The sequence below is a fragment of the Glandiceps talaboti genome, chromosome 2, assembly GCF_964340395.1.
Source record: "Glandiceps talaboti chromosome 2, keGlaTala1.1, whole genome shotgun sequence".
In the NCBI taxonomy this organism is placed as follows: domain Eukaryota; kingdom Metazoa; phylum Hemichordata; class Enteropneusta; family Spengelidae; genus Glandiceps; species Glandiceps talaboti.
This window is the reverse complement of record NC_135550.1, coordinates 20751056-20813409: the sequence shown is the minus strand read 5'-3', so window position 1 is coordinate 20813409 and position 62354 is coordinate 20751056. Positions and strand designations below refer to the sequence as shown.

Below are 62354 nucleotides of genomic sequence, written 5' to 3'. Positions count from 1 at the left end.
AAATGGTGGGATAGTTTTCGAATTATATATAGATATATAAAACCCTAAGATTAACAGAAATCAGTTGGTAAAGAAATTATCACACGCTTTTGAACGGTGAAAACCAAACCGAAATGAAATTATTGATTTTGACATGCCAATCGCTAGTCGATCGTATTTTCTAGCTGTAGCGAAATTGAGAGTTACTCTTACGTTCATATTTGTTAGTTTATATGTTGTTATCCTGACTGTAAACATATTTTGTTTCAAAGCACGTGCTCGAAGAATGACCTGTATTGTAATCTGGTCTTCACCATGGTTACACCACGCTTTGTGTCTCCGACCATTGCCTTTGACCTCCGGGTTGTAAAGGCCTCACTACATTCATCCGGGAACTTTGTTGTGTCACGTGACCAGAAGGCTTCACGAACCGATGATCGCCATTTTCTGTTCCCAGATTTACACGGTTTCTAACTTGTTTTTAACCGGTGGGAAAGCTTTAACGTTACAGTTTTTTCGCTGATCATGTAAGCCCAATGATTTATCAACTATCCGGAGTCACGTAGATCTAACGAGTGCATCGAATGTGTCCGCCGTTGGCGAAGTAGGTACCGAATTTGATGGCGAGTACGGTTGCCAAGTTTGCAGTGTACAACATCAATAATGAAGATTTCTTGAGCTCTAGAAAGATTTCTAAAAGTATGGAAGAAGATGTTGTGCTGGATCAACTTTGCGATGACAGTTTTGCCCGAAGATCAGAAATTCTCGATGAACTCCGAACAGAAGTTCGTAAACATGGCGGTAGGTTACCATTTCAAAACATGTTGGCGTTATTCAGGGGTCTGTCAAGAGCGCTCACAGATACGAACTGGACTGTCAGACATCTTTGTGTCCAGCTCATATCCGAGATGATAGCTGGTCTCGAAGATGATCTCGACAATAGTATGTCGGTAGTCTTACCCAGGCTGGTGGCAAACATCGGGGACAGTAAAGTTGCTCTTCGTAAGGCTGTGATTCAAACATTACATCTTTACATGAAACATTCCAACGACGTGCAACACGTATTTCACGCTATTGTAGAACATGGCTTAGAAAGCCCAGATCCCAAAGTAAGAACAGAAACAACCGTCAACTTTCCTTTGCTGCTTACAGCAGAATTTGCAAAGCAAGACTTATTTACAGTTACTCAGGCATTGGCCAAAAGACTTGATAATATGGACAATGAGGAAAGTAAGATTGCCGTGATATCATTAGAAAGAATTCGTGGATTAGTAGGAGATGCAGTATTTGACAGCTACATACACAGACTGTCTAAACCTGTTCGACAGAATTACTTCCAACTAACTAACAGAAATGAAAATGGTTATGATAGCCATATTGATGTCAATTCAAACAGCAGTAAAGGTTTGCTTGGAAGTCGTGCTTGGAACCACAGTCATGAGCATGAAGGTGAACGGGAAAGTCTGGAGTTTGGTATTATACCGAAATATGTTATGGATCAGTTACTTGATCAAAGTGATTTACGTGTAAGAGCTAAAGGAGTTGAAGAATTGCGAAAAATTGTTAGGAGTCAGTCGGACACCACACCACTCCTTCCACATGTATTAGCATTTATCAGTTTTCTATGTAATTTGCTAGATGATGTTAACTTTAAAGTTAGCACCATGACTTTGGATATATTTGCCACACTGGTAAACAAATTAGGACAGGGAGTGAAGCCTTACTTGAAGTCCCTTATGTCTGCTCTTACAAAGCGACTTGGTGATAACCAAATAGTCATTCGTCAAGCCAACATGAAAGTTCTGATGGATTTGATGCAAATACTTACACCAAAACCAGTCTTGAACTTATTAAGTGATTGTCTGCAACATCGAAATTCAAGAGTTCGTGAAGAAGCTTTGAATGTGGTGATAGCATCACTACTAACTTTTCCTAGTTATGACTTTGATCTTGGACAGCTTTGTCAAACAATTGCACATACTCTAGTTGATCCAAAGAGGAGAGTCAGACAAGCCTCCCTGGAAGCATTTGCTGTCTTGGCACAAGCAATGGGACCTGGTCGACTACAGCCACTTGTGTCTGCAGTTGATAGTGTTGAACTCAGTATGGAAGGAGATGGAGTAATGGGAGCTGTGCAGGCACGGCTCGCTAGGAGACAACTTCCCCGACTAAACGAAGATGGTATGGTGGAGTATTCTAACCCTTTGCCGGCATCAGCAACAACTAGAGGGTCACCCCCAAGTGCTGACATAGAATGGATCTTGGCTGCTGCAGGAGGAGGTAGTAGCAGTGCCAGAGACCGCCATAGTGATCATAGTAGAGAACTTCCTCAACCAATGTCTGCTAGATCAACGTCAGGGAGTAGTGAAAATACTGGGCCTACACCAGCTCCAAGACGATACCATAGTGCAGGAAGAAATAGGAAGAACAAGTTGCCATGGGAAGAGCTACCAAGCGAGGAGAATAATACTGAAACAGACCATGCTGCGCCCAACTATAAATCTCATCCTAACAGTGCACCATCACAGGTGAGTCCATACTTTGGGTTTTATTTTTTGTGTGAAAGCTTTTAAAATATGATGGCAACAAGCTAAAATAAGTGTGTCATTTTGCTGAAAGGGTGTCTGTACATCAGAAACTGTAACAAACAGTAAAAAAGGAAAATATTAAATGAAATGATGATTTCACCTTGGCAAACTCACAGAGAAATATAAAGTTATAACTTATATAGTAAACGGCTTTAAAATAGCATAATACTACAATAGCTACCAAGGTAGAACAAGAAATCGTGGAAAAGGGATATGAGAAGTCATATTGTTGTATGAAGGAAGGCCATTTGTTATAAAAATCCATGGATATGATAGTTTTATGTTCTTATTGTAAACTGAAGGACGTCATTGCCATCCGTCATGTCGCAGTAATGATTTTGAAAGCAGGATGCAGTTAATCAATATTCGTTGTGGTAGTTTGATATACATATATCAAGTACATATACTGCTAAAATTTCATGTAACTATAAAGCGTTAGGTGAGCTGGCAAAACTTTATGAAACCTTCTTATTAAGTTCCTCATTAGTGTTGGACCCGACTGAATAATTAATAAGAAACTTGCTGCCCAATTCTTTAGCCCAGTCATGCAGATCAATAAGACGTTTGTAGTAGTGTACTGCTTACCTATAAATATTTAATATCATATGACCATCAAGGAAGTCTACTGCCTTGAAATAAAGGAAATACTGAAAAGCAGTATATCCTTTCAAGTCAGGAAGACACAAAGTGTTTCAAGTTACATTTGATTTGATGTATTAATGAAATAATGGATAGATAAAAGTTAGTTGTGCGTAATGCCTGTGATGGAAGTGGTTTTGAATTAAGGGAAAGAGGTTTCTGTTGATTACAGCAGTAGGTAAAGTGCTCAAGTTGAGTATGTGCGTAGGAAAACTTGTGGATTGTTTGTTGTATTTTACTATTTGAAAAGTTTAGTACGTTGCATTTTACTCACTCCGATAGGTGTGACCACAAATAGTAAGAAATGGATGGTGCAAATACAATCAAAATTAGGAAAATCAATTTTTATTTCAGACTTCAGTGAGTGTCATTATTCTGTTTTTTTTCTCACGATAATTCAATAGCAGTCTGAGAATACTGTAAAATATTGCCTAACAATTTATGAATTGATGTAAATGAGATCGTGTGGTTGTGTGATGCAGTCAATGATTTAAAATGTAAACATGTCACGCAGTCATGTTGCTGTTCATGGATTCAAGAAGCAAATTGCTTACGATGGGTAACTAATTTGCAAAAATGTCTTGGAGAGCCCATCGTTTTCTTTGATTGTTACCGACTTGTAAATAACACGGACTGTTAACTTTTCAATGCTGTAGCGGTCATAAAATTTTATAGTTAAGTGAGATTAATGAGGAAAATGTTTTTATGAAATACAAAAGGAATACCTGTACAACAATCAGCCGTTCTGTATTTGATAGTAAATACATTGATCATTCAACAGTCTCAACATTCACTCTGTGAATACAGTATTGTTATTACACTATTATCATTATGTTTTACCAAAAGAAGCACAAAATAAAATGATTGCTTGAGGTCTGCAACAGTAATTTAATCTTGTCTTGGCATCTAATTTTAAATGTAGACCTGTTATTGAAAGTACTCAAGTTGTGAGGAGTATTTATTCTTTCATTTTTTTATATACTGTATTCTGCATTCATATACGAAATTTAATTGTAGATTTTATTAATTCATATGCAGATGTCACAAATTTTTAATGAAGTGAACGATTTTTACAGTTGTTTTATCGTCTCTGGCCATATGAACTTTTTGTAGATCTTGTATGACAGGAAATTTGTTTTGTCTAAACATAAAGGTGTGGGCATTTATTGATAATTTACTTGGTGGACAGTCCACACCCAATGGTACTGTTGAAGTTCATATCAGTCAAGTTTAGCTGATAGGAATATTTGTGAATTGAGGAGTGAGCTTTGCCGTGGACCGTTCACTACAATCACAACCTGTTGTACATAACTCTTTTTGGGTACCCTTAGCAGCCATTGTGTACTGCACCTAACAACAATAGGCAAGTGGGAAAATAGATTAGTCTGTGACAACAAGAACGCTCCTTGTAAATGGGGTCATTTCATACACCTTGCCCGTACACAAGGACAGCATTATATGGTCCCGCTCCATGTACAGAACAATTCTCAAACAACGGCCGTCGTCCATTCTGTGCAATACCTTTGTGAGTGTTTGTTTGCGTAATTTGGAAAATGTTGGTGGTAGGCTTGACTGAAATGACATCATACATGTAGATGGAAGGCAGCTGCAATTAGGTCAAACACTCTACAGGTGGTGACATGTCTGTAGGCCTGCGCTGTTTGTTTACGATTGTGTCTCTCACGTTGCAAGTGCGTCACACTCAAGTTTGCAACAAGATTTTCTTTTCAAATCAATTGCCTTACAAATTAGTGTGCAATTGCCATGGAAACCACCTTGAAATTTGAATATCCTCTCCAGTTATATTTGTTGTTGTGATATATTTTTCTTCCTTTTAATTAATGACTTATACGTCAATGAACATTGTTCGTAAGGTTTAAGACATGGAACAAAGAGGTGAAAGGTTACCCGTTATAAAAACTCACAGCTGCCTTATATATTGTCCCAATATTGCACAAAACACTTTTGTGTTCATCCATTGAATCCCAATTTTTACCTTGAAGACACAGTAATAAAAACACATTTATTACCAGGAAATAAAATACAAGGAACGTATGTCACAATTGATATCATATATGAATGATTTTCATTTTTCAACTGTAAAATTAATAGTTGATTCGTGATTCCCTCAAGGCAAATAATTTGTCAATGAGGCAGAAGGGATTTCATCTACGATAAGGTGTAGAACAGTGCAGTAAGTGGAACCAATTAGTGTACATCAATATGGAACATCATTAGAATGGATTAACACATCAATCATTGTAAACAATTGGACAATTGTAGACTAATATTAAAATATGCAATGATGTACATGTAAAATGAAAAAAAGGAAAACTTGTCTAAAGTTTGTGGAGTGTTATAAATAATGCATGTTGTGATTTTAGGACAGTGTATATAATTTACTTTACTATATTGAAAAAATGTGTTAGGGTAATTAGATTTCATCATACTTTTTTTTTTCATAATTGTATTGTGTTCATATATATACCTGTGAAATATTGTATTAAAAAATTTGATTAGTGTACATTTCAATTACTAAATGTAAATCCTACGTTTGTATGCATCTAGGCCTGTTCTAACTATGTTTATGTACATTTTACTGCATGTTATTGAATGTGAAAAAAACAACATGTTTCTGCATGAGTAAGTAAAATTAGTATACTGACTGTACTAATTAAAGTCTTAATTGAATAATGTAATCAATGGGTATGTTTGTGTTTGTGTTATGAGTCAGTATTCATACTTTTTGTGTTTTATATCAGCTACATCCTATACAGGAGATAAAGTGTGTGTGTGGGGGGGTGTGTGTGGGGGGGGGGGGGAGAGGGGGTCTGGCTGTGGATTGGGATATATATTTCTGCCTATATATGTAGTACCCCCATAGTTGATTGAAGTATAGTGGACATTGTAAAGCACAGGTCCTTCAAGATGTTGAAAACTATACTTCATTCATTTTTCGTAATATTTTAAAAACATGTGCACAATTATTTTCACATATATACATGTATAACACACAAAAGGTTATAGGAAACAAAATTGACACTTTGACAAGACCAGCCTTATTTTGAGATTCATAACGTGCAATTCATTAATTTGCAAAATTAAATTGTTCGCCATCCTTTTATCTTTTCAATACCAATTTACGCTAATGAAAATGGAACTTAACACATACCTGTTAATTAGGTTGTCTGATTAGTTTTTGCTTGCAAATTGGATAATTTAAGGTATGATTACTTTGTTCTATAGATTGATACTTATAAAGTATTATATTACTTGGTTTGTTCATTCACAGTAATTAAAATGTCTCAGATTGTTCTATAGGTGGTGAAAGTGAAATTTCTGAAATTTCTTTAATTACAAGGGCATAGGAACTTCATAACACCTTTACTTGTTGAGTGAACTTTAAAAATGTTTTATGAGTTTGAGGATACTGAATACTATCAAAATACTATCCTTTTGTTTGTTTTTCCATAAGAAATAGAAACAAAATTAAAAGTAGACATGACAGAAAATAAGTGGAAGATATAGAGCAAAAAATGTATAGTTATAACTTCATAATAAAACAAATTTTAAAAATGAAAAAAAAAATACAACAGTATATCCCAACTAGAAAATCAACAACAAAGATTCATAGATTTTAGTCTGAAAATGTATTTGCATTCATGGATTATCTTTCATTTGTTTTTGTGTATTGTGGTCAAAAACATGTATTGTGGTCATACATGTACATATGCTAGAAGTCAGTGGAAATTGGTCTTAAATTATGTTATTGATCTTGAAGATTTAGTCTTGTTATTTTTCATTTGCTCATTACTTATCTCTAACATGTGTCTCTTCCTTCCATCAAGCATGATCACAATTCTTCTGGTTTCCATGTGTTTGTACATGTCATTATTTTACAAAAGGGGAATATACAGATTCCTGTATTTGCTATATTATTATTCGCTTGCTATGATAATTATATTGTGAGGCAGAAAGCACACACCCCTCCCGCACCCCCTGCTCAGATGCAATTGTAATACCAACATAGCATAGGCTTTTCGTGGGTCAATTTATCATTGGTTTTAGATTGAAATAACAATAAATATATTTGAATAGCATCACATTTTGACTGTAACCTTATAAATATATGTACTTTTATTAGTTAATTTTATAAATACCATAAAGTCAGTACTTCAAACCATCTAGAATAGGCCAAATGCTACGTAGTCAACATGAATATAATTTTTAGTTGCGTATGCTACGGTACATATTTTTATGTCAGCATGGGGTTGTATGGAAGGCATTATATTTCCTGTTTAAGTGTAATATAATAGTTTGAAAGATTACAAATATACAAATATGTACAGCCATGAACCTACTGATATGTAAAGGCAATTTATTGTTGGATATGATATAATTTATACTGTTATCAGTAAATCTTTTGCAGTTTAGTATAAAAACAGCTGTAAACATCCATAGATAAAAAGGTATTGAAAGTATCATGTCTATAGCTGTTTTTGTACAAATCTATTGCAGAAAATGGTAAAACAGTTAAAAGTCTCCGCTGATTTAGAGTATTTGCTCATGTTTTGCATATTAATTATGTAATTTACATAATTGTGTGGGCTATTTGACATTTAGATGAGAGGAAAGAAGTTGGTGGTTCAATATCTATTTTATGGGTTAGGTTTTAGAAAAATGGACTATCTGAATTGCTCTGTGCTGTTACAAGTTACCAGTCTCCAGTGATTGGAGATCAAGAGCAACCATTCTTTGGTGAATACTTCATCAGGTTTTTGTAATTCACTTGTGTACCAATGGATGATTGATTTCTTTTATAGTTGAGATTGATAAGAAATTGAAATAGCTAGGCTATTGTTGGAGTTGTATCGTGTGGTTGTGTACACTGACTTTTAGGAATTTCTATTTGTGTGTGAATGATTAGGCATATTGCCGTAGTTATACAGGTTTTCAAATTTGATGGAAAAATATAGTTCTGCCATTGATACATAGGGTTTGAATATATTGTGACACAGAAAAGTTCAGACAGAAGCACATTTACAAAAAATATTCTGTATATCCATTTACTTTAGCTGATGATGGTTTGCATTTATTCATTTCTTTAATATTGAAAATAAATGTATACTTTTTTGCCAAATTTTATAAATTTAACTTACATGTTATATGCTTTCTTAATCTGTTGCGGAATAGTGTGACATTATAGAAATCAGATAAATTGGATAGGATTCATGTTTTACTCCATGGAACTAAAAAAAAAATAGTTAAAAGATATCTAGTTGTCATTTCCCATGCCAATAGTGATACAGGCATGTATAATTCCCCAGTTGGTGAAAATAAGAATGATGTACGGGCCCTTGTTATCCATGAGTTGACTTTTGATAAAACCCCATGTCTGAAGAATTTTGCTGCTGAACAAAGAATAATATTGTAGAATAATATAATTATACCAGCATAGATTTAATTTCAGAAAAAAGAAGGGCATTTCAGATAATTTTGACATTTTTTTAGAGGATACAGTACAGAACCAATGATTTAGATGCATGATGTTATGACATAGAATGATCAGGGTATGAATACCATATTTTTAGCTCCGCTGTCAGCGAAAGCTGAAAGCGTAGCTTTAGGTATAGGTGGGTATTGAGGTATAGAGAGTAGAGTGAATCATAGGTGTCCGTCAAACTTTTATATCTTCACTATCTACTCCGAAAGTGACAGTCGGAATTCTTCGATATTTGGTGTGCATGTTCCCTGGGGGGAGGCTATTCAGATTTGTTCATGCCAAGTTGATCTGTGCCATTTTCAATTTTTTATGATTTTTTTTCCCAAAATGACATTTTCATCAACTCCTCATAAACTTTAAGTCAGATTGCTTTGATATGTGGTGTGTTGATGCACAGTGGGTACCTTACTTAGATTTGTTAATTTCAAGTCAGCACGTCTTCTCTTCTATTTTTTATGATTTTTTTTTTGAAATTTGAAAAAAAAATGAATATGTTAATGAGTATAATGACCGACGCCATATTGGAAATCACTCCGCGAGACTTTAGGTAAAGTGCAACTTTTCAAAAGACACTATTGACGTCAAACAAGCAATGTAATATGTGCTATACTCTTAATTCTACGCATTGTGCGCCCAAATGACAAATATTTGTTCGAAAAAGGTTTGTAAACTTCAAATCCAATTCTCCATCCACCCCTCGTACAGAATGGTTCATTCCAGTATATGCACCTCCCTCATGATCAAGTTTGAATGCCTGTGAACTGAAGTGTATGGGACGATTTTTGACAGAGTCAGTCGTCAATAAAAACGATAATACTCTTTCTAAAATTACCACATTTTGAAAGGGAAAGTACTTTGTGGTTCATTTATGGAGTTTTGTTTTTGTACGATCAATATTGGTGGCAAAATTACAGCGTCAAAATTGCGACAATCTCAAGTACCCGGATGTACGAGGGACTAACCCGGAAGCAAGTCGTTGCCAGCCGTATGTTACAGTGTTAACATCGTCCGAGAAATCGCTGCGTTCAGAATGTCATTATTCACAGAATTGTTTCTTTCGAGTGAAAACCCGTCTTGAATTGTATAACTCTAACAAATGAAGACATGTCAAGTTATATTTTGAAAGTTGTATCGCTAGTTTGAGACGATTTGCTCACGTACTATCGAGGCTTGGACCTTGCTCCAGTTCAGCGGGAAGTTTAGCCATGGCCAGTCCGATAATTCTTTCTGGTTTAGTTTACAACACTTTTGATCACACAGATTTTGTTTTTGTGATGAAAAGAAATTTAAAAAAAGATCACTTCAACCACCGGCTATATGATGAATTCACGGTCATAGTAAAATTCATTTGATTTTTAATTTGCTATTTTGACCAACTCCGGTTGTCTATTCGCGATAAAATTACGATTAGTTTGGAAACGGGGTAGATTTTCTATGATTCCGTGTCATAAAAGCATGTGTTGTGTAGTTTTCGAAAAGCACACCCGGTGGGAAAGTCGCCCAACAGGCGATCTCGCGCCATTGCTGTACTACGTGGCACTTTATTCTGGCGGGGTGTCTCTTGAAAACGGGAATAGCGAAGGATGAGCCAATCAAGTGAGACCTTTCAAATGTAGCTAATATTATAGCCAATAAAATTAGTTGTACGATGATTTGTGTATAATAAGGGTAAGGCTGGCCTCTACACTGTACTGGCCACGTTCAACGGAAGTAAGTGAAGCTCAATCATAACAATGGTGGCTGTCAAAATCGAAGACGCGATTTGACCGTGTTGTTATTTCAGTGAGTTTATTCAGCAAGAAAACAACGTGTTCTATGTTTTTGTACTTCCTACATGATGTGATGATCGTTTTTTTACCGGTACAACTTACAGCCTACAATGAAACTGCTAACTTAGTTAGTAACACTGACACGGTACGAATCGCGATTCCGTGTTCCGTGTTCCGTGTTCATGTTTTGGGGCACATTTCTAAATACGCGAAACCAGTTATTGAATGTGTAGTGGATATTGATATTCAGTTTGAAAAATTTAAATCCTGAACTTTATTTTGCGAACGGTTTTGTCATTTCTTAGTAATTATAGGGCCGACTGTACTATCACGTTTAACGTTTATGTCAACCCGGAAGTACATAGACACGAAAATAGACGAAGTGACTTGTACATGTAATTAGTAACAAAATTTTGCTGTAACTGCTGGTAACCTTCAAATTTATTTATTTTTATGTTGTAAATACATTCTAATATGCACTAAGGACAACACTATAAAGACTTGCTCCATGGGAAGGTAATTTTTTGTCTTTTAAAAATGCAATAGTTAGATCAATGTGTACCAGAAATGTTATGAGCTAGAAATAAGACCACATAACATCTTATTACTCCCCCCCCCCCCCCAATTAAGACAAACTACTCACAGAAAGCAACAAAAAAGAGAAGAAGCTCCAAAACATAAAAAAGAGAATAAAATTACAGTAATGAGTTGATGATGCACAAACAACTACAAAGAAATAGACAGTTCAATTACAACACACGGTTTGAAATAAATATGGGGTTTGGAAAAGTGAATTAGAAGTTGAGCAAAAACTAAGAGAAATGAAGAGCCTAAGTGAACAAGCGAAAGCACTTAAAGATAGGACCACCAGATTTTTTGCAGGACTACTACGTTATCAATTTTACTAGTCCTGTGGGATAGTGACTTTTTTACTCCAGTGTCGAACCCTGTCAATGGCTGAGAATGACTCTCTTTCGGGTACTTGGGGATTGTCGCCGTACGGAAACTAAGATGGCGATTAATACATTTCTTCCCTATATATATATCTACTACAACTAGTACAAGTTGAATGTTGTTGACTTGGTAAATTTGTTAGAAAATTGAAATTCAAATTGCCTCAAACTTATTTTAGATCCCTAGTTTATTTCATTCATCATTAAAATTTTCCAGGGTTAAAGCTGTAAGACACTGGAATTATTTATAGCCAACCTCAAAATCCTCTTTTTTTTGTGTGTGTGTGCATTTCCCAGTCATTTTTTTCTGAGATTTTGTGCAATTTTTCATAACTGTAGATTTTTGTTATAAAATGGTGACTATGGTATAAAAGTACAATACATTACCAACTTCTGTGTAAAATGTGTTTTATAGTGAGACATCATATGAAACCACTAACCATTTTATTGCATCGCTAAAACAAAACTGCATAGTAAAGAGCTGAAGAACTGAACCACTTCTACATGTCACCAAAATAAAAAATAAAAATAAAAATAAAATAAAAACAGCGGAGCTATTCTGACCGATAGGTCGCTTGTTGTTCAAACACAAACAACTTTGCTTGTGTATACATATCTCTATACCTATGTAACATTCAGGATGAGTTGTTTGCTTAGAACTAAGACCACTGACAGAAAAGTACCTGTAATAGCATTTGTCACTCTCCTTTTGCTTATCAAGGAGGCTTCACACTCCATGCTTTCATTTCTCTAATGGACCAGGAACATAATGAAATTTACATTGAAAATTTCCAATGAAGAAGTTTGTAGCAGAATGCAGAAAATCAAATAATTAAATTGGTGCAAAAATTTAGATATTGATTATCTGTATTTCTGAAGCCCTGGGTATTGAAGACAGTGCTCTGTAAAATATTCTAGCAAATTTCAAACATGTAAATAGAATCTGTGAAAAGATTACCTTAACAAGGGAAATGCATGCAATTCTAGTATGGCGGCCATACCTACTCTTTCCCTTGAGGCGTTACTCAGTAAAGCAAACAAAAGATATATCAAACATGGTGAACCTAAGAAAGTGGAAAAAGAGAAGGCGATTTAAACAAAAAATTTGGACAAAAGAAAATTTCCACAAAATAAAATTGTGTCCTGAAATGGAAAGAACATGAATACCTAGTTCTTGCCACCAAGCGAGTAGTATTTCTATCGGTATAGAAGTTGTATATATTGAAACATTGAGGTATATAACTCATTGTGTTGAGACTGCTTTGTAAACTATGCATACATCTACAACTCCAGTGAATCAGTTATATACAAATCATATGCACAGCCAACCCAGATATGTCGGACCTGCCATTTCTATTATGTGCACTGCTGTCTAGGTCACACAATGCTTTTGTGCTGTTGGAAAAAGTTGTCAACCATTGCATGCGAACACTGGTCAGTCTTGGCATAACTAATCCCTTGCTCAGGAAACACAAACAATGTTCCTTTCATCCAGGTAAATTTTGGCAACTGAACGTTGTAAAATAAGAAAAGATACTCTAGTTTTTCTTCAAACTTTAACCAACTGATATCATTTGATTTGTCTTCATTACATTTGGACTAAAATTATTGTACAGTTATTCATAAACCTAAGATAAAGCAGAATGATCTCATTTGAAGTATTGTGCATTTTCCATGACCAGATTTAGACCATTTAACATAGTAACTCATTTGAAGGGATTTGTTCAGTTGTGGTGCTAAAACTTCCATGAAATGGGGGAATAGCTGTATAAACATGATAAAGGAAAAAATAAATGTGGAGAGTAAAGTGACTGTTTTAGTATAAGATTATGATAAATGTATGACGTTTACTCATAAATAATAAGTTTATAAATACAATGTAATATGAATTGTAAATATCATTACTTATAAAATTTGCTATGATATTTGTACTGGAGAAAATAACTAGCCTTGATAGATGTATATAGCCATCCGGGCATTCATCCAACCAATAATTGTTACCATGGAAACTATGAAGTCACATTGATGTAAGAAGTTGATAACACAAGATGCACTTCTAAATCAGTATTTGTCAAGATGTGTTGATAAATGAACATATTTATAGTAGAAATGTGGTATGAAGGAATATAAGTTCAATAATTGTCTAGCAATCTAATTCTAAACAAAGTAATAATGCGATATTTTTGTGATGTCATATTTCCACCAATTATCTTACAGCAAAGAAAGAGATATTTTAAAAATATTTCAGGAAATGTAAGTGTACTACTACCTGAGAATGGTTAAGAAAACTACAAACAGTCAAGGATTTGTAATTTTCAATTATTTAGTAACATTCTACTCTTTGTAACAATAAGGGACAAATTATAAAAAAACAACTACTTATTAGTTACCATGTACGAAGGGAAAGGGGAACAATAAAATTTGGTGCGTCACAAGAAGTTGTTGTGCGTCAGTGGCATGTTAAATTGGTTTTGAGGACACCTTTATTGTACTTGGTTTGCTATGGCTTCATCAAATTTACATGGAGGCTGGCGATATGTCTATCTGTATATAGTAGGTTCTCTGTTTGAATTATGAATGAGCTACTGAGATGGAGGGATGGTGACTATTGGCATCATTGATGTAATGGTTCATCCTAATGAAGTAGGGATGGTAACTATTGGTGTGCATCATTGATGTAATGTTTCATCCTAACAGAGATGGTAACTATTAGCATCATTGATGTAATGTTTCATCCTAATAGAGATGGTAACTATTAGCATCATTGATGTAATGTTTCATCCTAATAGAGATGGTAACTATTAGCATCATTGATGTAATGCTTCATCCTAATGATGTAGAGATGGTAACTATTATGGGATTGTCACGGCTGGGATAGTTTCAATTGATGATGGTAGTCATAGATGGAACAGGTCATTTCAGCAATAGTCTTGTTGACAAGGATATCAGACTAAGCAGGAAGAGGAAGGGTAGCGAACTGTTCTGAGCAGTAATGGAAAATATGCAGTTTTTGTGACTGTTTGAACTGTCTTCCGTATCTTGATGTGTGTTGAACAACTGATTACTTCTTTATCTGTGGAAGGGTTTTTACGAATATCATTGAATGGACTTCAGACCAATACAGTGTGTACCACTACCAGTGGTTGGTTTGAGAGATATGCATCTATCAAAGTCTGGAGTGGAGGTTAGACAGACAAAAATATTCAGAATATCAGGGTCCTTCTACTTTACATGAAATGTTTCACATCTCTAGGCTAAGGCCTGTTAACACGTAGTAGGTATTGTATATGTTCCGAAAGGTACTCCATCCTACTGTTTGAGCACGATGGTTTTGCATTTACAATTTTACTTAGTCATCATGTTCACATACTAAACTGCACCAGTTCAGGATGAATTCAGGAGGGTTTCAGGAAGAACAGTCCATATAGTGTTATCACATCCAATGTATTTTGAGAATTTACATGTTAAAAAAAAAGTAAAAGATGGCAATTCCTTGAGGTTTACAAATTCATTTATGACACCCCTTACATCAAAGTATAATGACATAAAACACAGTTCTTGCTGTAACAACCAAACATACAAACAAACAAACAAACAAACAAAACAAAGTATAGAGAGGTGAAAAGATAGCTATCTATCAAGGTATTCACATGGTCTGTACTTTGATTATGGGTGTGGTTGTACTATATTGACATACCTTGAGGTGGTATGGAAGAATATCAAACACTCACTGTCATTATAAAACAAATGAAAAAAGTATCATGGAGTTATGGAACAGAACTTTGATTCAGCGTACTTCAGTTTGATTTGAATTTTGATGTATGGAAATGTCAGCAAAATGTATTAATCAATTTAATATCTGAATTATTGGTCATGTTAAAGGCCAAAGTCAAGTTAGGATTAAAATTTGGGGTGGGAGAACCAATTGTCTGGTAGATCTATAGAAAATAAGGTATGAGAAGTATGATTTTATGTAATTTGTATGGCTCCATTGATAGCACTAATGTGAGAACCAGGGATTGAATCACAGGCCTTTAAGTGTGAATACTTGATTGTGGTCTAGTCTGGTTAGGTTATTGGATTATTTCAGTAACTGATTATATGTAAACCCTGCATGATATAGTCAACTTTAACTCATTTTTACTGAAATAAGAACAGGATTCAGAGATTTGCATGATCCAAGATATCATATATAGCCCTTTGGCAGATCAGTATATTGATGGCTTAAATTGTCACAGTGGCTCAAGTAACACCCTAAATATGTCGTAAAAATTGAACACCGTAATAGCCTATCACTGTCAGTAAAGTGTCCTTATAGTCTTGGCAATGAATAGATGCCCTTGTACTAACTAAGTGACTAATTCAACAAGTTGGTACTTTGAGGTGTTCGCCATAATTCAAAGTGACTAGAGGGGGTTACTTGAAGTAATTCACTGTTTGATACACGACAAAAGAGTGTGACCTAGAAGAGTTGTAGCAATGACTTGTCAGAACACATCTATCAGTCATTCAGAGGTCATTGTTACTCAGTCTCAATGTCACGACAGGGTATGAATGCTTTCACTTATGCTGTGCCTAAATCTTATATACTGTATATGTAACCTCAGTTTGCAGGACAGTTTTAGGTCCTAATATACCTTGTGTCAGATCATGGCAACTATTTTCTCCAAAAATCATTGGCCAAAGTTCAACTACCGCTTCATAGTCATACTATTAATCCAAGTTGATTGTAAAATTCTAACAATTGTGTTGTCGGGTATTTTGTTCTTGACATTTTATTTGATAGTAGACATAGCTAGGTGTGGAGATCTTTCAAAGTCAATGAGACTCTGTACAGTTTATAAACATTGACTTGATAAACCAATAGACAAGTAACATGTCTTTTCCTTTGAAGGTTTTGACACAGTATGTATTTTCTGCGGTCCAAATAAGGGTGTGGTTGTTGTAGGTTGGCCTTCCTTTCACTGTGACAAGGGAAAGGTCAACATTTGAGAAACCTGCTCAAGGTATTCTGTACTCAATGCAGGGCCATGTTATCAGGGTCAAACTATAGGATTTATTACATTTTAGCTGTCCTTAGTTTGTTGTTGTGTTTTTATGTTAGAATGTGGTAGTTCCATCAACAGGTCTGCAAGATACGTAGGCACACACACTTAGACAGCCTCTGAAAACATGTACAACAGTACATGTAATCGCAAAACTGTTCTGTTTGCCATCTGTCTCGCATAACTAATTATGTATTGATTTTTGTAGTGTTTACATTTAAACCAAATTTCTAATTTGCTAAGTAGTTGCTTGTTTTTTTCATAACAATAATACAAATTAGTGAAGGTAAATATTGAAATCTAGTTTGTTGGTTTCTCATTTTTCGATTCAAGAGCCTACTGGAACATTACCAATATGAGAAAAATGTAAATGACCTGTTTCCAAGGCAACAGCATGTTGACCTCAATACCTCCTTGGCGTTTTTTCATGCTTATATTAGTCTAGATACAATAAAATACATATGAAGAAGATGAGAGGGAATGATAAACGGGAATATGAAGTGGACTTTTTACATTTAAAATTTAAATTTCGTAACATATAGCTACTGACATTTACATAAATTTATATGCATGGTCACATAGCTTATTTAGAGTTTTGAGTGGCAAACTGAACGAGGACAATAATACTTCACATATTTTTATATACATAGTAAATCGAATTTTTTTATGTTCTACTTCCTTCATCACTAAAAAGACTGAAACTTGAATGACTGAATATCTTGTACATATACTTTGAGATATTAGATAAATAATGTATTCATATGAGCTACAAAAAACATGTGTTTACATGATGACTCAGAAAACTCAACCAAATAAACAAACAAACAAACAAATCATATGTGAAAGGTTTGGAAAATATTGTTGGCGTCATCAATAACGTTCTGTGGCAAGACGTTATGAGTGACATCCAAAATGATGCTTTCACTATTAGCACATGAATAATAGATTATTAATTTCAATTGAAGCTCAGGACAGGAAACAGTTAACCTGTTCATACTTAGTCGAAGCTCAAATTAAATCGCTGGGCCATAATGTAGCCAGACATATAAATAATAGAGGCTGGCTGGCCGGCTGGCCATTTACTCCACGATGAATAGAAGGTATGATTTTAAGTGCTGGCTGCCCCATATTCTATCAGTCATTGCCATTCATATGGTTTCTATTGTATGTTTAGACTACTTGAGGACTAATTATGAAGGAAGCATTTTATTGTAATTTATATAGTTCACCTTGATAAAGTTGAAGGCCACTGAAGCACAATCTAATAATGTAGGACGTTCATGACCTTGTAATGTGACTGTGTGGTGTCTTGCATTATAATATCAGTATGTATTTGGTAACTAATAATATAACCATTATTAGTTGTGAGAAAAAAATAGTGAATTAATCTCCATCACAATTAATGGTATGTTTATGAAAATATTGGAATTTTATTTCAATAAATCCTCGTGAGTGTACAATTACTGTATATACAACTGTCAACGCGTATAATTACATATAAACAGTAAAACTTAATGATGAAATAACGTTAGATTGTATTCAATAGTGTAAAGCTGTCAATGCATTGAGTATGATACCTGTCATGATATGTAGCCTCTAACCGTACTTATGTTATATCTCTACAGAAACGACTGGTAGAAGACAAACCTCCATTAAAAGCTAGGAATACATGGAGTGACTTGGATGACAACAGTGATCATAGTAAGTCATATCGACTCATCAAAGCATCAGGTGGATCTAGGGATCAGTCACCAGATACAGGTTAGTTGTTGTATATCATGTTGCTGTAAATGTGTAATTATTATTATGTCAGCATGTCACTTTATGTGCTCATCAAAAAACATGCAGCGTGCTCTGTATCTGTGCCAAGGATTGGCAAGGTGAGATTGCTGGATCTGTCAGTTCTACTTTGTACAAGGATTGTCATGAACCCAACAATGAAATTGGAATCAAGCAGATTTATAATTCTGCATGGCTAATATAAAACATTATGGGGATAGCAGTAGTGCTGGTGTTTTAAGTGAAAAATTCATCATATTTGAATGAATTCACCACATCAAGAAAAACGAAATTTGTAAAATAATGGTTTTTTAGTGTCAAACCTGTGATTTGTAAGCCGTTATGATAAATGCAAAGTTCAGGGTGTGATGTCATGAATGGAGTTCTTGTAAAAAAATATTTACAGGTATTTATCATAAGTTCAGTGACTCGACCATATTTCCTCACAAATAACTAATAACTGTATCCTGTTGTCCAATTTTCGTGTTTAAACATGTTGAATTCATTTGCTTCCTGGAAATATTTCCACAGTGAATAATTTCTTACCTTTATTTTGTGGGTTGACAGGAAGTGGATCATATCGACAGATACACCTGAATAAATTGAAGAGAGAGCGTGACAGGGCATCGCTAGGTTCACATCCAACAGCCTTCGGAGGTCAGAGTGAGGATCAGACAGGTAGCCATAGTGCTCCAGTTGCTGACAGAGGTAGGAGACAGTTTACTGTTCTCCAGCAGTGTGATAGTTATGTCGAGGAGGGTCTATGAAATTCACTATACAGACAAATATGCAGCAAAACCTTTCTTAAAAGAAATCAAGTGAAAATAATAGTTGTGCACCTGATTTCAAGTTACTTTCTATTTTCATGGGTTGACTGAGATATGGATTCTAAAGTTCTGTTACAGCTCAGCTGTCCAAAAAAAGGAGAATTATTGAAATGTACAACCATGGGACATTGGGCATGAATGTGGTTTTGAAAAGTGGTTCACAAAAGTAAACAGCCTCAGAATCAATCCATTTGGTGTAAAAAATATTAAAAATCAGCCATGCAAGGAAGTCTCAAAGTGGTTGAGGAAAATCCATTTTGGATGTGGACACTATAACCATTTTTGGGCTGAGTCAGTTATATGTGTGGAAATAGTGCAGAAATTCCTATCTCAGTCATAAGTCCATTCAGATCTTTCCTATAGCTAGCTAAGCACACCATCTCGCTACCTGTGAAAGTGTTACTGTTTTGCAAAGATGAACTTCTCTTACCTGACACATTTCATAAAACAATAAAGGCTATTCACATCATAAACATCTTCTCAACATTGAGCTTGATAAAAATCAAAACTTGATTTTAAAAAAAATATATCAAAAAGGCTAACATAAAGTAATTGATTCTTTTAGACCACAAACTATCTGCACCTGTAGACATTCTTTTCTGTTGATCCATTTATTTTCTTTTCCCCCCTTTTTTGAGAAGACTGGAAACCATGGAAACATACCAATGGGACCTCAATCAGTGATGTTTTTGGTAAAGAGTTTTTCGCAGTTTTGTAATGCCATGTGTGGCTATCTGAGATTGATTGCACCTTCTAACTAACCCCCACTGTGTTTGCTTCCAATTGTACTGTACTGAAATAATGATTGCAATGAAGAACTGTTGTCAAATCGTCTACTCACAGACTGTTTGATATCCTAAAAATAAGTGGACAACTTAACATTTGAAAATGCTGAAGTTGTCATTAAGTCTGTCACAAATTGGTTAGTTTGAAAAGGTGGTCCAACTTGCAACATTGATTGATGGATAGGTCGTGACCTTTTGAAGTATGCGTAGATATTGTTAAGTGACACAGTCGTGTTTCATTACAGTCGTCGGTTGTGTTATTGAATTAATAGATTACAAAATGTTCTTGATTTGAAGTGGTCGCAAAAGTGTTAAAAAGTGAAGATGTTTTGAAATCAGTTGATGCTTTGTTGCACAATCTGTTTATGAGAATCAGGTCAGCATGTCTGTGAATAGTGTGATGTTAGAAGAAGAAAAAAAAACAAGGTATACTTGACTTACTCATTGCTCAGTTTCCATCAAGAAGGGTTGCTATGCACAGCTATGTTGTATTGTTCTAAGGAAACTGACATGTGTCCCTTTCCTGCTTGATGTTGGCAAAGCTAATGAAAGAGTCGTTACTTCAGATTTTCATGTTAGTCGCTGTAAGGATGGGATGTATTTTGTCACGTAGTATCTGAGAAGTAATGGATTCCGTACAGCTGTGCTTATTTCAGTGGAAAAAGTTCGTGCATTACTTATTTGCATGCATATACATGGACTTCCAGTTGGCTTCTTCACTGTCCTGTGTACAGTAGGAAAGAAATGAAACATTCAGAAACATGGGTTTCCAAACTAAAAGAAGTCATATTTCAATACAGTACAATTTTTATTGAATATCACTAAAATGTAGATTGAAGAGATTTGCTCCTCTAGGCACATATAAAGTGTGAGTTTTGTAAAAGAAAGTCCCAAATGTAATCACCATTTCACTATGACCAACTTATCTGTCATTTTAGTAGACAAACATAATCATCATCCCTGACTTCATATGTAACCTTTGTAAACCTGAACATGGATGGAAATAAATGCTAAATTAGATCATATAGCATCTAACATAGCCATGACAACAAGTCAAGATTCATAGCACAAATACAATGTGACACACCTACATTGTGTAGAGATTGTTGTTGTTAATGAATTAGTGTGTGGGCACGATCAAGTGTTTTGGCAGGTGTGCATCAACTAACAGTTACCAGTGAAACCAGGTTGCTATGATCAGTTTTGTGATATGTTTTTTGTTTCTCTTCCCTGCATGCTTCTCCCCTCATGTAGCCGAGGCCTCATGGAAAGACAGAGCTGTTTACATTTTACAAACAAGTAAAGTCATGTTTTTTTCTGCAGTGCTTTCAGATTTGGTTGTCAGATTAATACAGTGTAGAAGCCAGGTTTTGCTTTTGAATGAGTGTTTCATTTCATTTGTACTTGTCTTTTGACTGTAGCTTACCCAAACGTTGCTGTGTGTGTATGTGTGTGACAGTTTGTGTTTATAGCTGTCCATGTGGTGTGAAACCAATCGTGCAAACAAGTGGAAATCAATGAAGTATTGAACTTTGTCATGGTTTAAGTGCTTCATATTTAACATTCAAAGACCTAACAAATAATGTATTCTCAATGTTGTATTTTTTATTTTCAGTCATTCATTACTTACCATTTCATATTAACACTACTGATGCAGCTGCTACAAATAGTTTGAAATCTTTATTCTCACTTTATATTGTCAATTTTATTTTTTTTTCTGTGCAGGTGAAACTGATATTTTAACTGGTAGTACCAAGAAACGTAATGGTAGACAAGATAGTAAAGATAGAGATGATAAATACTTTCCATCATTTGGTACAGCCAAAGATGAAGAGTTCCTGGCACAGAGAAAAAGTTTGGCAAGTTCATGGCCAGATCCAGCCAAAGATACCTCTCCTAAACCAAGGAAGAGAATAGACCCACTATCAGGTATTGTTTCAAGATTTGTGTGGGCATGGTTGTGTGGATGGGCATGTGTGTGTGCATTGGGGAAGGTGAGGGGTGGGGGAAGAAGGAAGATGCATGCATACATTTGTGGGTGTGTAGGTGTATTAGTGTTGGTCTGTTTGGGTGGATATGTCTTCAGATTAATGTGTCGTTGCAATGTATATCTGTGTTCACACGTGTTCATGTGTTTTCACATGCGAGTATGCACATGTGGACTTGTGTATGTGTGTTTTCATGTCAGCTGCGATCACATAAATAGTGTACATGGAATGGAAAGAATAGCTTTAAAAGAGAAATGAAAACCATTTTGTTCCTGTCAATACATATCAAGATTCACTCATACAAATTTCTGTGTCCTTTCAGAGCCTACTACCCCCTCTACATCATATCCTCCTGAGTGGCCTGGCTCAGAGGAATCACCAAAGAAAAATAAGGTCAACCAGTCTCCAATACCACTGAAGCCTACATTAGCCAGATCAGCCACAAGAAAGACAAAACATGTACCTCCATTGATGTTGAGTGACAAGGGCCCTAAACCATTATCAGATCTTGACAATGAACTTGACAGTGCCTATGTTGTAAGCGCCAAGAGGGAAGATGACTTTGATGACTTTGATGATGATGATGATGATTTTGATGTAAGTTTTTTTCTTATCACTTTTTGGTTGTGTCATTGCAAGTGAAATATTTCTTTTGATGATGATGACAATAGGGACTCCAGTTTACAGCTGCAGACAGGCTATGTATGATGTTAATGCCATATGGCTGTAACTTTGAACAAATTTTATCAGTATTTTTGTATTTGTATGTCGAGCCACGTATGTAGTAAATCAGCTCAAAACTTGTAGCCAACAATGAGATCATCAGTTTTGATTTTTGAGAAAATGAATATTTTCAGGTTTGTACCTGTAAGGGATGATCGCACAATGTCACACAAGCTCAATAAGCAAACTTTGTTCATTTAGGGGGAATGGGGTCTGGCGTCAATGCGATTGTTGAACTTCATTTTCGAACTTTTAACCAAATCTCAATGAAAGACTTTCACTCCTTCAATGATAACAGCTTTTGTATTTACTACTTAGATGTTGATAAGTTGATAAAAATTCACTTCTAATGTGAGATATGGTGCTGGGTTTCTGGTAGTATTTTAATGTGTTTACAGTCAATGTGGTGTAACCACTAGCTACAATTTTCGTCATAGTTTACATCATGTATAAACACTTGATGTCACACTTGTGAACAGTCGTTTAGGGGGAGTGGGGAGGGGTTTTGACCTAAACGAACGATGTTCATTTGTTGAGCTTGTGCGACATTGTACGATTGTCCCTAAGCATATTGTATAAATAACACTAATGGCTCTGAAGAGGAACTACTAGTACTACAGCTTGTGGGCAAAATGTTTAATGTTCATTAATTTTGTAGTATTAATGGCATATTAGATGTTTTAGATTTCTTTTAAGTATAATATAACTCTACAAGTTATTTTTAACAGGGAAAAAATGAATACTACCGGGTATGACATTTTTGTGTCCCTTGTGATATCTTTACGGTTGTGTTAAAATTTTACAATTTTCTCTCTGTACAAGACATCAGGAGCACTGAGTCCTTCAATGATTTCTAAGTACCTCCCTCCAGTAATTTATGAGTGTCTCATTTTAAAAGGAAAGTTATATATTTTTCAAAACATCAAATCTACATTTTCAAAGGATGACTATCTAAAAAGTCATAAATCTTCAAAGCCGTTATTTCAGTATTTGAATGTTTAAATTTCCATCATCAGGCCCGGAGACATTGCTTTCTTCAACCAACATGTAACGAAGGGATTCGTATTTAGGGTGTAATTTCATATCGGAAACATTATGTTATGTATTTGTAGGCAATGCAGAACTCGCTACAGAGTTTGAGGAACAGTGCTGCCAGGAAACGTGCTGCACGGAAAAGTGACTTATCTACTACATCCAGGTCACCGTCGCCACCATTTGATGAAAGTGGTATTTACAGTGTTCTCTATGACAGTCTAGAAAGTTCACCAAAGAGTACACCAAAGAAAAAAGGGTGAGAATAATATTTGTACTCAATAAAATATTTTGTACTCAGTGATAAAATATTGAATTCCACTCTATAATTGTACGTTTATGATATGGTATGAAAAGAGTAGGCTGTGTTCTTTGAAAAATAGTGGTATTAGCGTTGATGATATCATGGAGTGTGGATTTTGAAACAGGAGGGCAGATTTTTTGACTGGAAAGTATAAAATTGATCTGCAGCAAATACCATGCCAAGGATGACTGTAAACAGAGCATCATCATTAAGACATTGTATATTTATGCACATCACATTCTGTCTGGTCTTGTAGAAACTAGTGATAAACTCAAGTACAAACAGAAATTATTTCCCCAATATTTTTCTCTGTTTGGCCAAAGAAAATATGATTGACCTAAGAGGCCTTGTCACTACGAGTCACTAGACGAGTCATGAGTATATTCCAGCTGAATGGATGGAGAAAAATATTGGGGAACAATGTAATTATTCCATCGCCAGTATTAAAAAAAAATTGGGGGAAAGCAACGGCAATTTTGGGTGTTTTGACTCATTTTTCAAACACATCAGAACCAATGACATAGGCATGTGTTGTCGTGACATAGAAAGACCACAGTATATGTTCCATATTTTTTGTTGAACCTGGCTCATGCATTCTATAATACATATTATTCACTCCAAAACTCTGTAACCCAGGATTCTGATTGTTTTACATTGAATCTATGCTGGTTATGTCAAAGATTAAATTCATAATTTGAAAGTTTTAGTAGATTTGTTGCCAAAATATAGTGAAGTCTAGACTAATTAAAATAACTCATATTTATGAATAATTAATTTTTGTTTCAAAATGATAACACATACAAAAAATTTCAAAGAATTTAGGTCTCTTAACTTAATCTTAAATATAGGATATGAAAGGGGTCAATTGTTTTTACATTTTGATAATAAAATCACTTTTCAGTCTAATTCTGAAGGGTTTAAAAAAAAAAAATTTATAGTGAAAAATGAATGTGATTTGCCATAATTTATGATGAGATCATATGATTGATAGAAACATACTGCGCCATGTATGAATTATTAAATTCTCATTGAATTTTTTTATATTCATAATGATATTTAATCGGCAAAACATATTATAAATTGTCAACTTGAGTAGGAATGAATAATGCATCAAATGATTAGTAGTTTTCCTATCGCAAGTAGTGTCTACATCTCAGTATAGGTATGCTATATCAATTTATAACTATCAATTCTCCCAAAAATTCTGCAGTTTTGCAATGTAAATAGTTATTTTGTGGTCACTTTGTTGCCATATGATTGTCATATAAGTTGTATTACTTGAAATGTTTTAGCCAGGTGTTGTGTATAAACATACATAGTAGTCATGACAATTTTACTTTATGTCTGGCTAGTACAGGAAATAGTAAATTTACCATTGGTCAAAGATTCTAAGCCAGCACTCATTGTCTGAATTCTGCTTTTCAGGAAAAAGGCAAGTGACTCGCCTTTCAGTAATAAACCAAGGGTAGCTAGGACATCGGGTAGTGAGAAGGAAAGTCCTGATACTTCTAAGGAACTAGAACCCAATCCGTTTGAGTTTAGTCCAACTGGTGGTGTGACATTCCGGGATAAAATCAAGTCTGATGTCAGCGTTGTAGGTCAGGGGTATGGTAAACAAGACAGCAATCACGCCAGTCACACATCGTCATCATCCTCACTGCATCAACAACGTACAGATTCACCACCAATACCTACACATGCTAGGTCCAATGCAAGGGAACGTAGAAGGCAAACAAAAGGTAGTTATATTTCTGGGCACATTTTTATTGGCACAGCAACACAAGAAAATATGGGTTGAAAAACAGTGGAATATACAAAATCATACACAACATCGATAACATTTTATTTAAATCTGTTGCATATTATCTTGATATTTATTTGAGTGGAGTTAAAGTTATCACAAAATAAACTGTATAATCAATTTCACTTTAATATTTTTTTTGTTATTGTCATTTCCATCAATATACTAGTTTCTATTGATTTATCAAACAAATTGAATTACTAAGAAAAGTATAATAGACGTTTTACAAAAGATCCAAGAAAAATTATCGTACAATATTGCCAGGCATGCTGTGCTACAGTTCGTTCAAGGACACTTGACCATTTGCAAAATTTTTCTATACATGTTCCTCACTACGTCATGCAGACTGAGAGCAGAGTTGTAACGATTTCAAAATGAGTGTAGCTGTTAAAAAGAAAGTAAAATTATCTCATTAAAGAAATAATTTATTTCGAATCCTCTGTGTCCAATTAATTTGATAACTTCTACTTCGTCGTATCTGTGCAATGAATATTGATAAGTTTCTTCTCAAAAGCCAGTGTTTCCTGTCTGTGTTCTATATGTAATATCCTATGAAAGTGAAATTAAAAACCAGCCAGCTTGATTGATGTAATGTAATAGTATAAGTAATCATCTATTTGTCCTGTTATGTTGAGGCATGAAATTTTTGCTGCAATTTGTCCCTTTCTGTGCTGAGTGCATTGTGTTCAATATTTGTTATAGGCAATGTGGTATCGCCACTCACCATGGCGTCACTAAGCCACCCTGGAGCTGTAGATAACGACGATTTCAGTGAAGAAGTGGGTGTGGTTGGCAAAGGTAAATATAAAACTAGATGCAGCATTTCCATCTGACAAAATTACCTAACTTACATCAGAGAATATTTATTTGGGAGTGAGACCCATTTTGTTAGTAATTACAGTGAAACAGAAATGATTGTTGATATTTAATAGGTAGGGCTAGGGGATTAACTCAGTGCTTTCAAAGTGTCTAATCCTAGCCAGAAGTGGATCTGATGTTTTGCTATTGCACATGTGATATGGGATAAAAGATATGAAAAAGATAGCCTAAGTGTATATTGACCTGTTTATAAGATTGCAATATTCCTCAAGTCCTATTAGGGATTACCAAGTAAGGGCATGATTTGGCACCGTGAACTAGACACGTCGACATGACAACTCACAACGAGTTCAACATTAAGATAAAGAAAGCCAGACTTGTAAAATTCATGGATATATTTATTTTAAGTCAAGGGGATTTATCACACATTTGTTCATCATATACTTCTCTAGGTATGTTCGGCACCAGCTACGCTCCTCCAACTCATGAATACAGCAGTGACAAAAACAAGAAATCTAAAGATCGCAGAGACGCTGATGGTGGACAGTATAAATCGCCAAAAGGTGTTTATGGTGTTTATGGTCGTGGCGTGAAACAAAACAGTCAGGAAGAGAATGACAGCTCAGATGAGGTAAGATGTCTGTTGGTGACCCTTGCAGTAAAACTTGAACAAAAGGCGATACTGCTCACTTTCTAAACTGAAATTGTTGCCTTTCAGATACATTTATCAGTCTTCCGCATCAAAACAATTTGCCCTGAACCAACTGAAAATTTGATCTCTTCATAACATTGTAGAAAAAAAATGTATTGTATTTTATATGTTTCATGAAAATTTGTAATATATTTTCTGTACAGGAGCTCTCCAACATATCTATTTCCAAATCAACAAAGGACAAAATGGCCAAGAAACAGATGGAAATGGAACAGAAGAAAGCCGAAAAACAAGCTGAGAAAGAAAAGCGGGCAAAAGAACAGGAAATCTGGTACAAACAACAAGAAAAAGAACGAGAGAAAGCCAGAGAACTCCGGCTTGAAAAACTCAAACAAATAGAGCCAATTACAGATGATATACGTTTTGACAGTGAGTGTCAATTTAGTGTATTCCATGTACAATCGTTCAATTTGAAGTGTTTGTATATATCCATTGAGATGACACTAGTTTATATAGTCACTTCTACTTTGTAAAATTGGCATTCAGAAAACGTACAAACTTAATAACTTTTGCCCACCCACCTCCAAAGAGTGACCAGTTGGAAAATAAATCAAACAACCATCCAATGATGTTAAATTAAAAGACTCAAATAGTGTGTTGCTAGTAAAATGGAGTTGTGTGTACACCAAGAGTAAATATTTAGTGTCTACTGTTATGTTGGAGAGTTCAGAATGATAGCAACACTTGACCGGTATTGTTAAATGCTGTATTTTCCTTTCATTTCCAGCACTAACAGTATCAGGATCGGGTTCCTCTAATACCCCAACAAAGTCTAAAGCAGTGATTGGTAAACCGCCTGTAGCTACAACACCAAAGAAAAAAATCACCAAATCGTAAGTTGATCCGTACATGTTGATTTCAGAAACATTATAGTGTGTCACTGACTGAATATAGAGTAGTAGTGCAATGTTTAAGTGACTGCGTTGTGTTCATATTGTTGATACGTAGTGGCATGAAATGTAACAGTGATGAATTGGAATCTGTGGATTGCACAAACAAAGCGATTCATTTAGGTCAATCCAAAATTGAGGTCACCTGTTTTTTATTTGTCACCTGTTGTTAAGCATTAATTTATGTAGTTGGTTACTGCCAGTAGGACCATGAACACTCGTCAACAATGGGGTTCTCGACATCATCTTTGTCTTCTAAAACGTCTACTTCTCCTGTTACATCCAGGCCTAGTTCTGTCAGTGATAGTTCACCAACCAAGGCCAACACGTCATTGAATCGAAGCCAATCTTTGCAAGAGGCTGATGGCGACAGCGAAGAGTTGAAACCATTTGGTAATCCAGACGCAGCTCTACGGGATGCACTACGATTTTTACAGAACGAGGACTGGTAAGTTGTACCCTTCAAATCATACTCTGTTTACGTGTACATTTTTCATATTATACTACAGGGGGTGACGTCACTATTTAATTGACTCCATAGCAGACAAAGTTCAGACACCAAAATAACAGTTGTTTCACCTGAGGGTTCAAAGTTTGGTTGTGTAGTTTTGAGTTAAGTGTGTGTACTTTGTTGTTTAGTAACATGTATACTGATATGTTGATTTACTACTTGACATGTCTGTGTAGTCATGCACTGAAATAAACACATCACATACATCACTGTACCAATGTGTCAATTTTTTTTTTGATTTTTGATTTTTGATCTTTTTCAGGGAAGTGAAAATCGATGGCTTGAATTACATTAAAAGATTAACAGTATTCCATCCAGATACATTGTGTTTACAATTACACACTGTCGTCGTTGCAGTATTAGCCGAAATGAAAAATCTGCGTTCATCGGTCTCTAGATTAGCAATATGCGTAGTGGCTGAAATGTTCAACCAACTCAAGTTTAGCATGGACAAGGTAAGATTATGTAGCAGCACTCTTACTGTATATTGATATCTCACTGTTGTCGTGCTTGGCTGACATTGTAATGTGTCGGAAGTGTGGTGAATTAACTGTGTTGTTGACATTGAACTACCCAGATGATTTATGTGTGTATAACCTACCAAGGTGCCACTGGTAAAGACCTTGAATCTCACCTTAGATCTTTTGTTGGGGTTCTGTTGATACATGTCAGTACTGATGGGAATGTGCAGTACTCCAAGCTAGTGACCACAACTCAAAGGATGCCAACCACCAGTTACTTCAATGTATTTTTTGACCTTTTGTTTTCATCATTGTCACCTATAGGCTGATATTTTCAGCCTAAACATGCTGGCTGAGTGACTTAAAAGATAATGAACGCTAAAAATATCTTTGAGAAAAGAACAATATTGAGTTGAGAGATATGATTTTCTTACTGGTGCTAATATTGCATTGGCCATGTTTACTACTGGTTTGTTAGGTCATGTACTTCGATTGTATCATTAATTTAGTTCATGAATATTAAATATGCAAATTAGTACGAATATTGATGAGTGCCCAGGGCAACTGTCAATCTTGGCTGAACCCTGCTTTTTTTATGAGTGAGTGAATGTTAAGAGCTACTCAGTAAAAAGTGTTTCTGTATGGTAGGCTTGCATGTTAAATTTCATGTGTATCCATGTATCATGACCATCTGTGTGGACAGGAACTGTGATGGAATTAATTATTTTTGTGGAAACAGCAGATGGTATTTTATTAGATTTCATTCAAATAATTTATGACCATTCATTTTTATTTACTTTCATTTTTCTGTATCCACAAATATTACTGCGTGACTGAATCTTTAAGGTCACTGAACTTGTGTGAAGTATGAATAATTTATATTTGTTGATCACAAAGCATAACAAATAGATGATGGTAGAAATTTAACATTGCATATAAGTTTAGCTTGGTAAATTTATTTTGTAAGGATTTCCAAAAATCTTCATTCTCGCCGATAACATTATCTTGTCTTGTTTAACTTTTCAATGTATGGAGATTTGAAATTAAATTCGAAACTTTTTTTTTATAACGTGGATGTTAAACTTCATTCTACAAATTCAAAGCCTGCCATGTCTTCATTATCACAAAAGAGGTCCGTTCTTTTGGTAGATTTCCAAATGTTAACTTAAAATGGCATGAATGGCATCTCCATATTGTAGAATCAATGACTTACAAAGAAAGTGCAATGTACCGTACATTCACCAGCGCTATTGATAGCACTCTTACAGGCCATACAAATTGTATTCTGTGTGGACAGTTAGTGGAAGTTATTGATAAGTGGAAGTAAACAACTAATGGTAAAGATATGCAATAGAAATAGAACCACCTGCGGTCTGGTCTAATATTAGTTCACTCTTGTCATGAAATTTGTTCAGTTGTACCCACTCACACACACAAGGTGGTCCCCCCCCCCTCCCACAAGGAAGTAATACAGATATTCTAAGTAAATCTAACTTTTGTGTACAGGACTTGGACCAACTATGCAAAGGATTATTACAAAAAGCAGGAGAAAGTAATGGCTTTATCAGGGAAGACGTAGACAAGTCATTAGTTGCCATGGTATCGTGTGTTACACCACAGAGAGCATTAGTGGCACTTATTGCAGGAGGAGGAGGGTGAGTATCTAGATATTTAGTTGTCAGTTAGTAAACAACCAAGATCTCTGGAGATGTTTCACTCTATTGTTAATGCCCCACCCTTCCACTTTTGTAATGTCTGACCTTTTTCTTCCTGACCTCTGTTAGCTTAGAAATACTTGAATGGGGAAACACTCAGAATGTGAATGTAAGTTGTAGAGAAATAGTGAGTGTATCTGTTATACCACACTCAGTATTTTGATTTTGATTTTACATGTATGCCTATGATGTAACATATTCTTCTTATAATCTTCAAGTTCAAATTCATGATTGATTTTCAGATGCAAACTAACAACTCCTGTGCAAGTAGATTGAATCAATTGAGAATTTGAATTAGTTATGTGTTTGACCCATGCACGTTGCAGTACTGCTCAAAATGATCATCGCTTGCTTCCTTTGTACCAAAAAAAATATTCGTACACCCCCCCCCCCCCCCCCCCCCCCCATATTTGTGGCATGAAGTTTGCAATGGGTTTAGTAGCATAATTGGTATAAAAACAACTAATTCTGACCTGCCTGCCCCATTGGTGACATGAAACCTATAGTTCTTCTTGTACTGGTAAAAATAAATTGCATTTTGGCATGCCCCTTTTGTGACTAAAGATCTAATTGAACCTTTAAAAGAGTTGTGTCCACTCAGGCAGACAGTTAAACAATACAAGTGCACATAAGTGACACTGTTACCATACCAGTAAACAAAATATGAAGTTAACAGTACAGGTAACCTTTGACCTGGCATTGTCTGCTTCTCTATAGTACGTACTGTAGGCTGGTGGTCAGCTCTGTTCTGGTCACAGTACTTAGTTCCAGTGCAGCTGTAATATCATAATGGTTTTTGATTGATGTACAATTTACTATTTTGTGGTAATTGGACTGTAATGTAGAATGGGGTAAAGGGGTAGTTGAACGTTTGTGAGATTCAGATATAGTGCTACTGTACTGGGAACTCCATTCAATCGATTCTATTTACTTACATAGTGACAATTACTTTTATTTCATAAACAAGGCAGTAAGCTATTTGTATGAATAAAACTGTCAAAAAGTACCTCCTGATTTCGATACCTGAATAATTTTTGCATCTCTCTCTCTCTCATGTTTGGAATTTTTATTTCTTTTTCTCATGTTTGATGTTAGTGTAGATGAGTGTGTGGGTGTCACATATGTAGATGTGTGAGTGTATGTAAATAGACTGACTTTGTTTGTCAACAAATTGTTTATTTGGAGGGTGCTGATAGGATATGTTCTCTAGGCAACCTGGTTTGCTGCAGCAAATAAAAACAATAGTCAGAAATAAGAACAAAAATTCTGAGAGCGAAAACAGTTGCAGTAATAACTACTTAACCTGAGTACTTTATCTTGAACGAACAATTCATTAATGACACATTCAAAGTGGTTACAAGAGTGGAAATATAATATTTGTGGAAAAGAGCTGATATAATACAGATGTATTGAGGGTAACATTTACACTGAGAGCTCAGTCAAATTGTCAGTAGTGATGTTTAAATTTAATATAAGTTTAAAAAATTGCGCATGTTGAAGATGAAATTTTCCATTGAATGTTCTTGCAGTCATCGCAATGTAGCAGTACGGAAAACATGTGCTCAGTTCTTGGTTGACATTGTATCCAAAATGGGACCAGGACGACTACTCAGTGGCATCAAAGATATCACAGATAAAATTGTACCTACTGCGGTTGCTTTTTGTCTTGATCCAAATCCAGAAACAAGGTAGGTGTCCGTTTAATATTGAAATTACGTAATTGATGAGAATTTAGTAATGGAAGTACATATCTCCAGTAATTTGTGGTTACTATGATTTACATAATTGATGAGAATTTAGTAATGGAAGTACAGATCTCCAGTAATTTGTGATTGCTATGATTTCCATATTATGTGAAGTGTAAGACTAGTTCAGTGTACACGTGTATTGAAATGTATTTGTAACAATTTTTTTTCTTCATATTTTTGTGAATTGTTCATTTTCTGTTCATTTTCATGGTTTTTGTTGGAATTGAAAAAAAAATATAAACTACCATTTAAATCCGTAGATGTTTAATAACAATTTATTGTAAACAAGTTAATGTGTTAAAAGCGTTTACGTAGATTCTATATTTGAGGAGAATATGTTTGTTCATTTTAGATGAGAGTAATGTTTACTTATAAAAATGTATTATCTTGTCTTGTTTTAGATTCTATATTTGACTGGAACATTTTTGTTTATATTCTGAGTTAACTTTTATTGATAAAATGTACTATTATCTATCCAGGTATTATGGCAGGAAGATCATGTATCAACTCATGAACCATGAAGACTTTGAAAAATTACTAACCAAATACGTATCACAAAAGGATCTGAGGCCACTCAAAGATATCATTGAGAGACTGAGACAAGATGTAAGTGATTTAAACATTGTCTGCATTAATGTGTCCAATATTGTAGTATTTATACTTTATAGGCACACATTTTATGTTCTTATAGCTAATACTGTAGTACTTGGGTTATTCAATGAGATGATCAATATATGTATTAGTAGGCATTGTAACATTATAGTTAATCTGATCATGCTAGGGAGTCTTGGCATAATCTGATCATGCTAGGGAGTCTTAGTATAAATGTGTTCCCCCTGAATCAAACTTACAATGAGCACACCTGTATGTTATGAAAGTTCCTGTTTTGATCTTGCTAGGGAGTCTGAACACATTCTGAACCAAGTTGAAAATGCTCTTACCTGTATTGTAAGGAAGTTCCTGTTCAAAGTAGATATTAAAGTGTGTGCTTCGTGATTATCCAGTTATTGATCAAAAATAACTTTGTGCATGTTACTTCCTTGTTCTCTCTGTGTTTAGGGTCTTGGTGAAATGCCATCAGATACACCCTCAGCTAGGGCTAGGCGAAGCAATGCAAGTAGTGGCTCAGGTTCAAGGTCAAATTCAGGGTCAAGAGAAAAAACGAAATCAGCCAGCAGGTGAGTGAGTTTACCATGTTACTCACAAACATGGAATACCAATCATTGATCAAATATTGTAACCTGAGTCTATTTCTATACAATGTCTATACTTTGCTATTATACCAAAACTGACTTATAATCATATTTGTATGTGTGGTTATCTGAAACATGAACACAGCTTATTATGTAGCCCCAAATGTAGTCAATTCTTGACTTTTCAGTTCTTTCAAAATCAAATGTACATGTCCAAACCTGTCATAATTCAGTTCAGTATACATATTGATACAACTACAACCATCTCCAGATTTTATTCAAATGACTCATAGCAGTGGGTTTATACAGCAAAAGTGGCATTCTGAGATAATTGATTTGATTTTGTTTTTCCCCAGAAGTGTTATGTACATTTTAAACTACGAGACAGAAATACTACATTTTGTATACTGGCTTTTCTATGAAAATATTTTGTATCAGGGAAATAGAAATACAGTGAACCTCTAGATTCTGTTTTCAGCAAAAAAAAAAGGGGGGGGGGGGAATGATAATCCTGGCACTAAAATATTCCACAGTTCATTAATAACTGGCAAAGTTGATAGTATAGACTTAACTGTAATATATTTCATAATGTTATGTTACAGTGGTTATGTTAAAATATGAATCACACTCAATGAAGAATACCACAGAGGTACAAAACTGGTTGGAAATTGTTTTGTATACACGTGCTGTAGATTTCACAACATAGAATTTACAGATTTACTATGGTAGTAGATTTAGTAAAATTAACCATACTTGTCTGTTTTGATAGTGATGTCAATGGACTGACCCCACCTGGGTCAACTAGGAAAGTTCGGAGGTCACCTCGGATGGACGAGGCAAGTATGGAACAAGTGAAAGAATTACGTGCAGCATTATCAGCCAGTGATTGGAGAGATAGACTTAGAGCTACACAAGATTTACAGGATTTATCAGATACAAATGTAGAACTTATAGCATCAAATATCGTCAAGGTAAGTTGTGTGCTTTTTGTCAAAGACCGTAAAGAAGTACTGTGGCTGTTTGTTGCACTCTTAGATCATGTATATATACAATATCCTTGCCTCTTGTATTTAATTTTCACCAAGTATACTGTTCAACTGGCTATGGCAACATTTCTAGAGTCTCTCCATGGTGATAGACAATGCATACATTATGGGAAATATTATAGCATTGTTTTAAGTTTGTATGTGTACAAATCTGTGTTATACTTGTCTTATCTAGCACTGATCATAGAGAAGATCGCAAGAGGGTAATGTAAATGTGTTCTTGTTTATTCTGCACAGATCTTTGACGACTTCACACCTCGCTTATCTGATTCCAATAGTAAAGTGAATTTAACAGCATTGAATACAATGCTACACCTTGTGCCAAGATTACGTGAATATTTGGGTGCCGTAATCAATACTGTGGTACCAGTCCTTGGAACCAATCTAGCGTCCAAAAACGCACAGATTCACCAAACTACGTCAGAGGTACTTGACTCACTTATGGAACACATGGGTAAGTAGTCCCAGTTAGCTTAAGTTGAAAAATTGTAGCAAGTCTGAAGTCATAGTGGAGTCATATCACAGACTTGGGCTGTCTACATCATGTAATATAGTGAATCAAGTGTAGAATTATGGCTAGAGACTCTCACTTCAATCTTGTGTCACGTCACACATCCTGTGTATTTATACTGATATTGTTGTTTTTCTTACAGAGAATTCCCTTTTACTCCAACCGTTCGCCAATCTGGCTCAGTTTGGTAATGCAAGGGTCAAGCCAGATATGATAGAAAAATTAGCTTGTAAGTATTTCATTTCATTGCTTCTGTAGATATGTTTCATTTTTTGAAGTCATTCAGCTTCAACAGAGGTAGATACATTACATTCCAGCTTCAACAGATATGCTTCTTTCCTGAAATCATTCAACTCCAGCAGATATGTTTCTTCTCTGAAATCAGTCGGCTATGGTGTGTCTATTGAGATTGTTTGAATAATTTATAGGAGTACAAAGAATGGAAATGGTGAAATTGGAATTGTCAAGTACATCTCACAACTCATTAATTCAAAAGTATAGTGAAAGAATAATTAATCACTGTAGCATATTTGATCAAGATGTAGATATTTTGTGTCAGTAAATATTAATTTTTTTATTAAGCTTTCAACACTGATGCTAAATAAAAAGCAATATTATTGTGTCTGTAAGGCCCCCCAAAAAAAGAATTGCTTCTTGTCAGGACATTTTGTCTAAAGTGGTGCGATGACACAAATTTTTTTTTTTAATTCTCAACAAACCTGTCACTCAATCTACTATTTTTTTATAGCAACTTACTACTTTTTTTTATTTAGTACTTTAGAGCAAGTGTGTATGTAGGGCAGATGTCATTTGCTTGTTCATGATTTGCTCTGCAGTTGTCTTCACCGAAGTAGGGAGGGTTGTTCTTGTGCCTCTCCCCCCCCCCCCCCCCCCCCCCAATCTGCAGACTGCATGGGCTGGACAAACACCCCCAAAAAAGACTGACACAAGAGCATTTAAGTGATGCGTGTGCTAACCAGAAACAATTCTTTTTTTTTTTTGTGGCCTAATGAATTAAATTATTTAGTATGCAAGGAAACCGAGGATGAAACAGAGGAACACGGTTTTCTTATATTACAGCCAAGCAAACCAATCAGTAATTTAAGACTCCACTAAAGAATACTATGCATAATCTAAAATGTATTTGGTAACAGAGATATTAAGCTGAAAGCATAGGTCTCACCTTAGTTGTCTTGACTGACCACTGGGGGCTCTGACTTACAGGCAGAAAGAACTTAAAGCCCCAGAGTCTGGGTAACTGAAACTACTTATCAAATATTGCAGAATATGTAATATGCATTTCATCTAAAGACTGAAATTTGTTGACCTTTGACCCAGCAAACTAAGCATTGTCTGTAGAGGGCAATGTTCACCTGATGCCTCAGTGTGTATGGGGCATCAAATTTATTCTTTTGTTAATTTATTTATTTGCAGATTTGAGTTCTAAAGTGTATAGTCGAAAGCAGCAATCAGTGACGCGGTATGTCTTACCTGTATTGTGGCATTTGTTGAGCAATACGACGGGTAGCGGTGCTGTGCCTGGCGGAACTGGCAATCTGCGGACTGCAACTGCAAACTTGGCTAACAGTCTGTATGCCATAATGGGACAATCTATGATAGATGTAGCACAATCCAATCTTACGCCTAGGAATTTGAAAACTCTTCAAGATATGTTAGAAAGTCCCTAGCCAGAAAAAGAAATACACTTTTCAATATAAAGAAGAAAAGCAACCTCCCAAAAAAGAAGGCTTTTTTAGTTACAGGTAGATATGTTAGACGTTTTACTTCTCAATTTTGCAGCTTGGGAAATGAACAATTATGTTGATGGTCAAATTTACTGGACTATGTAAAAGTGATATATTTTGTGTGCGTTTTTTTTGTCTTTTCTCTAAGAGACCTAGATATAAAAAAAAAAAAATATGTTTATTTTATCAATGTAGTATTAAATGGCTGTTCAGTTTTAGTGTTGAAAACTTTTTTGATAGTTATTTTTCCACTGTACAGAAAGGAAAAAGAAAACTGTCGACACTTCACCAAGTCCGGCCTTTCATAATGCCTCAATTTTCTGTAAAAATAAATGATATTCCAATTACATCCAGTGGTGTGATGTTATCCTACCACGGTTGATTAGTTTTGGAGTGTTCAAACCCTTCCCGTAGTTACAACCCATCAGGTTGTTGTCATCCGTGGAGGAAGTCCATCACGGAAAATAATGTATACTTCATTTAATATTGAAAATTGGATACTCTTTTTTTTAATGGTTAACACACTGTTGACAAAGATGTAAGATTGAGCAGCGATAGTGATAGCATGTATAGTAAATGATTTTATGTACAGGAGATGAACATATGTGTATCATAAAATGATTCTAATTCCAGGCCTTTATATTAACTATATTATGTACATTCTGGAGTTTTAAAAGGGGATGTCAACAGTATTGTGCTTTCAAAAAAAAGAAGAATTTTGATTTTTTTTTTTTTTTTTTAAATTTCATATAGCTATATAAATTGTTGGTATAATGTTAGTGATCATCATATGTAAAGATCAGGCAACAGTGCCCTATTGTATTGGCGAAATATTTAAAGCTACACCATGTAACATACCACAAGTCTGTTTGTTTGTTTTTTAATTATTGAGCATTTTGAAATTATTGTTTTGTCGTCATTCTTTGATTGATCATTTACTTGTAAAAAAAAAAAAAATGTAATAGTTTCGTTTAAAAACAAAAGATAAAGAGTTGATTTTGACATGGCAGTGATGCTTTCCCTTGCTGTCCCAATAGTTTATATTTTAGATTTTAACAAAGTCGGCTTAGAACTTTTAATGGCAGACCAATCAGGGTGAAAGAAGAGAAGAAGAATCCTTCAACCTTCCAAATACACACACAGTTTGTTTTAAGATTTATACCGGTTGTGATAATTGCTGGTTTTTGGTTTTACTTTTAAAACACAATATTTGATGATTTGTTGGTTTGATAATGATCCATCCATAAATATTTGCCATAAATATGAATCCATCCAAGTGATGCCATTTAGATTGCAAGCTATATGGCAGCAGTACTTAATCTCCGTCCAATTCTTATTAAGTCCAAGGATCTGGGGTCAGTGTTGTCCCCGAGTCTAGGTCAGTATCTCAGTCTCTCTAATTTTGACCTTGATTTGTAGCTTTAGAGTAAGTGTTGTTTTCAAGTTTCACAAGAATCTTTTCAAGTTGCATTATGGTTTTTGCAACGTTCCAATCCAAAAAAGTTGAGGATTTCCAGTCAGCATTTCCTTTTGAGCCAAAATACACATCGTAGAATGAAGGCGCACATGAAGTTATCTAAGCTTTTACACAGTAGGTGTTCAAGGTTGGGTTGCCATAGTGCGTCTGAGTGTAACTATCTCTAAACAGCTGTAACTGTAGGTTTTTTTACCAGTGTGCAAGGCAGGACTGAGACTTTGTCAATAGGACCTACCGGTACTAGTAACTGCTACCTGGTTTATTGAAAGTTTGCATCAGAACCATTGCAAACGGAGTATAAAAAGTTCATTTTGAGTTTTGGTAATAGTTTACATAGGTTTCAGCAAAGATGAATTCTCTCACTAGTAGCATGTGACATACCATCATACAGTGGCATGTCATTCTGAAGTAACTCATTTTATGCTAGTTTGTCAAATCACAACAATCCATGGTTTGTTTTGATATATTGCATATATTATGGAAACTCGTAAAGTGGCATAGTTTGTATGAAAGGTTCAATTTTCAATTTAAGTCGGTATACAAAACACAAGTACATGAACACGGTACACCCTTACCAAACTAATTTAAAATGTAAATTTATTTTAAAACAAAACTGACTTGACACAATTTGATAGATATGCACAAAACGGGCTTGGAAACTTAAGTATGTGATGTTTCAAATTCATGGCTACCCAAAATAATGTCATGATACCATTTTCATATTGTATATGCATTCTTGACGAGAGTTGTACCAGTTACTGCTGGACATAATTCACCATGATTTAGTAAATTGAAAATTCTTACGATAGGAAACATGAAATCAAAATAACCACCAAAGACCGTGAAGTCACAGACTGTGTCTCCTTTTATGATGTTACATGTAAAAAATGTTATGGACTGATTGTTTTGTGCATGCAAGCTTTAATTTTCAAATCAGTCACATTTTGTTTTCTACATAAACCACGATATCATACATGAATGTTGTGAAAAAGAGAGAACTTCATTGAACTGTGATATGTCAGCTGCTACTGTGAACAATAACTGAACTGAAAGCACATCCATGTAAAATCCTCATCTACAAAAATCAGCATTTGGTTTCTGGTACGGAATGTTTCACTTTATACAAAACAAAAAACTGGGATCCTGTTGTCCATCTATGGATCTTTCCTTTGTCCATTTCAATTAGTTTTCATGCTAATTATTTGTGAAATCATGTCATTTGGGGTCCTGTATTTTGAAATTTACAAATTTTTTGTCACTTTTTCCGCTGCATTTGTATTTTGCGATGTTGTCTCCATATCTTATATTCTATATTTATAACTTGTGTTTGTACATTGTATGCATATTACTTATATGACGCTGCATAATTTCTATAATAATTTCTAAAATATAACTTTTCTTCAAAAAATACTTATTTGTTTATAGGTTGTGAACTTTACAAATATTTCTCAGAAGACTTTTAAGCAAAGGCACTGTTATCTCATGAAAGACGTAGAAATTTCAATGTGTATTTATAAGGAATATATTTTGATTTCATCCCCATGAGAACTAAAAAACTACATCCACCCCATTTTTCTCAGTATCTTGTATATCCTAGCTTTTATAAAGGCACACTCTGTAAGCTAACTAACCAAAACAAGACATTTCAATACTGTTTCATTTGGCAACAGGTCACACGTCATTCAGCAGGTCACAGATTATTTGGCAGGCAAAACTTAAGGCTGCCTGCAGTGAAAATATCATTTCCTTTATGAATAGCTTGCTTAATTGAAATGTGCCTTAAATTTTGGTAATCTGAAGATTCAGCATAATGTTCTGGTAAATAAATTAACATGTGGCCAGGCTATAAAAGAATGCAGCTGTGTATCTGTGCAGTACCATTAGGGACATTATTAACACCTTAGCAAGTCACCTTGCTTTGTATTATAGTATAGAGTTATAAGTTATGTATTTTGGATTGCAAAAAAACATTCTATTGTAAGAATTGCCATTTTTGGTTTCTCAATCGCAGAATATATCATAAATTTGCCGTGCTTACCTTGGGTTGGGATATTGATGAACTTTCTAAAGTTCATTATTATTGAAGTAGTGTCTCTCGCGTATTTACATGATTTGAATGGAACAATCTCTTCCTTCATGATAAATGCAGCTGTGTTGGTATTTGCTAACGTGATGACTATTTGCATTGATGTAAAAGATGCCGTTAATTTATTAATATTTTCTCAATTGTATGCTACCAATGTACTAGTAACTAATACATGGGATATACACGGAAATAGCTTAAATAGTTTTGGGGGTTTTTTTACTTGTCAGTTTTTCAACCTTTATTGCATGGCAATGAAATACCCAGATAAACTTGAATCCAGCCTGTTTTTTTTGCACAACATTTTCCCAGAATTCCAAGCATGTATGTTTATTCTGTGATGTGAAACATGTGGACATAAAAACATATTATAACCTTGTTTTATTTGGCTGTTGTGAATATACCATCTTTTCCAATCAAATCTTGCATTTTTTTGTGAGAAGAAGACATTTTTTTTGTAAATACTTTGGTGTGAATATTTTTGAATTAATCCATGAGAGCCGTGAAAATGGCTGTTTGGATGTCAATTTTGTAGTAGGCTTCTTCCGAATTGGGGTTCATCTTGACAGTGATTGAGACACAAAAAAATACGTCCATTGTAATTATTTTTAGAGCAAGTTTTTGTTCTGCTCACTCAGTGTGTATGTAAAGTGATCACAACATGGATTTGTCTGCTGTAAAGTATGAGCTGATCATTAAAAAAGTAACAGAAAAAGTATGTGTCTGTGTCTGTGTATTTTGTTATATCATCAACATGATAGACTATCGGATATGTCTTGTAATTCAGCCCCCCAATAATGTAAACCACAGGCCTCTTCAGGGCACTGTCCGAAACGTACCCGCTAAGTACAAATATGTATTCTGACTTGCAAGAATATCCAGCCCTTATCTAGCTTCTTTGTGAAGTGTATTTGTAGTGCAACACATCATATCTCACAGACTACCACAGTGACAGACTACCACAATGGCCACACTGGGCAGTCACATTTAGAGATTGTTGGCATTTTTGATATTGACATCTAAATGCATGGAAAATCATTTCATGAGTTTCCTAGCATTAAATCACTGAAAACAAAATCTGCTACTTTTTCAGCTAACCAAGAATGCGATTGGCTATTTTTTTAATGAAAAAACTGGGAAGGGGGATGTCGACAGAATTACAGTATTGAATGATATTGAGCCATACTGACGGTTCAAAATGTGCTTTCAAATTAATAGCGCCCCCAGTGTCTAACACATACATTCTCTTATCTTTATGCAAACGAAAATATTTTGCATGTACACATTTAAAGATACCAAAACAGTGATAAAAAGTTCAAAGCATGACCATCTTTACAGTGTAATAGCTCTGTTGCAAAATTAAATCTTGACTGATAAAATCATTGTATAAACCATGTGAATGCCATGATATGTTTTTTCTTCAATTTCATTGCACAATCCATCTAATCACAGGGATTGTGGTCATTGGCAATATTTTTGAATTGATATAAATTGTAATAATGAAACCATTAGTCTGTCAGATACCACTTGTTGTGACATGCCATGCCTGCCTGCCAGTAAAGAGAAGGCTGATTAGCCGTGAACAACACAACATATATTATTTTCTACGAAACCCTGTGATTGTACAATTATCTTTATTTTGTAAACCTCCTTGGTACACTCAGTTTTCTTTGTTACAAGCAATGTACACGCAGAAAAAAAGGGTTCCATCCGCGTCTATATGTTCCAGCAAAGCTGTATATTAAGGAGTATAGATTCGTGAAAACAAAGACTTGATTGGGGACCCAGCTGAACTTCGCCATAATGATGTATTGATGGTCATATGACTCATATCATGGATGTATGGTGAAAAACGTCATTTTTCTATGCCGCGTCGTCACTGATATATTATTGAACAGCGCCACCATGAGATCGAGCCGGCTGTAATGAGTTATTTTCGTTTTTATACACCTTTCATTCAAAGATTTAATTTAGTATAAAATCAGTGGGGCATCATAGGAGAGACTACAAGTCACTTAAAGTTTGGACTGGACATTGCTTTTGTTCTACTTGCAACTTGCCTCGCACAACTTTCAGAGTTTAGTCTCATCACCAGGGGTTATTTTTCTCAGTGGGTGAAGGTTGAGACAACATTGTCATCAAAAACAGCGAAGGATTCTACACGTGGTATTATACCACTGTACTAGTCTGAGATGTAACCTATCTCAATCTCGGATGGAAATAAACCCATTGACCGCAACCGCAAGGAGCCGTGCACCGTGACCGGTACAGTGACGTGAAACCCCGGCGTGCAATATTTTGTCTACCTCTAGCATGGGCAGCATAGCACAATAAGGTTAAGATTGTATATATTTATAAATAAATAGAAACAGATATAAATAAATATAAATATATAAACAAAGTCTTTCTTTAATATCCATTGTATATAAGCTGCATAGATGTTTGGTCAGTACTTGTACAGTACTGTTTATGATTTGCTGCACAATAATTGGATGAATACTTCAATGTGTTAAACTATGACTACAACACACGACAAAAACGATCAGGATAATGTATGTGTACCTTTTGTTAAAACATAATTATGGAAACAATCTATGACGTACACAGGTGTAATCACATGGAATTCAATACAACACGGCACCAGAAACGAACCGAGACTGAGACAGCGATTCATTCAGCGATTTAAGAGTATAGTATACCTCATTAGCAGTGTATAGTTTTAGTGTAATATATGCCTTGCTTTTATTTTGCCGCCCAGAGATATATGGGGGGGGGGGGTGAGGGGAGGGGCTCGAGAGTAGCGCTACATTTTGTATAATTATTTACACCCTAAACTTGTACCATTATTTACTGTTTCCAGGGATCAGACACGATTAACATCGCTATTTTCTGACTCCTGTTATCCAATCCTATTGTTTTGTTTCTTATGTATTTACGTTTGTAATGTTATTTTTTTTCTTTTTGATCGGGTAATAAAAGATATCGTATCGTAAAAGATCAGACGATCAATTTTTCCGTAGCTACGGACGAGACGCGCTCACGGGTACAACACTGCACTTCACACTTCGTCTATACATGACGTTCTATTTATTACCGCACCATGTTACAAAGCTAAAAATCTAGACGGAACTAGAAGGTAAAATCTATTCTAATCCAACTTCATTATCTAGAACGTCGTTCCACATATACCCATCTTATATTTGAATATACATCTAAATTTGAAAATTCAACCATTCATACGCCTTCCCTTTCCTTGTTTGAAATCACCATTCAAAAATTAAGAACAATTTGAATATTATTTCGAAGTCATCATCTGTTTCCTACAGGTGGTCACTTTAATATTGCAGAGCTGTGATTGGTTGAAATACCCGACTTTTTAATATTTAACCTGTACGTCACCAGCGCCCTCGACGGTAAGAATAGGCCACCATGCATATTCTCACGAGGAAAAGGTTGGTCAATATTAAATTCGTGACCTAGATTACATACTGAAATTGACATGAAATCCTTTTCCACCACTTCATGTCATGTCAGTTTCAACAGATTACTCTTACTACTAAACATCTGAACGGAAATTAAACAAGTGGAAAAAATGTTTTCCTTGCAGCAGGGAGAAGTTAAAAGCTGTTCAATATTTCTCTTTTATCGCAAATAGCAACATGAATCATTAAAGACTGCATCTAATCAGAATGATATTGCTGATAGAATATCTTGCGGATAGATACATCGAAATAATTTACACCTGTATAGTATTACAACCAAACGTGACGATCAAAGGAGATTGCAGATCATGGGCTCAGATAACATTGCAAGTCCTTTTTTTTACTTTCCCCGAGAGTTCATCTGCCTTATCAGTCACACGTCGGGCCAATGTGTCATCACCGACATCTCTTCGAAAATGAAAGTTCTGGTATCTTATCGGTATAGTAATTCGATATCAACTTATCATAAGTGTAAATTTAAACTAAGTGCGTTGACAGCCAACTTTCCTCGATATAACCAAGGCAACAGAGAGAGAGAGAAGAAATTGATTATTCTATATCGATCACTGCGCAAGCGTGAAACATTCTCAATGCGTACCTGTATAAACACAATGACATACCCTTTTTACTTGTTGTATATTTAAAGGCTACTCAATTTAAATCGCGTAATATAGCAAATTGTTCAATTTGCTACATCATAGACCTTGGTGGAGGGTCTATGGCTACATCAAATTATTCTTTTTAGAGGGGTCATTAAGATGAATCTTATAGCGTCCATTATGATGGCCTTTATTTTATATCAATTATTTTGCGACGAATATTTTCCAGTTCCTATGACGAAATAATTACGATCTCTATGACGCAATGACCTTAGTTTATTCAAGGTATAATAATAATACTTTGTATGTATCTATTCAAACCAACGGATAAACGGTTCACGTCGAACTACTTCGAGTAAATATAATTCACAAACGAAAACTCATGTTTGAAATGCCCCAAGGCGAGGCAATTTGGAGTTCTTCTTTCTTTACTCAGCGAAAGTAAAGGGAAAAAAAATCGAAATTCATTGTACTCAATCATAGACGGTAAATCCCCCCACTTTATGTGAATATTATCGTAACAATGCAAACAAAGAATAAAGTATTGCTGTTGGAAATTGTCAACGCCATCGAAGTGAAAAAAGGAAGGTGAGCGGGAGAGTCGACAACAATCCTAACCTGAAGACACGATTAAGATCGGAATATAAATGGTTACATTAACGTGTTGTTGCCATTACAATGCAGAGTTAGCTATATTGTATTATATCTATCAATTTGGTAAATGTAGGGTTCACTCAAACTATATTCATGAACAGGAAATACGAAAAGAGCGAGGACTGCTTCCGCCATATTGGAGTAAAATTGCTTCTAAAGTAAAAAATCACGAAGGCACGTATAAAACTGCATACATTCGTACTTTGAGTTTTTATGAGCTAAATGTGAATTCTTCATACAGTTTGGTCAATCGTGTTATATCAATTTCATTTTAACCCTCACAAAAAATAAAAACATGAATCATTTAAGACGATGGATATACTGATTTTATTTTTTGTGAATTCTGCCAGCATGTACAGAATGATGCATGTAGTGCTTTTATCGAAGCGTTTGTGTTTATCACAACGGATCGATTTACGTGAGCTGAATGCATAAGACACTGAATTGATTGGGTTATTTGGTATCAGCAGTTATCAGTGTCTTAGCCTGTCAATTGATTGGTGCAATGGACAGAGCTATATAGTTTGTGAGGAATTGTTGCTTGGTCGATGGAGTGATGGTATCTTTCGACTCATCAATCAATCTCCAACCACTCCATCCTCAAGTTGACAGACAACGAAACGGGGTTAATAGGAAATATCTCGGGGTTTCGTTATGCACACCCACTTCAATATTATCGTACAGGTACGTACAGAGAAACTCTGAAGGTAAAATAATGACGGCAATAAAGCAAGCGAAAGAGCGATTAAAGTTGGAATCGTTGCGTGATTGAAGAGCTTTTCAACACCCGATGTTGCAGTGATTCATTATAGACGAGGAACTAAGTTTACGGAAAACTGCAATATTCTCCAATTTCGGTTACTGTGGAGTCTTTCAAATCACACATATTGTATTTATAACGTTTATTGCCTGTGATTATGTAGTCACAAACTTTAAACCTATATTTAAAACACCACTTTACTTTGACAATAGTCACTCCGTATTACTCAATTTTGATAACTGAACACTATAAATATTCGAACGTTTTCTTTTCATTTATATTTACAATACACGTTCACAACAAAAGTACGAACCTAATCAATTTTTGCAATAAAATTGTATCTATCATATAATGAAATGGAGCATATCAACTAATTGAAGCCCCTGATTACCAAGGCTAATTAAACACACAACACATTGAATTCGCAATACAAGAAAGACACCACTTTTCTGTTTGAATCGAAAAACGTTCACACTTTCTTTGGCACGCACAGAAATCTGATCACCAACATTCTAGTAGGCCTATAGTCATTCAAGTTGTGGAGTATTAGAGAATCGTTACTGTCAACCAAACTTTAAATGTTATAAGACACCTACATAATACATGTATTGTATAACGTAGAGCATTGTACCCTGTATACAATGCAAGTAGCTGACAGATTAATATATTATGAATAGGTTGTGACAGTTTTTGTATTCAAAGCTGAGCTGAAGGGACTCATAATTCAATCTGTAGAAGCCGACTTTTATTATTGTAATACCACATGTACAACAATTGTACTTTATACGTACATTTCTTGCATATAGACCGTTGGCCTAGATACAAAATGAATTATTATTTAGTATTATTTATCATATGACACTTTTTTAAAGAATAATCTTATCATCTCTAGCCACTTAGTAAGTTTACAATGTAAAGGGGAACGCCACTCCAGGAAATAGACATTTTCATAAAGTATATGAGTTCTGGAGAGTAATTTAATGATTTTACATCACCTACCATTACTTGCAATTTCAAAGAAACATTAAGTTGATCTTGTGCCTTTATAGGGCATCTTTGCTATGGGACATACATACATACATACATACATACATACATACATACATACATACATATTATTGTAATGATATATTCTTTTCATTTGATGTGCATGCGCAGATGATTGAGGTTAGAGGAGGTTAGATGTGTAACAAGAGACTTGGCACTTACCCATATAACGTGACGCACGCCTATGTATTTCAGAACTATTTTTCTTTCAAATTTGAAATACCGTCATTACGATGTAGTGGCGTCGAGATTCTCTTTAATAAGAATTAAAATGTTAAAGTGGTAATCGAGGACATCCAAAACGGTTAATCTATTTAGCTGCACAGTAGTAGAGTCAGTTTAGTCCGTGATTGAATGCCATTCAACCTTAATGAGCTGTGAGTGGTTAGTGTGACAATAATTAGCTTGTTAATGTCATTTCCATCATAGTTTGAAATGTCTCAATTTAAACCTTAATCTAAGTTAATACATAAAATCGAACTTTCAATCAGAATTGAATATATCATGAGCAAAACTCAAGATTAAACAATATCTTTAAATTACACTGTACATAGTGACGTGGACGATGGTATAGTAAGCAAGCAAGCAGTACAGTTTTGGCTGAGTTATTACGCTGGGCTAGTCGTTGATTAGAGACAGAAAGTCGTCTACCAATATGTTTAATGTAACGTCATGGATTATGGACTGTAATCACAGATCGAAACGCTACATGTTTCTGGCAATCTAGAGAAGGGAGAAGGGCGGAAGAAAATCCGTATAGCTCACTTCATCCGGAACAATTGTAAGTTTATTCACGCGGCGTCAAGATTCTGTCAAATCTTTTTAATTTATTGTGTTTTTCAATTTAGTATTCACGTCTCTATTTATAAATTCAGACATTCGTTCCATGTATAGATTGATTCTCTATTTTATAATTGGTTTGTCGTTATCTATTTTGGTATCCTTGTCCTTTTAATAAACAAACGGGTCGTCTATTTAATCATTATATTTATTTTTCACATTCTAGGTGCATTATTTTTCTAAAGTATATTACGACTGCATATTTTGCCTTATGCTGTCATATATGTAGAATATATCACCTTAGACGAAGATGAAGCATATAGTATTCCAGAATCGAATCCTCACGCTTTACTCTTTCTGCCTTCTCAAGCGTGGTACGTCATCATTCGTGCCTGGAGCCATTTCAATTTATAAAAGATCTCGGGCTGATAGCCTAACCTATCCATGGTCATTCTTCAAGAGAATATATAGCTAGCTCCCTTTAGTATTATCGCTTGGCGATGGATGGCATATCAATATTAACTTGCTATTGCAATTCTGGCATTGAAAAGAAAAAAATCATTAAACTGACTGTACAATAAAATATGTAAAATCCTATTTCTATCAAACAAACTGCAATAATATATGGCTTCAGAAGCCATCTGTCTGCTTCTGTGATACAAGAGTAGTGTTTTGCACATGTTTTTTTAAGCGTAAATGAAGGTGAATATTAAAGCTTCCTTTTAAAAATTCGTTTCGTAATCCGGGTATTCTATTATCAAGTTTGAATAGACGAAATCAAAACGACCACCAACTCCGACTATTGAAAAAAAATCGAACACAGAGAATTATAATTTTCTTTTATTGGGCCTTTTCCTGAGGTATCCCGTGGTCATTAAAAAAAGCCAACCATTCAAAAACGACTTCATGATACTGTACCCCATTGTGCCTCTACACATATTACTGAGGCTCTAACAGAGCGACGTGTCGTCGATGTGTGTACATTAGGCGATGGGCACTGTGTCTTCTACAATTCGTCATGCAACGTAGATTACTTAATCAGTAGTGATGTACGACCGACTGTTCAATTCTGTTCCACCCAGTCAGTTATCTGAACAATTCTGAAAATGTACTTTGAATAAGTGTTCTTAACTATCGGGAAGAGTAAATGTGGATCTGACAGAAAACAGATAGGGAAGCATCTTGGAGGAAGTACGGTGTCTGCTCACAGTACATTCGGTGAGAGCCTGTGTAAATTAAGAATACATATGAAGAATTCTATAAATTATTCAATGGTAGCCAAAAGATTGAAAGTGGTAATTTCTAATGCAAATATCACCTTTTGAACCTTGTGAATTTTACGAGCTGATAGTGTCGAAATGAATCAGTTCGAGGCTACGTTAAGTCGCACCACATTTATCTGGTAAGCATTTCCATAATGAATGTCCCAATAGATAGATCCGCATTATAAATGGATTTTATACCATACTGTTAGCGGGCAATAGTTACAGGCTTACCTTTTATAGCATTTATTACGGAACATTTGCGATCTTTGGATTGCCAAGTTCATTGCCATTATAGTACATGTTTAACTTAATTCACCAAAGACGATGTGTTTGTTTCAGCATTAAAGGCGCTCTTAAAGTGTCAACACTCGATTTAATGAAATTACTAAATCTTTAAAATGATAATTTATTTAAAAATCACAGAGATGCTAAATGATTCGTAGGCTTGTATGCATGTGATATTCGATGGAACTGATGAAATAAGGAGTCATTTCGGGGAATGGAATATAAAGACAGAGGGAATAGCTACTTGAATATTAATTGCACGGGCATGATGACTTGATCAATACATTTGAAAATGTAATGTGTTTGGAATCCTACTACAAGTTCGTCAGTATTCAGGAAAAGCTACATACACATGTCAAACTAAGTAGTCATGGGAATTCAACGATCTGGACATGCTGCTACATCAGTCAATGCACGCATGTCAATGGAGCTAGTGGCACATTAATAACATCTCCCGACCCGACGTCAAATGCGTTATTTCGGATAAGAGGGAGACTTTAATGTCTGTCACCTATTTATCCTGTATGAATGCATTGGATATTGTGACTAGATGACATTCTAGTCTTGAAGGTAAGCTAGGTAAATTGATCATTGGACAGTGTGGGCAGTATACGGTATCCACTTCAGCTGAATTACCATGGCGTTCATTTCTTTCCTTCTTTAAAACTCAAACTTTATAAAGGACAACAAGGAAAGACGCAAAACCATTGCCGCTTTTTTAAATACCCTTTCCACTATCTACGTAGGTGGTTACATGGCACGGCGGGATCGTCTCCTAGAGCGGAGGCGACGTTACTCATTAATCGATTTGTTGGCCTGCTCGTACAAGTACAATCCAAGTCAACGATGTAATCGTTCAGGATTGATGTATTTATTGTTAAGCTTAATAGGAAACAACATACTTGGCAAGCCCTTAGTGGTTTTCTTTCTCGATAATTACGTATTTATTATATTCTCCATTTTATTTAGAAACTGGTAATTGGAAGTGGCACAGCCGTAGATGTTAAATGAAGATGTATAATGAAAACACCTTAGACATTCACAATTAGATTGTCATCATTTCGCCAGGACTAGTTCATTGTTCTAAATAATGTAGTATGGCAGACTAGTTCCTCAGAGCTCCTCGCGAGAGTTCTCAAGGAAACGCGGTGGATGTAGAGCTAAAGAAGACCTGCCAATATTATTGATGCTGTACTCAAGGTAACGAGCCTGAGAGCGCTACTGTCTTCTAACGAGAGATCCGGCTGGAATATAAGAACGCTGTCTCCATCGTGTATCAGGCCGGCTACCCATGAAAGACATGTCGATAATTTTAACCAGCGTCGAAACATGAGCAATGCCACGGAAAACGTAAACGAGGTAGGGATGCCACCTTCGTTACTCATCCTATTGTCACCTCCTGTATTTTTCGAGCCCTTATCCATATTGTCAAGACTAGTTCTCTCAATTAGTGCATTTGAAATGCAAAGTGGCACTTAGGCGATCTGTACTCGACTTGCAGTTAATTCATTCACTATGTGCTTGTTATGTTGTCCTGTGTGTTTAGTTCTATCCGTTGAACAGTATATAATCATAGCTAGAGTCAGTCAATGTCGACATCCATGCCCGGCCTAACCAACAATTTTTTATTATAGTAGTAGACATCACTGTCACAGTCACGGAAGGTTATTCCGAAATGAGCGCCATCGTCATCTGAAGCCCTAGTGTCCTTTGATAATATTCTTCAAGCGCAAATAAGGAAACGCGCACACTAAGTAATATAATACGTCATGTATACTTCCATGTTTTTTTTGTGTTCAAACATATACACACGAATTCAACTTATAATACAAAGTACACAAATCTAGTATCTGTGATATTTAACATGTGGACATGAAATTTAAATCATCACGTTTTACGTATTACGATTTTAATGTCACATTTAACTGACTATTTCTTAATGTTTACAGGACACGATTATGAAAGAAAAGCTTATATATATTTACGACACACATCATTTCATAAATTATTACTTAGGATATCATATTGAACGCCACCCGTTGTGTTTCCGTCGATAGAATAAAAACCCTTTTCATTATATTTATTCTTATATTTTTGACTTGGCGCTCTTTCAGCTTACTACTGCCGGCTGCATGCAACTGAATTCCCGCCCTCGCCAGTGTGGTTTATGCAATCCGTCATGTTGCTAGAGATCTATGTGTCAAAAATGACCCGTAATCTTCGTTGGTTTCACCTTTAGTTCATGGAAATGCGTCTAGATTGCTTCTAATAATTGACAGAGTAAATGTACGATGAAAAGACGCTTGATGGTGATACAAAGCCCGCGTTGAGTGAAATTCGTATAATACTCAACTCCATGCATTAATTAGCTTGCTGTCAAATGATTAAAGTAGCAGGTTATACAAGCATTCACAAGAATTGCCAAAGTAAACCTAAGAAATACATGAATGTACTCAGGTGCTGAAGTTGAATCTTTGGCTTTGAATAGGGGCTTTTGGATGTTTTAAGGCTGAATGGCCACCATGGTCACAATGGTTGATATCTCGCCCTAAAGGCCCTACGCATAGATCTATACCTCAACAAATAATCCGGATTGAATACAGCTTTGTACCAATGAAAGTTTAAATCATAATTAGAGAATATTTAACTAGCTCGCTCCCTAGTTAAGTCTCAATGAATGGACATTGTGAAGAGTTCAACTATAAAGTAAACATTTCTGGAACGATCTGGATGAAGTTATATCAATAGACCCATGTTATAAGCTAAATCCCACGATACATGTTTGATTAACCCTCACAGCACGGTCTATATATCAGGCATATCAGGTCTATAGTATCGTAGCCATTATGTTGTCATCTTTAACTGAAAAGTCTGTTTTGAGGCATTTTAGGGGTGAAGTAAACCTTTGTTCATCGACTTGGAGGTGTATAGTCCTAATAAATAGCCTTACAAGGACACTTTAGAGGTTGCTATATCTAAGGGGCACGTTTTCAGAACTGCATGAACGTTTTTTGATGATAGAAGTAGCTGGATTGGCAACCACTCTGTGAAAGTCTACTTTACATTTTAGAGTGGACGCAAATCGTGTTTGATATCCCGATCAGAACATTTCATCTGTAAGTTTGGCTGTATGCTGTCTACGTGTATGGAATGATGTTTCCCAATGTCCGAAGGCCATTTGCAACCTAGGGACAATTGACAAAGTCAATTAATGGATTTGGAATGGCGTCATTGGTAGGTTGTTGAAGATTGAGGTATTTCATCGAAGTAGTTTCAGATTCTTTAAGAAATGCTGATGTGTTGATAATATACCTAGCACCTTGACGAATAGGATTAAGCTTATCGTCTAATAGTATGCATATAAACACATATAAAGTTGTTCACTAGAAGAGTAAGTTTTCATTCACCTAAGTCCTTGCCTATCTATATATTGTTGAATTTCATATTTGACAAACCGCAAAACGTACAATCGTTGCATCGTTCGTGTATTTAAATTCTAGTACCAAATGCAAACAAATATTCACATTTACTAGGTGCACAAATATGATGACTAATGCTGTTTCATTCTCTTTCCAACCTTAATTCTTTTCCGCCAAATGAAAATTGCCACATGTCACCTACAACCGAATTAGTTCGTGAATGTAAAGTGTTCTCCTAGAAATCAGTTGAATCTACGCGTTTTAATCTCTTTCGGTAATCGTGATTCAATATTGGCATTGGCCTTGACGTGTTCATTGTAGCATTATTCTAGAGAAATCCAATCCAGTACTATCATTAGATTAGAAGAAAATTTGCTATGACTGCTTCCATCTCCACTGATTGAGTAGTGAAACGCTCAAAGCGACATTTCACTGCTTTTTCTGCACTGGAGGCATACGGACAAAGCTGATAGAGGTTCCTGAATATTAATTCAACTGACCGTAAAAGGGTGTCTGGTCGTAAATATTTTACAACACTATAACTTATTGCAAATTAAAAGGTTCATTCACCTCCATTTGGTATAATGGTACAAAAATATATCTAATAAGCATTTTACGAAAAAAAATGGTTAACGTCAGATTTTACAACACCATAACAGAGTAAATTTAAAAGGTGTGTTCACCACCATTTGGTATAATAATGTCCTGCAAAACATACTAGATAAAGTTTTCAACAAAAACTTTTATTTACATTATGTCAAAAGTTACAGTACAAAAAATATATAAACATTTCACAAATCATTTAATGGCACTATCTGTATTCATTTTGATTGAAATGTACATGTTATGGTACATTGATTTTCCTCAAGCAATCTCCAAGGTATAACCATTAAATGTCTGGAGATAACTGTGAAATATATATTTGTGAATCTTTCATGAAAAGTTTAACAAGAAAATATAACAACATTTATATTCCGTTTAGAGCATCTCTAATTGACTTTGTCAGTCACTAATACCCTACATACATCATACGAGCATCTCTTGTTAACTTTAATCTGTGGAATATATGCTGCCTCACCTTAAGGGTTCACATGTTTTACTATTGCTTCATGATATCAAGTATCTTAACACAACATATTTGCGTCGTGAATGATCTCAGTCTTGAGTGAAGCCTGCTCTAGATCTTTTGAATAAAATTGGCAAGGAGTGTATTTATATGCTATACAAGATATGTCCCACTCTATAATAAAACTAAGGAAACCTAGGGAGTATTAAATCTTCTCCCATTTACAAAGCTTATGCATTATTTCTGTGATAGAGAGTCTGTTTACAACGATACTATCGTAATAGAAAATATCCACTCTTAAACTTTATGAGAATTTTCTTCTGAAGATTATGTTTATATCACCTACTTGACATGTGCAGTTTGGGTATTAAGGAAAAACAAAGACATGCTTTAATAAGCTATGAATGATGATTAAAGTCTACAACCAATTATTTAGCTCCAAGACAAATAATATGAATTGGTGCAACTCTAATATCTGTCTAAATATAACCGTAAGCTTTATCCCATAGTACATCCAACCAGATGTAACCAGAAACACTTTTCCCATTAACACACCTAATGTGACCACGAATGAGAGATTTCTCTTATGTTCACACGTTTGACGGTAGACATAAGAAACGTATACATCGCCTTTTTTCCAGGTGTAATATTATCTAAAGCTTTTCGTTTACTTAATGAGTTCATTTTATTCGGTTGGTCGATGACTGAATGGGAAAACAAACAAGACGATTCATTCAAAGTGAAACTTTTATTTCCATTAGCATGATGGATTATTGTAGAGATGGTGTGTTCATTGTCATATCGTGTTGTCAATGTATTGCTTGGATATGAATCTTTCGCTAGCTACTTTACATGTCTATCTGTTCCTTCAACGAACAGTAGTAGTGCTACTATAAATAACAGAGACAGCTGTATTGATAAGTGCAAAGGCAATATTGTTATATCGGCGTCAAAGCTCAAATACAGGTAGAGTCTGGATATCCGTTTCGGAAGACATAAACTGTGCAAACATAGTGTAAAGCCTATACAATTTACATATTCAAAGATCATCACATTATCTATTCTTACATTCAGTTTAGATGCAGAAATGCATTTTTTGTTGATATTCAATTCTGACGTGTTCTGCTGTCCTGCTAAAACAAAACAAAAGGGGTTCACAAATAAGAAGATATTTGCAGTTGTTTGGTGGCATTTATGTGATCAGTCATTCGGTGTTGTGTATTACATGTACATCCTTGCTTGTATCGTTAATAGGGATCCTTCCACAACGCCATTTTGGGACACTGTCCTGAAACATACTGCAATACAACCATGCTAGTAAATCATATGAACATAAGCATGCTTATCTCTTAAATGCGATAGTTCATCAACGTGTTTTCCATCATTTTGATTTCCACATCACCAATCCCCATTAAGATGCCACATTTCAATTTGTTCCATTATCATTTTGGTAAATGGAAGTTTTGAAAATAATCAGTGAATATATATTGAAAAATAACATCATCGGCAAAAGCTATGAATTCACGACTTAGATGAGTATACGCCAAGTGAAAAGAAAAAGAAAAAGAAAAAAAAGAAAATAGAAAATATTCATCCACTTGTAATATTTTATTTGGCAGAGTGATGTTCTAAATAGAAGCGTCTGCCTACGATTTGTAGAAAATGACGACCTAATCCGTTTGTTTGGCCTGGTATTAGTTTGCTTAGTCGAGGTATAGATAAAACGATAGCGTAATAACGACTATACAACAGTCTAATTTATTCCCGTTTTATCTCCTGCCTTCAATGTGCTTCCTTACATTCACTTTCCAATCGAATTACTGTCTCTTTCAGGTGAACCAAGAAATAGATAAAGACATGCATCAGATTCAATGCTCTGCGTGTCTAGCGAGGAAATGCGTTAGTTCTATGTCGATGGCATGGATGAGTAGGAGCGATCTTTTGCATACAGCAACGCTATAATGTTCAGCTAATCAGATTCCATGTGGTCAGATACTCTTCTCAAATACAATAACAAATCCATTCTGATGTTCATTTTACTTATTAATCTTCTATAGTGTCACGACAGGGATGTATATCGTACGTGCAATTAGTTACGCTATCTCTCATGTGATAGGGATAAAAACACCACACGATTATATATTCCCAAATGAAGATTAAGTGGCTGCATGACCTTTTCCCTTTGAGAACTTGGGCGAAGTTCGTGGATAAACATTGAGTAGAACAACTTTTTCATAATGCATGGTGTCATGGGAAATAGTCTTAAGAAACATATGAGAAGGCATAAAATCAGAGTTTCACTGCAACACGGTTTGATGAGATTACATTTCGCATTTAACCTAACCATGCGGCATACGAAGCCATTACACGGTAAAGATTCCATACGTCATATAAAGCGAAGGGTGTCCAAAGTTAATCAAAACCTGTGTCTGCAAAATAATGCTTTCCTTGTCCCAACTGACGGAAGACAGCATATCGTCACCGGTACTTAGTGCATACAATTTACCCCGTTATTTTTCAAAGCTTAATTCGAAGAATGTAAAGAAGTAAATTACATTAATCCCTGCAGTAATCAACCCAGTCAGGAATCAGAAAGTAATTTGTGTACGTATTCACACTGTTTGTAAACGTTAATGTAGAAACAAATTATATGACTACAGCTTCTTTCTTCGCCATTTCATTCGCCAATACTTACAATCAACATCTCTCCGGATACTTACATGCATTTCGGATTTAGCATAAAGAACTTTATCTGTGTTGGAATTTTAGACTGTAAGTCTGATTGCATTCATGGTTCCCTCGAGGCTGTGCCAATTTTCGCCAACAAATGCCAACTGCTATTGGATAGCTAGTCGAAATCACCTCGGGCATAAGATTGTCTATCAAACTGTAGAAAAAAGATCCACAAATTGCTTTGTGGCTTGCAAATTTGTCAGGTTTTTATTGCACAATATTTACTCAGTGGACTAGAAACATATAATTGTACTCGGGTTACAAAATATTTGTTCATTAATTGATTCAGTATATGCACAGAGATTTCAGCGAGATTAAAGATATAAAACTTCAATCAAAGAAATCGATTATATAGTATCTGAAGAAGCTACATTGTGGGTATCAATTTCCCCAGTTTATTACAAGCTGAGATGTTTCTTTCGCAGCACCTGTCACTCGAATTCCGTTTACAACGTCAGTAAGATTCCACACATATCCTTCACAGTAGACATCTCCGCACTGAAGGTTAAACTGCAATGCCAATCAGCTACTGCTTTCTTATGATTAGTATAACACCCTTGTCGGTAGAGAATACATACGTGTAAGTCGCCAACTCTCTAATTAAATCTCAGTTTGCAATTGAAGGATTGGTAATACCATTTCCTATTACAGCTTTCAATACTGTTAATTTCATCGCATCTGCTGGCTGTTCCCACTTACAAAAGTTCATCGGCATTTATTAGCAATATCATCTATGATACGTCATACAAGTATGTTATTGAAATGTTCTTCTCATTTGCAGGGTATTCATCGTGGCACGCCTTGCATGGTAATTTTTTGTCAACCTGGATAGGTCGATTGAGTTGGAATAATCAATTCAAGATAATCGCTTTCCTGTGTATTAGATACATCATAGTTATTAACATAAATGGGTTAATATTCACTGCAAATCCCGGTATTTGACTAAACCATTGGCACCTATCTATGCCTGAACTAATTCCCAGAAAGGCGTTTCGCGATTCGTTGTTATTCCACAAGAATAAGTTTAACTCGTACTAGTAACGTTATATGACAAGCATTATACCAAAGGATGAGAAGCTCCGGATCTTGGCTGTATTAATAATATTTTTTTGATTATCAATTTTGTTTGAGATTCCATTGAAATAGCAAGTCACCCTAAATGTTCAGATACTTTACAAATATTATATTCGATATTTGGTAAAACTAGGCGTGAAAATATGATATACACTAATAACGTTGTGATCTATTGCTAATAGTAATAGCTGACATTATCTAAAGCCACATTAAGATATCCAGTGTACGGATTCATGTTTATCTCCATCCTCGCATTGGCGCTAAATGTCAAACATATCATGTTTTGATTTAGAGTAATACCTGATCTATTTTGGGATTTTATTTTCTTACACTTTTTTTTTGATATTTTTTGCTGATAATAATGCAACATTCCAAAAACCTTGCAGGATTTTCACGTGCAAAGTGTAAGTTTTGAAAGAGATAAACAAACCTTGAAGATTATGATGTAAGATGTATCATAATTGATAAGAAAATAGACATCCAAAATAGATTAGCATCACGTCGTCTTTTACATTATACGCTGCCATAGCATTGATTTTACTCTGAAAATTACTCTTTAAAGTTGTTATTGTACGTCAGTTTCTACCACATTTTAACAAAGACGTATCTATAGAAACACTTTAGATATATAATTATAATGTCTAGATTTGTTGTCAATCATACCTAAATATCGTTAACCGTCGATTCTTTCAATATTTTATTGTTCGGAAATTCTATATATAACAATGGTCGAATATTGATGTTTCATTTCAATACTACACGCCAATCCAAAGCATTTATTCTGCAGAGTATATGTTACAAAGTTAAAATAGCACAAGCTGAGTTTATAAGCTTATCACTACTTTAACTGAAAATACTTTCATAAAACCTCGACAAAACTAGCTGTTCTAGCTGTTAATGTCGATGCATGCCTTCTATGATATTACAATTTGTGTTCTGGCATTGTTAAAACTGTTGGCTGTATTGTAGAGAGTCCTTGAGCATTTTTGACACGTATAATAAATTACGTCATTGGATCGTTTGTGCGTTATATCCTTACACGAGGTTTGAACTTGGTGCATTGCAAGTGATAGTTAAGTATACCTTAGTAAGTAGAATACTATGAGTACCTTTTAATATGCAGAAAACAAAGTACATCCCAAAAACATATAAACTCAGCTTGTAACCCTTTAAAAGAATGGTTTAAATAAAGTATGCACTAAAACGTGGCGACGGTAGCGTATGGTTGAGGTCAACGACGTTGATAATGTCAGAAAGGAAAACATATAATGATCGAAAACACTGTACGACTATAAAATAAGTGCAATAAGCTCATAATACAGCTTTACTGAAAATACTGTCATAAAATTTGACAAGCTAGGTTTGGCCTTACGTGAGAAAGCGTATGTGACGGAAAGACCAAGTGTGTATTATTCATTTCTTATAGGTTAAAGACAATAATTTTTCAGTACACTCTATACTATACTAAATGATATCTTCATAAACCAGGAACGTATTTTGTATTAAAGGAGTACACTGACTGTAGACATATAAATGTTAAATGTAGCTTCAAAAGAACCTTCATCATTATAAGTTTTAAGATTCACATGGAAGAAAGCCATCTGCCTGATACATGATGGTTGATAATATTGCTCTAAGCGATCCAAAGCTAGAAGTTATGATTATAATATTATATACTCATAGTGTAATCACAGATTATTCCCTTAATACAGCGTACATTTTTTGAAACTATATTATTTATGAGCTTCTGTGTAGTAGAGGTCTTGTTATACTGCACGGGTACTACACAGTTCGAAATCATGCCATAGGAAGATGCTTAAATCATGTAATAAAACCAATTCTGAACTATAATGCATACGTTCAGTCATACCCACTATGAAACGATGGATGTTAATAATTATGATGTGGCGAAACGTTTCATATTTGCTATTGCTGTATATAATATGTTGACAAGAGGCCAGCCATCACTATAACTATATAGTTTTGCTTTGTTTTTGTTTTGTTTTTAAAGTGCAGCTATTCAATTCACTCCCACCTTCACCTTTGGAGTCTCATGCTATGAAATCATAGACAGTAACAAGGGACAGGGGTGTTCATACTACACCTTTGTTGATATCAGGTAGTAGGATTTGTGATGAATTATGAAGGACTGTTAAGCCAAAAGTGAACTATGATATCATGCAGATAGACCACATTCAATATGGTGATCAGAACTTAGGGTGTTAAGAGCTTGCATGGTGATTGAAACGTGACGCATTGTGTTCAGAAAACCAACCAACCAACCAACCAACCAACCGACCAACCAACCAACCGACCAACCAACCAACCGACCAACCAACCAACCAAGCAACCAACCAACAATCCATCCAGTCATGTATAACAGACGACAAGTGAACTTTCAACAAAATTCTGGAGAACAGTATTACTCAGTGTTTCATTCACTGCATGTATATGTATTTAATGTTGTCTAGTCATAAATCATCTATCAACAGTTTGTTTTATAACGTCAAGCAATGAAACATTCATGCTATTTCCACACGGGAAGCTATTCACAGCAATGTTTCATGTTATCTTGACACGAACAATCACTGTGGGCTGGTTGAATCTCACAGTGCCGTTTAAAATATTTACTACATCTCGCCTACCGGTAATTTACAAATTGTAATATCTGATTGTGAGTGATAGCGAAGATGATATGTCGATTACTCAGATTATCAGTCCATTTCTGCATACTAAAGTACCTTGGTGCATGTAATGCATTGAGTTGTGACACAAGATTATTTCAATAACAAGGCGCTGACATAGTCAAGCTGTTTATAAATGAATACAACAAAAAATGGCGGGAAACCGACATACGACGATCTAGTCGTGACCTTTGACCCACAAACATCTACGAGGTCTTGGTGGTATGGAATTACTGCTTTCATCATAGTTCATTGACAATATGGATATATCGAGGAGTAATAAGAACACGTTTATTGGAAATTTACCAAACTATTAGGCGCAGACGTGTGATGTATGCACAAGTATTATGAGCAGTGTAGGGCTATAGCTAGTCAAATAATACAGCCAATGAGCAATATACATGTTTGTAATCAACCCCATATTACGGTCGCCTTGATGTTGTGTAATTTCCTTGCCGATAATTGAAACGATGATAATTTGATGAGCCGTCAAAGAAAACCTCAGATGTTTATATTCATGAGAGACACACGTTACGAATTGAATCATCAGGCGACAATGAAAATATATGTCGATTGTCCTACATCAATCTGCGCATGTGCACCTCTTCAAATTGTGGTCAGCAGATCCGGTAATACTAATACATATTATTGTCTGGAACACAGATGTGACATTAAGGTATATTAAGATGCCTCTTTGTATTAGTCTACACTTATCATGAGATAGTTTCTTATCTAATAAGTAGAGGCTCATGTAACGCATCGTGATGCAGTTATGTAAGCAAAATTATTTGCTGTGTATGGCCCTTAATTGAATGAGATATTTCAACTAAAACATGGTTTTACTTGTAATTTCTCTTTTGTGCTGATGTATGACTATATTTGAGTGATGAGTATGTGTAAGCAGTGTGGAAAACTTTCGCGTGTTAAAAAACATACATACAGTATCCAGATGGCGAAATAATCCGCGCTCTTAATGGGTTATTCATTATAGTTTCAATGTTTAGGATCAGCCGAATAGAGACAGTAAAGTTTATTAGGAGACAGTTTAAATATCCAAGGCAAGGTATTATAAAGATTTTAGTACATAATCATCACAAAATTATCACTGATTGACTTGCGACTGCCATGCCTCCACTGCTTATAATACGAAACAAAGCAGGAATGGTAGACATAATAGCATCATGGTATGTTATCAGGCTCAGACGCAAATATTAACTACTACTGCAATTTGTCTCGCTGAATGATCTAGAGAAAAGACTCATACACCAATTTCTTATATGTATATTCACATGTGCTCATTAAATGTTAATATCGATATATTTTCCGTTTATGGCCTTTTAAAACATAATAGTTCACATTATATAATGTATTCCATTCATTACCATAACGAAATGTCGAATACATTGGAGAGTGAGAGAGAGAGAGAGAGAGAGAGAGAGAGCGAGAGAGAGAGAGAGAGAGAGAGAGAGAGAGAGAGAGAGAGAGAGAGAGAGAGAGAGGGGGGGGCAGGAAGTCAAAGGGAATAACTGCTCGTTCTGAGTCAAACAACTACGTAAAGAATAAGTTCATCTCTTAAAGTCTTTATTCCGACAATGAATAAAATCTCCCTATATCGCCAAAGTACAATTTATATACCGAAGTTTCAACCATCTTTGAGGCATTTAAGCAGGGCATTTAAGTTGTGTCATTAATGTAAGGGTAGTTTTTTATGTTATAGTCAGTGGTCAAACACGAAACATTGAGGCTCTGTCCATCTCGTAAAGGGTTTTACTGCACAGCGCTTTAAAATGGTTTTATTTATGAGTCTGGAGAACTCGGATCGTACGTGACGTGCATACACAGTTAATGAGAGTGATTATATTATCTGTACATGGACTCAA

At 35.2% G+C, this 62354-nt stretch overlaps 1 protein-coding gene across 1 annotated transcript; it reads left to right on the top strand.

Annotated features, from left to right (window-relative positions):
* Positions 1–1754: 1754 nt before the first annotated feature.
* LOC144449228 (TOG array regulator of axonemal microtubules protein 1-like) lies at positions 1755–41329 on the top strand. The gene is made up of 21 exons (XM_078139741.1): positions 1755–2507; positions 18102–18237; positions 18823–18963; positions 21593–21796; positions 22178–22452; positions 23691–23869; positions 25340–25653; positions 26418–26513; positions 26987–27165; positions 27390–27615; positions 27974–28079; positions 28423–28584; positions 28910–29102; positions 30615–30763; positions 32353–32511; positions 33051–33177; positions 33631–33749; positions 34534–34735; positions 35048–35264; positions 35464–35550; positions 36756–41329. The coding sequence occupies exons 1-21, from the start codon at positions 1773–1775 to the stop codon at positions 37007–37009; spliced, it is 4260 nt and encodes a 1419-aa protein (XP_077995867.1). The 5' UTR covers positions 1755–1772; the 3' UTR covers positions 37010–41329.
* Positions 41330–62354: the final 21025 nt, after the last annotated feature.

Bases quoted from the DNA above. Each gene is read 5' to 3' on its own strand.
- LOC144449228 (XM_078139741.1), top strand. From the start codon at position 1,773: ATGAAAGTTCTGATGGATTTGATGCAAATACTTACACCAAAACCAGTC. The intron at 2,508-18,101 runs GTGAGTCCATAC...ATATCTCTACAG, and splicing joins CTAACAGTGCACCATCACAG to AAACGACTGGTAGAAGACAA. The intron at 21,797-22,177 runs GTATTGTTTCAA...GTGTCCTTTCAG, and splicing joins GAGAATAGACCCACTATCAG to AGCCTACTACCCCCTCTACA.